The sequence below is a fragment of the Dioscorea cayenensis genome, chromosome 1 (assembly GCF_009730915.1).
Source record: "Dioscorea cayenensis subsp. rotundata cultivar TDr96_F1 chromosome 1, TDr96_F1_v2_PseudoChromosome.rev07_lg8_w22 25.fasta, whole genome shotgun sequence".
Lineage (NCBI taxonomy): Eukaryota > Viridiplantae > Streptophyta > Magnoliopsida > Dioscoreales > Dioscoreaceae > Dioscorea > Dioscorea cayenensis.
The window spans coordinates 6,240,789-6,312,877 of NC_052471.1; the positions used below are offsets into that span (position 1 = coordinate 6,240,789).

General features: G+C 41.7%; 3 non-coding genes across 3 annotated transcripts; 1 reads left to right on the plus strand and 2 right to left on the minus strand.

The window, feature by feature from the left end:
• The first annotated feature begins 4,077 nt into the window (after nt 1-4,077).
• LOC120266922 lies at nt 4,078-4,187 on the plus strand. The gene has a single exon (XR_005538323.1). It is a non-coding gene; the product is annotated as a small nucleolar RNA R71 (small nucleolar RNA).
• Nucleotides 4,188-14,310: 10,123 nt separating this feature from the next.
• Nucleotides 14,311-14,417, minus strand: LOC120268019. The gene has a single exon (XR_005538695.1). It is a non-coding gene; the product is annotated as a small nucleolar RNA R71 (small nucleolar RNA).
• A 26,571-nt stretch (nt 14,418-40,988) lies between these two features.
• LOC120266550 lies at nt 40,989-41,095 on the minus strand. The gene has a single exon (XR_005538201.1). It is a non-coding gene; the product is annotated as a small nucleolar RNA R71 (small nucleolar RNA).
• Nucleotides 41,096-72,089: the final 30,994 nt, after the last annotated feature.

Below are 72,089 nucleotides of genomic sequence, written 5' to 3' on the forward strand. Positions count from 1 at the left end.
TGCTGTTGATATAAGGGCGCAAATAGTGAACCTATTCTCGTGAATAACCACAGTGCTTGCAAAACATCATGCTAGAAATGCACCCTAAGTGAAGTGGTACATTGCGGGCCATGGGTATAAGAAAAGCAGATCCCGGCTGGTCAAAAGCGGCTGCGTTATCCTCCTCGACCTGTCACGGACTCTGACTGATGACTTAGCGTGTGCGTGTACATGAGCGAGCAGGGACAAAGCTAGAGGCCTTGACCCAATCAGGTTCGTACTCCGATCGCACAAAATCACATGCGCATGATATGGGGTGTGCGACCTTTGGAAGGAGAGAATCTCTTGTGTCCAGCCATAGCCCGCGGTACCTGTATAAGCGGCATCGTACAGGCCCGTCCCTAGTCGAAAAAGCTTCGGTGAGACTCATGGAGAATGGATGTCCAAATGCCCAGAAACCTGTATAGCCTGCAGCTCAGTGGTGGCTCAACTCTCCTGTACTGACCGATCGAAACTCAAGGATGCTAAAACCTCTAGCGTCGGTGCTTGTGAGTGAGCTGAGCTCACTAATCGTCGTGACCTTATGGGCTCGCGACTAGACATCTCATCAATCTCATTAATTACCTCGTCGCTTCTGGCTGAATATCTCGAAACGCACTTGTACATCTGCCGAAGCGAGTCGAATGACCCAAGTGCGAAGAGTCTCTCGGGCGAGGCACGATGCTCGTTGGGAATTCCACATGTATCGGCTCGGTGAGGGTGAGTCAGGCGCTTCACTTCGTTAACTGCTTGGCGAGGTGCTATATGCGTAGTGCAAAGAAGACAATCAGTATACGAGGAAGCATATATCTGCTTGATTCACGAGACTTGTGGAAATTACCACACTGCCGTGTGGATCGTGGCGATGAAGCTCCACGGGTGGCCAACAAATCTTAACAATTCAATTTAAAACCACTTCTAAATGCTTACTACATCCATCATGCATGAAAATTCACATTTAAAAAGTATTCAATCCGTCGAAAAACCATAATTGGTGAAGAAAAGAGGATAAAAAGGTTACCGAAGAGATGAATATGAAAACTTCTAAAATTACGCAAGATTTACGAAGAAAATTCCTCTCAAAGCGATGAAGGGTCGGAAAAATGATAGGGGAACCATTTTCCGGCTACTAGAGATGAAGAATGAGGCGGATCACAAGGTTTTAAGGAGAAAATCATGTCTCTTGGAACTACATGTATTCCCAGGCGTGTGGAAAGTGTAGTCACGCCCGAGTGTGCCTCGCTCGAGGCGCCACGGGGCCGTACACACATCCTGTGCTTTCTCGGAAGACGCTCCTTTGACTCGGCTGCTCTCACATGGGCGTGCCGGGAAGTACCGCCCATGCGCCCGACTACAAGAGGCGGATGCGCCACAGCGAGCTTCCATGGACATCCAGAAAAATATCCAAGTCTTACCGCGCGTGCGGAAATTCTCCACAGGCGTGGACATTCCCATGCTCAACTCACGCGTAGCGCGGCCACAGCCTGTGTTTTTCTCGAGATGGAGGGAACACCACTGAGAGTTGCATGGGGCTGGCAAGTACCACGCCGATGTGAGGTTCACAAGGTCACCCAGGCGAGTCCACGCCCTTGTGTGCTCGGGAAAATCGCCCAACTCTGCGGGGTTTACCGCCCGTGTGGAAGTACCCGCAGGCATCCGCTCGGATTGCATGGTGGGTTCGATGGGCGGCCGCATGCCCCTGTGCCTTCTCTCGGATGAGCTCGCGGTATACACCCACGGGCGCGTGGAAATTCCACCGCCCGATGTGTTTTCTCGGATGACTTAGAAAAACCTACGAGGCTCTGCGAGACTATTACGAACATGTTTTACACCTCGAGCCTACTATATTATGCAAAATTTACCGAGATAAAAACACGAAATAGAAGTCAACGACCAAACTTTGCCAACTCTCAACAAAACACACAATGAGTTCTTTTAAAAAACCCACAGACAACGGTGAGCAGCTAAGCACTTAAAAATTGAAAGCAGACAACACCTAACGGTTTATTCCTTGAAAAGCAAAACTAAACTAAAAGGTGCGAGAACAATAAACACTTGGGTTGCCTCCTAAGAAGCGCTTGTTTAGCGTCACTAAGCAGCGTATCTTTCTCACCCTCACGGGGTCCATAAATGAAGATTACCCTCTTACCCATGGCTTGAAAGCATGATGAGCAAAAGTCTCTTGAGGGTAGGGTGTACTCTCTCGAGCTTGGATCACCTAGCAATGGTTAGCGTCGAACTTCCTTAGCTCATGTCGTCTCCAACGGTCTTGGAGGCGTTTTTCGATCAGCATCTCGAGACCCTCTTCATTTTCGAACACCGTCTTCAAGATCCCAGGGGTAGATGTTTCTTCTCGATCGAACCAAAGCATCATTACTTCTTTATTGCTTTCATCTTGGTCGAACAAACCTTTATATGGATCCGGGTTGAACATTTTCGTGCACATATTCATCAACAAGCTCATCGGTAGTGTCTAGAAAGTATAAAGTGTCCTCGAAATCAAGAGAATGCCGCATGTAGCTTCGACAAAGCGGTATGTGAGCTTGTCATCTCCAACTCTCAATGTGAGCTCTCCGTGCGTCCATGTTAATCAATGCTGTGGAGTCCGCAAAGCGGTCTCCCAAGTATCAAGGGTACATCCGCATCCTCATTGACATCTAGCACTACAAAGTCAACCGGAAAATGTACTTGTCCACCTTGACAAGCACGTCTTCAATGATGACTTCTCGGGATGTCGTGCCGTTCAGTCCGCCAATTGTCAAGTCATGCGAGTAGGCCCTAGACTCTCCTAAGCCTAGCTTTTGAAAAGAAAGTATATGGCATGACATTGATACTTGCCTCGAGATACGCAATGCCATTTCCTCACCTAAGTTGCCGATGTTACGGAATGATGAAGCTTCCGGGTCTTTCTTCTTGTTCGGCATGTTCTTTTTGCAAAACACTGGAGCATGAAGCATCTAACTTTCCTTGAAGCACTCTCCTCCAATTTCCTTTTGTTGGTCGATAGGTGCTTTCGGGGAACTTCACGTACTTGAGGCATTTGAGCAATGCCTATACAAAGGAATAATGATGTGGAGTTGCTTGAATAGACTCGAGGAACTTCTTGGCCCATTCATCCCTTGGTCGTTTGTTCGATCAAGAGGGTAAGAGGATTCTTGGCTTGAATGGTGGAGGTGCACCTCTTTTCGCATTGTTTACTCGTCCTCAACCTCTACAACCTCGGGTTCATGTTCTTTCGGCTTTTCACTCGGAAGCCTCCTTTCAACCTCCACGACCACTTCTCAAAGTGATCGCCTTCACATATTCTCTAGAATTGGTTTCCGTGTTGCTTAGTAAACTTCCATGTGGCCTTTCGGGAGAGACTTGCAATTTGCCCCACCTGATTTTTCAAGGGTTGTGCAAGGAGGCGGTGTGATTGCGGGGAGTGTAGCCTCGACTAATTCAAACCTTGTATTTGCCGATTGAACAAATCTAGCCAAGTGCTTCTCCAAATCACGTCATTCGGGTTTCCAAGCACTGAAGTCTGGTTTTCCACTTGAGGGAGCTTGTTGTTGTTGTTGGAAACCTGATGGCCCCATAAATCTTCGTGGTCCTTGATTACTCCATGAAAAATTGGGATGATTCTTCCAACTTTGAATTGTAGGTGTTCTTGTATGGATTCCCTTGAGGTCTCATGCCATTACCTACAAAGTTAGCGTTCTCAGCGAAGAAACATCACCAATGACGTTTGAGCAGCCGGAGGAGCATGTCCTCCACCACAACTCTGTGCAATTGGTCATGGCCGCACTCTATTGAAGCTATAAGATCTAGCTTCTTACTCAAACTCTCCACTTGGGCGTCCAATGAGATTCTAGAATCAATTTCATGGAGACCCGGCCACTTTTTCTTCTCCCTAGCGTTCCCATGGTAGCTATTTAACCCCATTTCCTCAATCAATTGTGCAGCACTGATCGGGGATCTTGCTACCTAAGCTACCTCCTACACGCCCGCATCCAAGAGTTGCCTTACGTACTCGGGTTCAAACCATTGCGAGAAGGTTTGAACAATCATCACTCCGAGAATCCATGTTGCGGACACTTTTCGTTTGGGAGTTCCTTGAGCCTTTCCCATGTCTCAAATAGAGACTCCAATTCCAACTGCACAAAGGATGAGATCTCATTCCTAAGCTTTGCTGATTTCCCCGGAAGAAAATAACGGGCTAGAAAAGCTTCTACCATCTCCTCCCATATAGTGATTGATGCTCTAGGTAATGAGTGTAGCCACTGCTTTGCTCTCCCCTTTAAGGAAAATGGGAAGGCTCTCAATTTGATGGCATCATCCGTCACACCATTTATCTTTAGCATGTTGCACACCTCGAGGAAGCTCTCTCTGTTACTGTTTGGATCCTCATCGTCGAAACTGTTGAATTGTGCGGACTACTAAAACATATGGATGAATGCCGGCTTTAGCTCAAAGTTACATTTGTAATTGGGGGCGCACAATACTCAATTGTGTCCCAACCTGAAGATGCAGCATAATCGGAGAGTGTTCGTTGTTGCTCATTTTTGATTACGCCATGTTTTTCGAGATCCTTCTACTTCCAAATCAATTTGGATTATGTTGTTCTTACCGAGGTTCTTTCCACTTTTTCTTCTAAGTGTACGTTCAAGCTCGGGGTCTCCTTCAATCAATATTGATGGATTCCCTCGGGTCATAACAGAGCTGCACCAAAAGAAAGAAAAAAAGACAATCAGATCGATGATAGAATAAGAAGATAGGAATTAGAATGTGTGGTGAAATAGCTAAGAAAACAAAGTGCAAAGTATCTCTAAATGCCGGATCGTAACGCGCCAAAAAACTTGACAAGATCCTTGCGTATATCCATGAAGTGCGGGTTTATCGAGTAATAATCCGGGTGACGGGTATCGAATCCTCGAGGGAGTAGGGGAGTAAAGACACTTAGTCGATTCTTAGCTATGTGGAATATCAACAATGATAAGTGTGACAATGATTCAATTCTCAACAATTAAAAAGCAACAAGTAAAGAGTAAAAAGTAAGGAGGAGGTAAGGCAATCGATAAAGATGGGGTACTCGGATGATGCTTCACCTAGGATAATCGTTTCAAGTGCAAGAACTCTCTATTATGCTTCCTAATTAATGCAATGGTAAGTCGTGGAAATCCTTATATACATAGTCCCAAATCTAAGGTCAACTATACTAACTCTATTCATGTCCCGGAGGAGAGATTAAATAACCTCTCAACCTCGCACTCAAAATAAAGTTGCAATGAGCTCTAGGGATTCCAGGTGATAAATCTCTTCCTAATTATAGACCTAACCCTTTCGTCCAGGCGGAATGTCCCTAACCACAATTAAGCCCTAGATACTAAGATCCCTCAGCAGCTTCACTCCGTTGCACTGCGCAGTAAGCCCAGAGATTTATCCTTAGATCATTCACTCTACTATAGCCACAAAGAACTCGAGCGGAGGTAGAATCTATCACGTCGGGAGGGAAAGTGGGACGCTCTGTACCTCTCGAGCTCACCCTCTCAACCCTCTCCAACCTAGCTTTTGTCTAGCAGCTCGGGTGGTGTGTCACTCACTCCACGAGGTTACCTACAAGAACTCTCAACCCTAGTGTCACTCTAGAGGAAATGTTCATACGATCAAGCATTCAAGGTTGGAACTCACAATAAACATCAATTTATTGAAAGCATAATAAAGAAGTTCAAAGAAGCGAATACATCCTAGAGTTCACAATCACCCAAGTACCCACTAGGGTTTAGCTCTCCATGGAGCTAAGTACAATCAAAAGAAATCGAATGTAAAAAGCAATGAATCCATAAAGAAACCCCCTTGATGATCGTAGTCGATGGTCTTGTGGAGAGTCTCTACTCGTCACAAGGGATGCTTTAATCCGACCTAGGATACACCTCGCCGGGATCGATGCTAGCAGCTCTTCCAATAACCTTCTTCCAAATGACGTGCTATGTCGGAGTCGTAGAACCTCTCCAAAAATCCTAGCCAATACCCCTCAAAACTCTAGCCGAAGCCCTCTCTCAAATTGGGGAAAAGATGGAGAAAAGAATACCAAAATCGGGGCTGAATCGACTTTAAATAGGGTTTGGAATCGGGCTACTCCACGGCGTGGGAGGCTGCAGCGCCTGTGCGGAATTTCCACAGGGCGTGGATAATTTCCACGCCCAGTGTGGATTCTCATTTCTCGATTTCTCGGCGGCGGTGAGCAGTCTTTGATGCGGTGCATGCTACAATGTTCTTTGCATTACTCTACTACGATCTTAGACACGAATAACTTCTCAATTCCATATTTTTCATCGGGAGTAGCATAAGCGGGCTGCGTTTATATCGTGAATCACTTGCTTCTTCATTGATATACATGTTGGTGGAGCTCTTGTTCTTATGTGCATAAGTCGAAAATGCTCGAGTGTGTGTTGCCTTTGTGCCCCTCAAATGGATGTGCTCACTTTCGAATCACGAGGAGGTTCGCACATACTCTAGCATCTCACCTGACCTAAGTCTTCGCGTTTGAACCTTAGCAAGATTTCCTCCAAAAAATAGGTGCATTATGATCCACATTGGCCTATTTCCTTCATGCTCGGCCTCACAACCCTACTGCATAAAAAGTAACATAAAAAAACACACCTATTAGTGTAAAAAAACCCGAGAAAAGTAATGCTCAACATAAGGAATGAACACTTCGCATTCATATCGCACAAGCACTTATAAGTGCTTGTGGGATAGAAATAATAATGTTCTTCTATAATAAAGCATTACGTTTATTAGATTTTATGGATAATACTTGTGCATTTGTGTTAGTTTCATGCATATAAGTTAATGAAAGTCGATCATTAAAGAAACCAATGTAGATCATGAATGCACTATTTGGAGAAAATCTTGAGAAGAATGAAAAGAGAACATATAAGTCGGGGTTCAAGATGTGAGAATGTGTACCAACCTCCATGTATTGAAGACTAGCATAATGGTTTGGAGTGGCACAAAGGCGCAGTACGATTCAGGTATCCCGGCAGTGCATTAATAGTAAGATTTTTCCCCCAATGAGGGCCGATTATTGAAAAAGCAAAGCGATCTATGGCGTAAACATGTGCCGTTGATGTTAACTTCGATGAAAAATGGTCGAGAATGTTTCGGGCGGCATTGCGAGTATTGTGGCAAACAATTTAGCAGTATTGTAGTAGGTAATTTTCATAGCGGCGAAAAGGAATTCGGGGAATCCACAGCGGTGTGAAATTATCCACGTCATCCGAAAATCCCGCGCGTGCGACAAATCAAAGGGGCGTGTGGATGCCCGATTTCAACCTAGGGCCGCGTTGACCAGTTTCGAGCATTCTTTCTTCGATTCTTTCTCCCAAACTGGAAGGGGGCTGCTGACTAGGGGACTGAGGAGGTATTCATGGGGTTTTGGAGGTTTTGCTTCAACATTGCACTCCACTTGGAAGAAGGTTGTGAGACTTTCGATGTATCTGTGATCAACGGTGTGTCCTAGACGGTTCAAGAGACTGCTGGAAGAGGCAGGGGCTTCTCCCGCAAGACCATCATCATGACTCCGAGGGGGTTTTTCTATGGATTAATTTCTTTTTACATTCAGTGCATTATTGATTGTAACTGGCTCCATGGAGCTAAACTAGTGGGTACTTGGATTTGTGAACAACAGGATGTATTTTTCATTAAACCTTCTATTATATTTTCATTAATTGATGGTTTTATTTGAGTTCAATCTTGAATGTTTGATTGAATGAATCCTCACTTAGAGTGACACTAGGGTTGAGAGTTTATATTGGTAAGTCTTGTGAATGAGTGACACACCATGAAGGTTAGACAAAGCTAGATTGGGAGAGGTTAAAAGGTGAGTCGGTAGCGTATCACTTTCCCCTTTGATGTGATTTATACTACCTCCAAGTTCCTTTAATTATTTCTGTCGTGGTAGAGTGAGATGGGCTGAGGGATGACCTTCCGCTGAGAGCTTGGTTGTAGCAGGCAGACGGGTGAAGCGTTGAAGTGATTTTTAGCATCTAGGGCTTAATTCGACTAGGGACCTCTCACCTGGACCAAAGGGTTAGGTCTATATCTAGGTAGAGGGTTGAAATTATCCGATTTCTCCTCCAGGAAATGGTATAGAGTTAGTCACCGTGGACCTTAGATTTGGGACCGTGTATTGAAGGATTTCCATGGCTTATTAATGCATAAGTTAGGGAGACATAATAGTTGGTTTTGCACTTGAAAGCGATTGTACTAAGCGGAACAATATCCTAGTACCCCCATTTATATCGATTGCCTTATCTCTCACTTACTTGCTGCTTTTCTTTCTTGTATTCTTGATTACATTTCATCTTATCAACATAATCATTATTCATCTTGCACTTGGTTAGAAATAATTTAGAGTATTTCTTTCTTGCCTATTACGCGATAAACCCGTACACTTGCGGGACATACACAAGGAGCATTGCCAAGTTTTTGGCCTAGTTCTTGGGGGGAGTAGGTGTTTAGAGATACTTTACCTTTGTGTTTTCTAAGCTATTTGTTCATTCATTCTATTTCACATCTTCTTTTTCTATCATCGTTACGATTTGTTCTTCTTCTTTTTAGTACTAGACTCAGGTTATGACCCGAGGGAATCCTTCGATATTAATTAAAAGAAGATCTCGAACTCAAATGTACACTATGAAGAAAAATGGAAAAGAACACATGCAAGAAACCATCAAATCTAGGCTGAGTGAAAGTTGAAGGATCTGGCAACATGTCTGAGCAAAATGAACAGCAGAGACATTAGCGGATTATGCCAGACCATCATTACTGGGGACATAATCTAACATTGTGTGACCCCTGATTATTGCTTTGAACTTTGAGCTGAAACCAACATTTATCCAGATGATTCGATCATCGGTAGCGATTCAATGGTTTGTGCGAGTGAGGATCCAAACAGCGGCATAGAAAACTTCTTGGAAGTTTGTGATATCTTGAAGATTAACGATGTATCGGATAATGCTAATTAGATTTGAGGGCTTTCCCATTTTCTCTAAATGGAAGAGCCAAGCAATGGCTTCATTCCTTGCCAAAAGCATCCATCACGACTTGGAATGAGATGGTCGAAGCTTTTCTTGCTAGATACTTCCCTCTCAGGAAAGTTGGCCACGCTTCATGCAATGAGATATCCTTGTTCGTGCAGATGGAATTGGAATCATTGTTTGACACATGGGAGCATTTCAAGGACCTTTTTGCGAGGTGCCCACAACAAAGATTTCCCGAATGGATGATCATTCAAACTTCCTATAATGGGTTAAATCCGAGTACAAGGCAATTACTAGATGCTGCCGTAGGAGGTATAATGGGGAGTAAAACCTCAGAAGAAGCCCAACAGTTAGTAGAAGACATGGCCATGAACAGTTATCAGTGGAATGCGTAGGAAAGGAAAAAGGTGGCTAGGCTCCATGAAATAGATGTAGTCACTTCATTGGCGAAAGCATAAAGTGGAATTATTGAGTAAGAAGTTAGACATTCTAACTTTTTGAATAGAGTGGCGGCCGTGACTACTTGCACCGGGTGTGGCGGAGGACATGATTCCTCTAATTTCCTGATCTCTATTGGTGATGTATCTTTAGTGGAGAAAGTTGACTTTGACGGTAATGCAATGAGGAACCAAGGTAATCCATATAGCAACACCTACAATCAGGGTTGGAAGTATCATCCCAACTTTTCGTGGAGCAACCAAGGACAACCAAAGGGCATGGCTCCACCAGGTTTCCAACAACAACAAGCCCCAAACATGGACAATAGAGTGTCCGGCTTTGAAACCTGAATAAACGACTTCGAGAAAGCCTTGACTAGATTTGTGCAATTATCAGATACAGGGTTCCAATCGGTCGAGGAAATACTTTGCAACCACACCGCTTCATTACACAACCTAGAAAATCAAGTAGGTCAAATTGCGAAGCCCTTATCGGAAAGACCACAGGCAAGCTTGCCAAGCAATATTGATAAGTGCTCGAGCGATAAGAATATGAAGTGTTCTTTCCTTTTGTTGAGCATTACTTTTCTTTGGTTTTAATGCTAATATGGGTATATTTATGTTACTTTCATGCAGGTAGGGTTGTGAGGCCGATTATGATAGAAAGAAGCTAATGTGGGTCGTAATGCCCTAATTTGGAGAAAATTTTGCTAAGGTTCAAATGCGAAGACATAGGTCGGGTTCCAGATGCAAGAATGTGTGCCAACCTCCTCATACTCGAGTTAGCACAACTATTTGGAGGGCACAATTGCAGTCACATTCAAGCATTCTGACTTGTGCATATAGAACAAGATGTCCACAAACATGTCTGTTATTAAAGAAGAAAAGAGATCCATGATGTAAATGTGTGCCCGTTTGCATTACCTCGATGAAAATATAAATGACAAGGTCCCCTTGCGTATATCGCGCAAGTGTACGGGTTTGTCGAAGTAATAATCCTGGATGAGCGGGTATCGAATCCACGGGGAATAGGGAATAAAAATACTTAATCCGATTCTTAGCTATGTGAAAGGTCAGTAGTGATAAGTGTGAAAATGATTCAATTCTCAAAAGTAAAAACAACAAGTAAGAGAGCACGAGAAAAGGAGGAGGTAAGGCAATCAATAAAGATGGGGTACTCGGATAATGCTCTGCCTAAGATAATTGTTTCAAGTGCAAGAACCCCTATTATGCTTCCTAATCGATGCAAAGGTGAGTCATGGAAATCCTTAATCACATAGTCCCAAATCTAAGGTCAACTATGCCTAACTCTATACTTGTCCCGGAGGAGAGATTAGATAACCTCTCAACCTCGCACTCGAATAGAGTTGCAAAGAGCTCTAGGGATTCCAAGTGATAAATCTCGTCCTAATTATAGACCTAACCCTTTGGTCCAGGTGGAAGGTCCTTAACCACAATTAAGCCCTAGATACTAAGATCACCTCAACGCTTCACTCCGTTGCACGCGTAACTAAGCCCCAGTGGAGGGTCATCCCTTAGACCATTCACTCTATTATGGCTGCAAAGAACTTGAGGAATAGAGGTAGAATCTATCACGTCGGAGGGGAAAGGGGACGCTCCTATATCTCTCGACTCACCCTCTCAACCCTCTCCAACCTAGCTTTGTCTAACGCTCGGGGTGTGTCACTTAATCACAAGGTTACCAACAAGAACTCTCAACCCTAGTCTCACTCTAGGGGAAATGTTCATACAATCAAGCATTCAAGGTTGGAACTCACAATAAACATCAATTAATTGAAAGCATAATAATGAGATTCAATAAAACAAATACATCTTAGGGTTCACAAATACCCAAGTACCCACTAGGGGTTTAGCTCTCCATGGAGCTAAGTACAATCAAAGACATAGAATGTAAAAGCAATGAATCCATAAAGAAACCCCCTCGATGGTCATGTCGATGGTCTTATGGAAAGCCCTCTACTCGTCGTCCAAGGATTCTCTCGTCCTGTATAGGATACGCCTCGACGGAAGCTTCCATACCAACCTTCTTCCTAAGAAATGACGATGTCAGAGCCATAGAACCTCTCCAAAACCTTAGCCAATACCCGTCAAAACTCTAGCCGAAGCCCTCTCTCAAGTTGGGGAAAATATGGAGAAAAAAATACTGAAATCGGGGCTGAATCGGCTTTAAATAGGGCTAGAATCGGGCGACTACACGGGCATGTAGATTTTTGACACGCCCATGTGGAATTTACACACGGGCGTGGATAATTTCCACATGCCCGTGTGGATCCTCTAAATTCCTGATTTCTCGGCCGGCTGTGAACAGTGCTGCTACAGTGTGATCATGTTATTTAATAATAGACAAGTTGGTGGAGCTCTTATTCTATGTGCATAAGTCGGAATGCTCTAGTGTGACTACCCTTGTTCCCCTCCAAATTGATGTGCCAACTAGAATATGAGGAGGTTGGCACACACTCTAGCATCTCACACTTGACCTATATCTTCGCGTTTGAACCTTAGCAAGATCGGTACATTACGATCCACATTGGCTTCTTTCCTTCATACTCGGCCTGACAACCCTACCTGCATGAAAAAAACAAAAAAACACACATATTAGTGTAAAAACTGGAGAAAAGTAATGCTCATCATAAGGACTGAACGCTTCACATTCATATCGCACAAGCACTTATCAATGGATTCGGGAGTATTTCAGGCCGGTATTGTAGCTGGGAATTGTAGAAAATACTATAGCAAAAATACTGCAACAGCACTGCTTACAGCCGGCCGAGAAAACAGGAAAATAAAGAATCCACACGGGCGTGTGGAAATTCCACATGCCCGTGTGAAAAATCCACAAGGGCTCCCACATGGGCGTGTGGATGCCCGATTCCAGGCCTTTAAAAGCCGATTTCAGCCTTGATTTCAGCATTCTTTTCTCCATCTTTTCCCCAACTTTAGAGAGGATGGCCGCTAGGGTTTTTAGAGGTATTGGCTAGGGCTTTGGAGAGCTTCTACGGCCCAAAAATCGCGCGCCGTTTGGAGGAAGGGTAGTGGGAGAGCTTTCGTTCGCATCTATCCGGCGAGGTGTATCCTAGGCCGGACAAAGGGACCCTTGTGACGAGTAGAGGACTCTGCACAAGACCATCACCATGACTAATGAGGGGGTTTTCTATGGATGATTTGTTTTTACATTCGATTTCTTTGATTATATCTAGCTCCATGGAGTGTTAAATCTCTAGTGGGTACTTGGGTATTTATGAATCCTAGGATGTATTCATTTCATTGAATCTCTTTATTATGCTTTCAATTAATTGATGTTTATTGTGAGTTCCAATCTTGGAGACTTGATTATATGAATACTCCCCTAGAGTGACACTAAGGTTGATAGTTCTTGTTGGTAACTCTTATGAGTGAGTGACACACCATGAGAGTTAGACAAAGATAGATTGGTGAGGGTTGACAGGGTGAATCGAGAGGTAGCGGAGTTCCCCTTTCCCCTCCGGTGTGATCTATCCCACTTCCACATTCCAAGAGTTCTTTGCGGCCATAGTAGAGTGAATGGGCTAAGGGATAACCTTCCGCTGGGGTTTAGTTGCTAGTGCAATTGAATGAATCGCTGAAGTGATTTTAGCACCTACGGCTTTATTGTGGCTAGGGATCTTCCACCTGGACCGAAGGGTTAGGTTGATACATAGGAATAGGGTTTATCAATTGGAATCCCTAGAGCTCATTGTAATTCTATACGAGTGGGAGGTTGAGAGGTTATTCAATCTCTCCTCCGCGACATGTATAGAGTTAGGCATGGTTGACCTTAGATTTGGGATCATGTAATTAAGGATTTCCACGACTCATTGTTGCATCAATTAGGAAGTATAATAGAGGGTTCTTGCACTAGAAATGGTTATCCTAGGCGGATCTATATCCTGGTACCCCATCTTTATCGATTACCTTACCTTCTCCATCTTGTTGCTCTCTATCTTGTTGCTTTTATTTTCATTATCTCATATTTTGTCACACTTATCACTATTCATCTTCCACATTAGTTAAGAAACTACTTAAGTGTCTTTATTCCCTACTCTCTGTCGGTACGATACCCACTCATCTAGGATTATTAGTTCGATACGCGTACACTTGCTGTTTACACGCATTTACGGACGTGTCAAGTTTTGGCGCTGTTGCCGAGGAGTAGGCATTTAGAGATACTTTGCGCTTTGTTTTCTTAGCTATTCATTCATTCTATTTCATATCTTCTTTTCTATCATCGTTCTTATTTTGTTTTTTTTCTTTTGGTGCAGCTCCAAGTTATGACCCGAGGGAACCCTTCGATATTGATTGAAGGAGATCCCGAGCTTGGACGTACACTTAGAAGAACATGGAAAGAACCTGTGCAAGAATTGTCTAATCTAGCTGATTTGGAAGTAGAAGAATCTGAAAACATTGCAAAATAGAATGAGCAGCAGTGGACCTTATCCGATTATGTCAGACCTTTAGTATTAGGGACACAATCGAGCATTGTGTGTCCCCCAATTACAGCTCATAACTTCGAGCTGAAGCAAGCATTCATCCACATATTACAGCAATCCGCACAGTTTAATGGTTTGGCCGATGAGTATCCGAACAGTTATATAGAGAACTTTCTTGAGGTATTTGACATGCTTAAGATAAACGGGGTAACAGATGATACCATCAAGTTGAGGGCCTTCCTATTTTCCTTGAAAGGGATAGTGAAGCAGTGGCCACACTCATTACCTAGAGCATCAATTACAACATGGGAAGAGATGGTAGTAGCTTTTCTTGCCCGTTATTTCCCTCCCAAAAAATTTGCAAAGTTTAGGAATGAGATCTCATCCTTTGTACAATTGGAATTGAAGTCTCTATTTGAGACGTGAGAAAGGTTCAAGGAGCTCCTGAGAAAGTGGCCGCAACATGGATTCCCAGAGTGGACAATTGTTTAGACCTTTTACAAAGGTTTAAATCCAAATACAAGGCAACTCTTGGATGTGGCAGCATAAGGTACCTTAGGTAGCAAGACCCCCGGTGAGGCCCGTCAACTAATTGAAGAAATGGGGTTAAACAGCTACCAATGGAATGCTAGGAAGAAGAAAAAGGTGGCTGGCCTCCATAAGATAGGTGCAGTAACCTCATTGGCGGCTCAAGTGGAATCATGGAGTAAGAAGTTAGATCTCCTAACATCGAATAGAGTGGCGGCGGTGACTACTTGCACCGGGTGTGGTGGAGGACATGCTCCCTGCGATTAACCGATCTCTATTGGTGATGCATCTTCGGTTGAGAATGTCAATTTTGTAGGTAATGCTATGAGGAATCAAGCATACCCATACATTAACACCTACAATCCCGGTTGGAAGAGTCATCCCAATTTCTCGTGGAGTAACCAAGGTCCACAAAAGGCCATGGGGCCACCGAGTTTCCAATAACAATAGCAAGCCCCAAACATGGAAAACAGAGTTTCAGGTGTGGAGACCCAAATGAATGATTTGGAGAAGGCCTTAACTAGGTTTTTGCAATCATCTATTACAAGGTTCCAATCAGTTAACACTACACTTTGCAACCACACCGCCTCTTTGCATAATCTTAAAAATCAAGTAGGGCAGATTGGGAAGTCCTTATCGGAAAGGCCACAAGGAAGCTTACCGACTAACACTGAGATCAACCCTAGAGAGCATGTGAAGGCGATCACTTTGAGAAATGGTCAGGAGGTTGAGGGTAAGCTTCCGAGTGAGAAGCCCAATGAACACGCACACGAGGTTATAGAGGATGAGAAGGGAGCAAGCAAAGAGAAGGAGGTCACACCCCCACCTTTAAAGCCAAGAACCCCTTGTCCCTCTAAATTGAAGAATGACCAAGGGGATGAATAGTACAAGAAGTTTCTGAGTTTGTTCAAACAATCCCAGATCAATATTCCTATTGTTGAGGCATTGACTCAAATGCTCAAGTCTTGGGAGACAACCCAAGTGTTTACTGTTTTCTTAATTTGGTAGTTTAGTGTTTGCTTGAATAAATTGTTGAGTGTTGGTGTGTTGAGTTGTAGATGCTTTTGCTATGATTTTCTCATGGACTTGTAATTTCACCTTGTGTTTTCATGTGAACTTGACGATGTTTTAGTCCTTTGAGCTACCTATCATGTTTCTCACTGGTATAGTTTGCATATTAGGGCAGGCTCTGAGTGTGTAAACATGTTCAGAAATTTTCTGCAAAGGCTACAGAGTTTACTAAGGCATCCAGAGAAAACACACGGGCATGTGGAATTAACACACGCCCGTGGTTTTGTATTGTGAGCTCATCCATAGAAGGCAAAGAAGCGTGGACTCACCCCTGTGAACGACCTTGTGATTCTCGCATGCCCCTCGGTAATTTTCGCACGGGCATGTGATTTCCTTCAGAGACTTGGCAAACTATCTCGAGAGCACAAAGGGGTGTGGACTCGCCCCTGTGGGCGAACTTGTGAAATACGCACAGGCGTGGGTAATTTCCACAGGCCTGTGCGGATCTCTGCAAATAAGCTCTCTCCATCCTGAGAAGACACAGGCGCATGTGGCTGCCCCTGTGAGTTAGGCTTGTGAATTCCCACGCCCGTCCAGAATTTCCACACGGGCGTGTGAAACATTTATCGATTTTTTTCAGGTGGATAGAGAAGCCACAGGGACGTGTGGCAGCCCCTGTGGATTGGGCGCACAGGCATGGGTATTTCCCACACGCCCGTGTATTTGTGATTAGAGGCAATAAGTGTTTTCCCGAGAGTGCACAGGGGCGTGGAACACCTGTGAAGCTTTCCTGTGGAGGCGCACGGGCGTGGGTAATTTCCGCACCCCCGTGCGGTTGTATAGAACGCCAAGAGGCCCGAGTCTTTTTTTTGTATGGATTATTGTTTCTCTTTACCCTCATAACCTTTATTCATCTGAGAGCACTCTTATATTATTTCCTGTCATTGTATCACCGATTTTGAAGAATTTTGTTTGTTTTTCTGGCAGATTCTAAGTTCTCTCATCTCAACTCGTCGGTAAGCCCTATATTTGAGTTCCTTCACAAATTCATGACCTACATCGATGAAATCAGTTAATAATGCTTTGTTTCTATAATTAGAATGATTGTATACATTTAGCGTGAAGTTAGCAATGATGTAATGGCACATTTGTAGATTTTTGAGGTACAGCCATGCGTTATTCATGCCCCGTGGATCCACACGAGCGTGTGGAAATTCCACACGACCGTGTGGATTTCTGCAGCATTCCTTAATTAACTTGTTTGATCGATGTTTTTTTAATTTTGTAGATTATGGCAGCCAGGTTAAAGAAGACAGATGATAAGTGACCGTGAGAGTCGTCTCCTGAGTCCGAGAGCAAGAGATTCACCATCCCCGAGCACCAGGCTCCGTTTGAGCATTTGTCGAGACTTCAGTTCGGACAGACTCGATTCTTGGACACGAGTATACTGAGAGACTTGCAGCATGGAGATGAGTTGGAAGATGAGGTTGAGGATCTTGTTTCGGTGGATGGTTGGAAGCAGTTATTGTCGATTAGAGAGCCAGCCATCCATGAGCTTACATTGGAGGTCTTGTCGTCATTAGAGTTCGACAGATCCTATGTGAGATTTGATAGCATCGACGTCGTTCAGTTCAGAGCACTTGGACATCACTATAGTCTGAGTATCACTAAGTTCTCAGTTCTGCTCAGCTTGTACGAGGAGGCATTTACAGAAAATAAGGAGTATTCTCAGTTACTTACAGATTATCTTGGAGCCTTGACCCCACAGAGATCTTACAGAGCATTATGTGGTCAGGGCCAGTATGAGCCGGGGGTGTCCAAGGCCATATGTCTTTCCCGACCTATGTATCGATATCTACATGCCATCATGAGCAAGGCGATGAATGGCCGTGGTGATAGCACTAGCGTTCTGAGCCGGTAGGACCTTCTGCACTTGTATTCGATGATGCAGCGCATACCGATCCATCTAGGGCACATCGTCGCTATGTACATTCGACATCAAGGCCAGTATGCCATATTGGGAGCTATCTTCTCGGATCCATACATTATGAGATTATCTCTGGGTATGGGTCTCTTGGGCATGATTCATGGGGCTGAGAAGACGAGTATACCCGTGCTCCCTCGAGCCCCGGAGATGATGAGATTGATGGGCATGGTTCGTAGGGTTCAGACGGGGGTTTGTGCTCTGGTGCTACCAGTTCTGGAGATAGCCGAGGAGGAGAATGATGATGCATAAGCTTCCGAGCCTACCCCCGGGCCTCAGCCAGCACTGATGAAGACTGAGGCATCTCCGATGGCAGAGGATCCACCCTAGGTACACATGTTTTGACCATCTCGAGCCCATGATTGCTTTGAGAGGCTCGAGAGTGCTATGGGGGGTGCTTCGGACAGAGACTGCTGAGATTCAGGCTGCGCAGCCCACACAGCATACAAAGTTTATGGCACGTTTTGACATGTTACAGCAGATTTTAGAGCGAGACGTCGCCCCGTCATTTGTCCTATGGCTGAGAACTCCCAAGGCATGTCTAGCACCTCCATCCCTTATTCCAGCACCGGTTGACCCACTATGTACTTCATCACCAGCAGCAGCAGCAGAGGAGCCAGAGCACGAAACTGATACTTGATTTGTTTTTTGTTTCATTTCTTTACTTTTGCACTTATATTTGGGACTTGTATTCTCATAAAGGACTCCCCTTCTAAGTTTAACTTTTATTTTGCTGTCTCATGTTGTATTCATTACTTCATCTTTTATATACTCGAGTTGTTTTATTTTTATTGGGCTTCACTAAACTCCCTCGTGTATGCGTGCAGACGGTTTTGTCATCATGGGAAATAAGAACTCTGTCATTGGCATGGGCAAGGTGTTTCGGCACTTGCCCGTGTGAGCTTCACAACTCGTTGGAACAACACTCCCAAGGACTTTGCTCCATCAAATGCAACACTAGGAGTTAGGGGAGTATTGTTTTGATTGCTTATCCCATATTTGAATTTAATTGATATACATTATGAGTGAGCTTACATGAGTACATTGACGACAATGTACAACTTAAGTGTGTGTGTGTGTGGGGGGGTGGGGGGTGGTGGGGAGTTTCATAGTGCACACATCTTTTATACTATTTTGATTGATATACATGCTCACATAACTAATGGCGGTTCACTTCAATTGCAATGACTACATTTGTGAGTTTACCAGAAGTTTTAAGATTGAATATCCTCATGCTCTAGTTTTTGCTTGAATTTATAGGAATTTTTGGCCGATTAACACTTGTTGTACTTATCACTCTTGAAGCCCTTTTAGAAACTCAAGTATGATGTTAAAGGGACTAAGTATAGTTGTTTCTTTTGTTAATTCAAAAATAAAAGGGGGATCAAAATAATTTTATTTCTTTTTTGTGCTTGTTGGGTGGAAAGAGCTACCACCTATGAAGTATGAAGCTACTCTCATAAGTCGGATACTAGTTATGCCCTAATGAGAGAATGAGCTATCTCATAGGATGGGTGAAAGCTACCACTCCGGTAGAAAGAGCTACCACCTTGAAAGTGTGAAAGCCACCTTAGCGGTTGCTTTGGAAAGGGCTACCTTAGAGGATGTGTGAAGCTACTACCACCTTTGAAATATTTTTGTTACTTTGTGTAGATCAATAAGTCTGTTGTGCTTAGAACTTTGAGGAGTATACTATGGGTTGTTTTGATTGAGCTCACGCACTTAAACGATTTCGGGTTTGTTGCCCTTTTTGATTCAAGTTTTTAACTAGAGCATTGATTTTTCGTATTTAGTGTTGAAATTTTCCTTACTTGTAGAATGCTCTCTTTGTATGTTTTGGTGAACCTAAGGCCAAGCAATTCCAATGTTTCCTTCATCTATGCCTATAATGTTTTAATCTTTGCTTAAGGACAAAGAAAAGATTAAGTGTGGGGAAGTTTGATAAGTGCTCGTGCGATAAGAATATGAAGTGTTCTTTCCTTGTATTGAGCATTACTTTTCTCGGGTTTTAATGCTAATATGGGTGTATTTACGTTACTTTCATGCAGGTTGGATTGTGAGGCCGATTATGAGAGAAAGAAGCCAATGTGGGTCCTAATGCACTAATTAGGAGGAAATCTTGCTAAGGTTCAAACGCGGAGACATAGGTCGGGTTCCGGATGCAAGAATGTGTGCCAACCTTCTCATACTCGAGTTAGCACAACTATTTGGAGGGGCACAAGGGCAGTCACATTCAACCATTTCAACTTGTGCATATAGAACAAGATCTCCACCAATATGTCCGTTATTAAAGAAGCAAGGTGATCCATGATGCAAATGTGTGCCCGTTTGCGTTACCTCGGTGAAAGTATGGATTCGGGAGTATTTCAGGCAGGTAGTGTAGAAAGCACTGTAGCAAAAATACTGCAGTAGTACTGTTTACAGTCGGCAGAGAAAACTGGAAAATAGAGAATCCATACGGGCGTGTGGAAATTCCACATGCCCGTGTGAAAAATCCACAAGGGCGCCCACCTGGGCGTGTGGATGCCCGATTCCAGCCATTTAAAAGCTGATTTCAGCCCTGATTTCAGCATTCTTTTCTCCATCTTTTCCCCAACTTGAGAGAAGACAGCCGCTAGGGTTTTGAGAAGTATTGTCTAGGGCTTTGGAGAGGTTCTATGGCTCAAACATCGTGCGCCGTTTGGAAGAAGGTTAGTGGGAGAGCTTTCATCGGCAACGATCCGGCGAGGTGTATCCTAGGCCGCACAAAGGGACAATTACAATGAGTAGAGGACTCTCTAGAAGACCATCGCCACGACTAATGAGGGGGTTTTCTATGGATGCTTTGTTTTTACATTCGATTTCATTGATTGTATCTAGCTCCATGGAGAGCTAAACCCCTAGTGGGTACTTGGGTATTTGTGAACCCTAGGATGTATTCGTTTCATTGAATCTCTTTATTATGCTTTCAATTAATTGATGTTTATTGTGAGTTCCAATCTTAGAGTCTTGATTGTATGAATACTCCCCTAGAGTGACACTAGGGTTGAGAGTTCTTGTTGGTAACTCTTGTGAGTGAGTGACACACTATGAGAGTTAGACAAAGCTAGATTGGAGAGGGTTGAGAGGGTGAGTGCAGAGGTAGCAGAGCGTCCCATTTCCTCTCTGGTGTGATCTATCCTACCTCAACATTTCTTTGCGAGTGCAACGGAGTGAAGTGCTGAAGTGATTTTTGCACCTAGGGCTTAATTGTGGCTAGGGATCTTTCACCTGGACCAAGGGGTTAGGTCTATACATAGGAATAGGGTTTATCACTTGGAATCCCTGGAGCTCATTGTAATTCTATGCGAGTCCGAGGTTGAGAGGTTATTCAATCTCTCCTCCGGGACATGTATAGAGTTAGGCAGGGTTGACCATAGATTTGGGATCATGTAATTAAGGATTTCCTCGACTCATTGTTACATCAATTAGGAAATGTAATAGAGGGTTCTTGTACTTGAAACGATTGTCCTAGGTGGATCAATATCCGGGTACCCCATCTTTATCGATTGCCTTACCTTCTCCTTTACTTGTGCTCTCTATCTTGTTGCTTTTATTTTCATTATTTCATATTTTGTCACACTTATCACTATTCATCTTCCACATTAGTTAAGAAACAACTTAAGTGTCTTTATTCTCTACTCTCTGTGGATACTATACCCACTCATCTGGGATTATTACTTCAACACCCGTGCACTTGCGGTTTACACGCATATACGGACGTGTCAAATATCGAGACCAATCCACGAGAGCATGTGAAGGTGATCACTATGAGAAGTGTTCGTGAGGTTGAAGGTAGGCTTCAAAGTGAGAAGACCAATGTTGAAGCACCGGAGGTCATAAAGGTTGAGAAGGGAGCAACCAAGGAGAAGCAGGTGGCACCCCCACCTTACAAGCCAAGAATCCCTTATTCCTCAAGATTGAAGAAAGACCAAATGGATGAGCAATACAAGAAGTTTCTGGGTTTGTATAGGGAGCTACATATAAACATTTCCTTTGTTGAGGCATTATCCCAAATGCTGAGGTATGCCAAGTTCTTGAAAGATTTCTTGAACAACAAAAGTAAATTGGAGGAGAGTACCTCCGTGATTCTAGATGCATCTTGCTCGGTGGTCTTGCAAAAGAATATGCCGAACTAGAAGAAACACCCAGTAAGCTTCATCAATCCGTGTAACATTGGCAACTTGGGTGAAGAAATGGCATTGGTCGACTCAGGAGTCAGTATCAACGTCATGCCATATTCATTCTTTCAGAAGTTAGGCTTAGGAGAGCCTAGGCCCACTCGGATGACATTGTAATTGGCGGAATTAACAGTGAAACATCCGAGGGGTATCATTGAATATGTGCTTGTCAAAGTTGACAAGTATATATTTTATATAGATTTCGTGGTGTTGGATGTTGATGAGGATGTAGATGTTCCTTTGATACTTGGGAGGCCATTCTTGCGCACTTCGAAGGCATTGATCGACATGGACAGCGGGGATTTGACACTGAGGGTTGGAGATGATAAGCTCACATACCGCCTCACCGAAGCCATACGACATTCTCTTGACTTTGATGATACTCTTTACTTTCTTGACACTATTGATGAGATAATTGATAAATATATGCAGGAAATGTTCAATCGTGACCCATACGAGGGGTTGCTAGAGAAAGAAGTGGAGAACAAAAAAGTGATAATGCTTGGTCTAAAGGAAGAAGTACCTTCTACTCCGGGAATCATGAAGAAGGTGTTGTGGAAGATGAAGCGGGTGAGGAGACGCCACAGGAAACACACCAAGGCTGTTCGGAATGTGCGTGAACCGAACAAGTTGGATGAACCTTTGCTAGGCCGATAACTTCCCCTTTACCTTCAAGAGGCTTTGCTCATCATACTTTCAAGTTATGGGTAAGAGGGCAACTTTAATCCATGAGCCCCCGTGAGGTAAGACAAGGTACGTCAAGCTTAGTGACGTTAAAGAAGTGCTTCTTGGTAGGCAACCCAAGTTTTTACTGTTTTCCTAGTTCTTAGATTAGAGTTTGCATGAATAAGCATGAGTGTGGGTGTCTTGATTGTTTAGGGTTTTTGCTATGATTTTTCTTGTGGATTTTTGATGTCATCATATGCTTTATTGTGTTTTGCCGGAGAATTTTGGTTATTTGAGCTTATTTTTAGTGTTTTCTCTGGGTAAAGTTGCTTTGTAAGGTAGGCTTTGAGTTTATTTATATGTTCAGGAATTTTCTGCAGAGCCTGCAGTGTTTTCGATGTGTCCAGAGAAAACACACGCCCGTGTGGAATTTCAACACGGGCGTGCATTTCCGTTCAGAGCTCATCTAAAGAGGGCACAGGGGCGTGGACTCGCCTTTGTGAACAACCTTGTGACGGTCCACGCCCGTGTGGAATTTTCGTACAAGAATGCATTTTCCTACAGAGACTTACGAATTTATCCCGAGAAAACACATGGGCATGGACTCGCCCCTGTGGATGACTCTTCCATAAACACACGGGCATGAGTAATTTCCGTACGCCTGTGTGGATCTTTGTAGATAGTTTCTTCTCCATCCAGAGAAGATACAGGGCGTCAAGGCCCCGTCCTCGTGAACGCTGCAGTAACAATCCAAGGCCATGTGTAATTTCCGCAGGGGCGTGAGAAACACTTTGAGAGTTTTCCCTGTTGGGCATAGAACTCACAGGGGCATGTGTTTGCCCCTGTGGGTCAGAAGAATGGGGGTGGGTAATTTCCACACGCCCGTGCAGTTTTACAGAACGTCAAGAGGCACAAGTTCCTTTTAAACTCTGGTCATTTCTTTCCATTCTCACACTCCCAATTCGTCTAAGAGTACATTTGCACTCTTTCCCGACCTCGTACCGCCATTTTAGAGGGATTTTCACTAAGTTTTCCGGCCGATTCAAAGTTTTACAGTTCAACTCATTGGTAAGCCCTATTTCCTACTTTTCTTCAACAATTATTGATTTTAATTGATGAAACTGGTTAATGTTGCTTTGTTTCCCCAATTAGAAGGGTTATGCATGCTTAGAATGAAGTTAGAATCGATAAAACGATGTATTTTTGGCTTTGTGAGGCGTGGCCGTGCGTATGTCACGCCCCGTGGATCCACACCGGCGTGTGGAAATTCCACACGATCGTGCGGATTTCTGTTGTAGTACTTTATGAGCTGTTTGATCAGTTTTCCTTCAAATTTTGCAGTTATGGCATATTAGTCAAACAAGCAAGCTGATAAGCGGCCGCATGAGTCATCCCCTGAGCCCAGAAGCATAAGATTTTCTATTCCCGAGCATCAAGTGCGTTTTGAACAGTTATCGAGGTTGAGATCTGGACAATCTCGTCTCTTACACATTTGTATAATACGGAATAGACAGCAGGGGGATGAGTTAGCAGATGAGGTTGAGGACCTCGTTTCAGTCGGTGGTTGGAGGTTGATAAGTGCTTGTGTGATATGAATGCGAAGCATTCTTTCCTTATGTTGAGCATTACTTTTCTCGGGTTTTTATACTAATTTGTGAGTTTTTATGTTACTTTCGTGCAGGCAAGGTTGTGAGGGCGAGTATAAAGGAAAGAAAACAATGTGGATCACAATGCACTGATTTTGGAGGAAATCTTGCTAAGGTTCAAATGCAAAAATATGAGTGTGTGCCAACCTCCTCGGATTTGAGTTAGCACAACCATTTGGAGGAGCACGAGGGCAGTCACACTCAAGCATTCCGACTTATGCACATAGAACAAGATCTACATAAACTTATCCGTAATTAAAGAAGCAAAGCGATCCACGACGTGAACGTGTGCCCGTTTGCGTCACCTCAATAAAGTATGGACTCGGGAAGTATTTTAGGCCAGGTACTGTAGGAGGGCACTGTAGCAAAAGTACTGTAACAACACTGTTCATAGCCGGCTGAAAATCACAATTCCAGAGATTCCAAATGGGCGTGCGAAAATACCCACGCCCGTGTGGAAATTCCACATGGGCGTGTGAAAAATCTATAGGACCCTGTGGATGCCCGATTCTAACCCTATTAAAGCCGATTTCAGCATTCTTTTCTCCATCTTTTCCCCAACTTGAGAGAGGGTTTCAGCTAGGGTTTTGAGAGGTATTGGCTAGAGTTTCAGAGAGGTTCTATGGCTCCAACATCGTCATTCCTTCGGAAGAAGGTTGGTAGGGGAGCTTCCGTCGAGGCGTATCCTATACCGAACAAGGGAATCCTTAGACGACGAGTAGAGAACTTTCCACAAGACCATCGACACGACTATCGAGTGGTTTTCTCTATGGATTCATTGCTTTTACATTCTATTTCTTTGTTTGTAGTTAGATCCATGGAGAGCTAAACCCCTAGTGGGTACTTCAATATTTGTGAACCCTAGGATGTATTTGTTTAATTGAATCTTTTTATTATGCTTTCAATTAATTGATGTTTGTTGTGAGTTCCAACCTTGAATGCTTGATTGTATGAACATTTCCCCTAGAGTGATACTAGGGTTGAGAGTTCTTGTTGGTACCTTGTGAGTGAGTGACACACCATTAGCGTTAGACAAAGATAGGTTGGAGAGGGTTAAGAGGGTGAATCTAGAGGTACAGAAGCATCCCCTTTCCCCTCCGACGTGATAGATTCTACCTTCATTCCTCGAGTTCTTTTCAGCCATAATAGAGTGAATGGTCTAAGGGATGACACTCCGTTGGGACTTATTCGCGCGTGCAACGGATTGAAGCGTTGAGCTGATCTTAGTATCTAGGGCTTAATCGTGGTTAGGGACCATCCACCTGGACCAAAGGGTTAGGTCTATAATTAGGAAGAGATTTATCAGTTGGAATCCCTAGAGCTCATTGGAACTCTATTCGAGTGCGAGGTTGAGAGGTTATCTAATCTCTCCTCTGCGACATATATAGAGTTAGGTATAGTTGACCTTAGATTTGGGACTATGTATTTAAGGATTTCCACAACTCGCCATTGCATTGATTAGGAATCATAATAGAGGATTCTTGCACTTGAAACGATTGTCCTAGGCGGAGCATTATCCGAGTACCCCATCTTTATCGATTGCCTTACCTCCTCCTTTACTCGTGCTCTCTTACTTGTTGTTTTTACTTTTGAGAATTGAATCATTGTCACACTTATCACTAATGATCATTCACATAGCTAAGAAGCGGATTAAATGTTTTTATTCCCTACTCCCTGTGGATTCGATACACGCTCATCCAGGATTATGACTTTGACAAACCCGTGTACTGCGGGATATACGCAAGGGGAACTTGTCAGAGGCAGCTACTATTGATTAAGGAGCAAGCCATTCGTGTACTTACTCTTGAGGTCTTATCATCATTTGAGTTTGATAGATCTTATGAGAGATTCTACAGCTTAGATGCCATTCAGTTTAGGGCATTTAGACATCACCATAGCATGAGCATTTCTCAGATTTCAGCCTCGGTTGGCTTGTACAAGGAGGTATTTACAGACACTGAGGAGTATGCTCAGTTATTGATAAACACCTATATGTACATATTTTATATGTATTAATCTTGTATTATTTGTGTATATTTTAATGAATTGATGCCCGTTTAAGTCTAAATTGTTTATTTCGATGTTGCAGATCCTAAAAGATTTGAACGAAGCTCAAAAATGCAAATTGGACAAATTCGACACCAAAAATGCCATTTTTGGGGTTTCAACACTGTAGTAAGCACTATAGTGGAGTCACTATTCATGCTGTCAGGCATTCGGTTGTGAGCTTCACGTGGTCCATGCGCCCGCATGAGTGCTCGTGAGGTTTGCTGGAAATTCACAACTCTCAAAGAATGTAGGAAAACATCAGCAGAGAAACAAAGGTAACAAAACACTGTAGATGAGTACTGTAGCACTGACACCTTTTCTGGGCAAAATGGCAGTGAGCTTCACGGCCTCCATGCGCCCGCATGGAGCCCGTATAGACCTGACGGGGTATATATTGGACTGAATTTCTATGGCAAAAAGGGAGACCTTTTTGGAGAGAGCTTTTTGCGGAGTTGGAGCTGACTTCTACCAGTTCAGGGGAGGTAAGATCACACATTTTGGACAAGGGGAATCAAAGGGAGAAGCTTGGTTTGGCTAGATCTTCATCGATCTCTTCTTTGGGAGCTTGTAGATGATAAGGGAAGCCACCCCGATCCCAGCGTCCGTGGAAGCTTTCCACCTAATTTGGCTTGTTATCTCACTTCTATTGTTTGAAGGAGTTTCTTATGTCATTTGTAGTTTTTTTGATGGACCTATTATTTGTATTTATTCGCATGGACAAGTAGACCCCAAGGTCACCAGATGCCGGTGAACCTTGGGGTGAACTTGTGTATTTGGATGATCTAATTTTGTTTATTGCAATTGTTGTGTGTTTGTGATTCATTCTTGGTGCATATGATGGGTTGCTTACATGAGAACTCTGTAAACCAACTCCTAGGTTGTACTTGGTAGTGTGACCATCGCCCTTATACTAGACACACCAAGTTTGGAAAGGATTCATGTACGAATACGCAGTGACCATCAGGTATTTTGTACCCCTCCAACTTTAGGGCTAGACCAAGTTGTATTCCGGCTCTAATTAGAGATTTCTCCCTTGTTAATGCAATCATATTAGGATTTGATTGGAAGAAATTCTGTATCAATACTTATACTGGATTAGGGGTCAATTGCCGTGATCATCGGGTTGATCTAATTTAGGAAATCTCTAGGTCCAAACCTTCAATTGCATGACATTCTTAGCATCCTTTATATTTCAGTAGCCCTTAGGGAATCCGCATCAATGACCATTTCATTCCCTTGATTTTATACCCTTGCCTTGTTTTAGACTCCACTTGTAGTTCTTTCATTTTAATTAATAGATTAGAGAACCCCTTCAAATCTTTCGGCTAGACAATACACGTAGAGGAAGTAAGGGTAGATCCATGGGCCCAGGGAATATGACCCTCTCGTGCTCGCACGAGAGGTATTACTTGATGACTCCGTGTGCTTGCTGATCGTGCATCAGTTACCTACAGATTATCCTTGTGCATTGACCGCGCAGAGAGAGTACAGAGCATTATGTGGTCAAGGCCAATATGAGCCAAAGGTCTCCAATGCCACATGCCTTTCTTAACGTGCTTATCGATATGTGCACGTTATTCTGAGTAGTACGGTGAATGGCTGTGGTGATAGCACTAGCGTTTTGAGCCGGCAGGAGCTATTGTACATATATTCGATGGTCCAAAGCACACCGATTCATCTAGGGCACATTGTCATAGAGTATATACGACATCAGGGGCAGTATGCTAGATTAGGAGCGATTTTTTCGGGCAGCTACATTACGAGACTAGTTATGGGTATGGGTCTTCTAGATGCGATTCGTGGGGTCGAGAAGATGAGTATACCTACCCCCCTGAGTTTGGAGATGATGAGATTGATGGGTATGGTCCGCAAAGTCTAAATAGGAGTATATGCTCATATTACTCCTGCCCCAGAGGTAGAATAGGGGGAGGATGATCTGGCCGAGGGTTCCAAGCTTGCCCCCGAGCCTTAGCCCATGGTGATGGAGATCGAGGCACCTCTTGTAGTAGAGAAGCCATCCCCAGTACAGATGTTTTCCCCATCTCGAGCCTATAATCATTTTGAGAGGCTCGAGAGCGCGGTGGGGGTGCTATAGACTAAGATCGCCGAGGTTAGGGCGACACAGGCCGCACATTATGCTGAGTTTATGGCGGTCTTCGACACTCTCCAGCATATTTTAGTGCAAGAAGTTGCCTCATCATATGTTTTACATCCAAGGATTCCTCCGGCCCCACCAGCCTCACCATCACCCTATCCATCAGCATCTTTCGATTGTTATGTAGCAGCAGCAGCAGAGCCGACACCTGACCAAAAGGATATTTGATGTATTCTTTATTTTCTTGTTACTTTACTTTATTTTGTATTGTGATTAGACTAGCACTACTCAGAAAGGATTTTCCTTCTGAGTATGTCTTTTATTTTCATTTCGTTATCTCGAGTTGTATTCATTTCTCTATCTTTTATATACTCGAGTTGTTTTTGTTTATTGAGCTTCACTGAACCCCCTCATGTATGCATGTAGATGGTCTTGTCAGTATGGTAATTGAGAACTAGTCATGGACACAACCGAAGTGCTTTTGGACTTGGTCGTGTATGCTTCACAACTCGTCGGAACATCACTCCCAAGGATTTAGCTCCATCAAATGCAACACTAGGAGTCAGGGGAGTATTACTTTGATTGCTTCTCTCACATATACTCTCGATTGATATACATTATGAGTTATCTTGCATGTGTACATGGGGGACAATGTACAACTTAAGTGTGGGGGGGAGTCTCATAATGCACATGTCTTTTATATTAGTTTTGATTAACATACATGCTCATATAGCCAATGGCGGTACACCTTAGTTGCAATGATTGGATTCTTGAGTTTAGGAGATTTTTTTTAACATTGAATGTTCTAATGCTCTAGTTCTTGCTTGAAGTTTTTTGAATTTTTGCCTGATTGACACTTGTTGCACTACTCGCTCATCAAACTCTTTCGGAAACTCAAGTTTGATGTTAAAGTGACTAGTTATAGTTGTTTCTTTTGTTAATTGAAAAAAAATGGAAAAAGGAAATAGGAAAAACAAAATAGTTTCATTGTTTAATTGTGCTTGTTCAGTGGAAAGACCTACCACCTATTTACTATGAAGCTACTGTCCTAAGTCAGATACTATTTATGCCCTAATGAGAGAAAGAGCTACCTCATAGGATGAGTGAAAGCTACCGCCCCAGTAGAAAGAGCTACCACCTCGAAAGTGTGAAAGCCACCCTAGCGGCCGCTTTGGAAAGGGCTACCTTAGAGGATATGTGAAGCTACTACCATCTTTTTAATTTGTGTTACTTTTTGTAGATAAATATGTCCTTTATACTTGGAACTATGAGTAGTATATTTTGGGTTGACTTGAGTAAGTTTGCACACACACTTACACAATTTCGGGTTTGTTGTCTAATAAGTCCTTGTGTGATAAGAATGCAAAGTGTTCTTTCCTTATGATGAGCATTACTTTTATCGGGTTTTAACACTAATATGTGTGTATTTACCTTACTTTCATGCATATAGAGTTGTGAAGCCGAATCTTAGAGAAAGAAGCCAATGTAGATTGTGAGTGCACCATTTGGAGGAAATCTTGAGAAGCTTCAAATACAAAGACATAAGTCTGGTTCAAGATGCTAGAATGTGTGCCAACCTCCTTGTATTGAAGATAGCACAATGATTTGGAGGGGCACAAAGGGAGTTACATTCTAAGTATTCCAGCTTGTGAATGTGTAACAAGATCTCCACCAAAGCGGCCGTTCATTAAAGAAACAAAGTGATCTACAACGTTAACGTGTGCCCGTTTACATTACCTCAATGAAAGCATGGTTTCGAGAGTGTTTCAGGCTGGTACTGTAGCAGAGTACAGCAGCAACAATGTAGCAAAATACTGTAGTAGATACTATTCACAGCTGGCCGAAGAAGGAGTTGTCCAGAGAAGCCACACGGGCGTGTGGAAATTCCACATGCCCGTGCATTAATTCCACATGGGTTGTGTGAAATATTTACAGGGGTGTGTGGATTCTGGATTCCAGCCATTTTAAATGCTGATTTCAGCCCCGGCTTGAGAGAGGGCTGCGGCTAGGGTTTTGAGAGTTACTAGACAGGGATTGGGAGAGGTTCTATGGGCTGCGCTCTGTTTGGAAGAAGGTTAGTGGAAGAGCTTTCTTCGGCACCTATCCGGCGAGGTGTATCATAGGCCGGACAAAGGGACCTTTGGATGAGTAAAGGACTCTCCACAAGACCATCGTCACCACTATCGAGGGGGTGTTCTATAGATTCATTGCTTTTACATTCGATTTCATTGATTGTAATTAGCTCCATGGAGAGCTAAAGCCCCTAGTGGGTACTTGGATTTGAACCCTAGGATGTACTCGTTTCATTAAACCTTGTTATCATGCTTTCATTAATTGATGTCTTTATTGAGTTCCAAACTCGAATGCATTGATTGTATGAATACTCTCTTAGAGTGACACTAGGGTTGAGAGTTCTTGTTGGTAACCCTTGTGAGTGAGTGATACACCACGAGAGTTAGACAAAGCTAGATTAGAGAGGGTTGAGAGGGTGAGTGGAGAGGTAGCGGACCGTTTCCTTTCCCCTCCATTGTGAGTTATTCTACCTCCAATTCATCGAGTTTTTTGCGTTCCTAGTAGAGTGAATGGGCTAAGGGATGATGATAAGTGCTTGTGCGATATGAATGCGAAGCGTTCTTTACTTATGTTGAGCATTTCTTTTTTCAGGTTTTTACACTAATATGTGTGATTTTATGTTACTTTTATGCAGGTTGGGTTGTGAAATCAATTATGAAGGAAAAAGCCAATGTGGATTACAATGCACCGATTTCAGAGGAAATCTTGCTAAAGTTCAAACGCAAAGATATGAGTCGGGTGTGAGATGCTAGAGTGTGTGCCAACCTCCCCGTATTTGAGTTAGCACAACCATTTGGAGGGGCACAAGGGCAGTCACACTCAAGTATTCCGACTTATGCATATAGAACAAGATCTACATAAACTTATCCGTCATTAAAGAAGCAAAGCGATCCACGATGTGAACGTGTGCCCGTTTGCGTCACCTCAATGAAAGTATGGACTCGGGAAGTATTTTAGGCCAGGTACTGTAGTGGAACATTGGATTGAAATAACTGTAGCAGTACTGTTCACAGCCGGCTGAGAAAACAGGAATTCAGAGAATCTACACGGACGTGTGGAAATTATACACGGCCGTGTGGAAATTCCACAAGGGTGTGTGAAAATTCCATAGGCCTGTGTGGTCACCCGATTCCAGGCCTATTTAAAGCCGATTCAGCTCCGATTTCAGTATTCTTTTCTCCATCCTTTCCCCAACTTGAGAGAGCATTTCGGCTAGTTTTTTCAGAGGTATTGGCTAAGGTTTTGGAAAGGTTCTACGGCTCCAACATCATCATTCCTTAGGAAGAAGGTTGGTAGGGGAGCTTCTGTCGAGGCGTATCCTATACCGGACAAGGGAATCCTTGGACAACGAGTAGAGGACTTTCCACAAGACCATCGATATGACTATCGAGAGGGTTTCTCTATGGATTCATTGCTTTTACATTCTATTTCTTTGATTGTACTTAGCTCCATGGAGAGCAAAACCTCTAGTGGGTACTTGGGTATTTGTAAACCCTAGGATGTGTTTGTTTCATTGAATCTCTTTATTATGCTTTCAATAAATTGATGTTTGTTGTGAGTTGCAACCTTGAATGCTTGATTGTATGAACATTTCCCCTAGAGTGACACTAGCGTTGAGAGTTCTTCTTGGTAAGCTTGTGAGTGAGTGACACACCATGAGCGTTAGACAAAGCTAGGTTGGAGAGGGGTTGAGAGGGTGAGTCGAGAGGTACATGAGCGTCCCCTTTCCCCTTCGACGTGATAGATTCTACCTCCGTTCCTCGATTTCTTTGCGGCCATAATACAGTGAATGGTCTAAGGGATGACACTCCGCTGGGACTTATTCACGCGTCCAATGGAGTGAAGCGTTAAGATGATCTTAGTATCTAGGGCTTAATTATGGTTAGGGACCTTACACCCGGACCAAATGGTTAGGTCTATAATAAGGAAGAGATTTATCACTTGGAATCCCTAGAGCCATTGCAACTCTATTTGAGTGCGAGGTTGAGAGGTTATCTAATCTCTCCTCCGGGACATGTATAGAGTTAGGCATAGTTGACCTTAGATGTGGGACTATGAATTTATTGATTTCTATGACTCACCATTGCAATGATTAGGAAGCATAATAGAGGGTTCTTGCACTTGAACGATTGTCCTAGGCAGAGCATTATCCGAGTACCCCATCTTTATCGATTGCCTTACCTCCTCCTCTACTCGTACTCTCTTACTTGTTGTTTTTACTTTTGAGAATTGAATTATTGTCACACTTATCACTATTAATCTTTCACATAGCTAAGAAGCGGATTAAGTGTTTTTATTCCCTACTCCTTGTGGATTCGATACCCGCTCATCCGGGATTATTACTTCGACAAACCCGTGCACTTGCGGGATATACGCAAGGGGATCTTGTCAGATGACCTTCCGCTGGGGCTTAGTTGCAAGTGCAATGGAGTGAAGCGTTGAAGTGATTTTAGTTTCTAGAGCTTAATTGTTGCTAGGGACCTTCCGCCTGGACCAAAGGGTTAGGTCTACATATAAGAAGAGGATTTATCACATGGAATCCCAAGAACTCATTGCAATTCCATACGAGTGCGAGGTTGAGAGATTGCTCAATTTCTTCTCCGGGACATGTATAGGGTTAGGCATGGTTGACCTTAGATTTGGGACCATGTATTAAAGGATCTCGACAACTCATTAATGCATTAGTTAGGAAGCATAATAGAGGATTTTTGCACTTGAAACGATTGTGGTAGGTGGATTAATATCCGAGTACCCGATTTATATCGATTGCCTTACCACTCCTTTACTTGTGCTCTCTCTCTTGTCTCTTTTACTTTTGTTTGCATTACATCTTATCACACAAATCAGTATTCATATTTCGCTTAGTTAAGAAACAATTTAAATATTTTTACTCCCTACGCCCTGTTGATATGATACCCACTCACCTGGGATTTTATTACTTCGACAAACACATGCACTTACGGGACATACGCAAGGGGCGTTGTCATTGTCCTTTTTTATTCAAGTTTTTAGCTAGAGGATTGATTTTTCGTTTTTAATGTTGAAATTTCCGTTACTTGTAGAATGCTCTCTTTGCATGCTTTGGTGAACCTAAGGCCAAGAATTTTCAATATTTCCTTCGTTTATTCTTCAATGTTTTAATTTTTGCTTGAGGACAAGCAAAAGCTTAAGTGTGGGGGAGTTTGATAAGTGCTTGTGTGATAAAAATGTGAAGTGTTCTTTCCTTATAATGAGCATTACTTTTATCAGGTTTTAGCGGTAATACTTGTGCATTTGTGTTACTCTCATGCATATATGGTTGTGAAGTCGAATGCTAAAGAAAGAAGCCAATGTAGATCGTGAACGCACTATTTGGAGGAAATCTTGAGAAGGGTCAAACGCGAAGACATAAATCGAGTTCAAGATGTGAGAATGTTTTCTAACCTCCTTGTATTCAAGCTATCACAATGGTTTGGAGGGGCACAAAGGCAGTCACATTCGAGTATCCTTTCTTGTGCATTGATAGCAAGATTTTCACCAATAATGCTGGTTATTGAAAAAAAGCAAACCGGTCTACGACGTAAACTTGTGCCCATTGACATTACCTCGATGAAAACATGGATTCAAGAGTATTTCAGGCCGATATTGTAGCAGGATTCTGTAGCAAACACTGTAGTAAATTATTGTAGCAGGTACTATTCACAGCCGGCTAAAAAAGAGAATTCCAGAGAATTCACACAAGCGTGTGGAAATTATCCACACCCATGCAGAAATTCCACGGGCGTGCGACAAATCCACAGGAGCATGTGGTTGCCCAATTCCAGCCATATTTAAACAACGATTCAGCCCCGATTTCAGCATTTGTTTCTCCATTCTTTGCCAAACTTGAGAAGGAGCTACGACTAGGGTTTTAAGAGGTATTGGCAGGGTTATCGAAGAGGGTTTTTGGCTTTGACATCACACTCCACTTGGAAGAAGGTTATTAGGAGAGCTTGCACTTATCCGACGAGGTGTGTCCTAGGCCGGACAAAGGAAACTTTAGAGGAGACGAGGCTTCTCCACAAGACCATCTTCCTAACTATCGAGGTGGTTTTCTATAGATTACTTGTTTTTACATTCGATTTCATTGTTGATTGTCACTAGCTCCTTGGAAAGCTAAACCCCCTAGTGGGTACTTGGATTTGTGAACCCTAGGATATATTTGTTTCATTAAACCTTCTATTATGCTTTCATTAATTGATGTTTTATTTGAGTTCCAATCTTGAATGCTTGATTGATTGAATCCTCCCATAGAGTGAAACTAGGGTTGAGAGTTCATATTGGTAACCCTTGTGAGTGAGTGACAGACCACGAGGGTTAGACAAAGCTAGATTGGAGAAGGTCGAGAGGGTGAGTCGAGAGGTAGCAGAGTGTCCCCTTTCCCCTTCGATGTGATTTATCCTACCTCTAATTCATCGAGTTCTTTGCGGTCATAGTAGAGTGAATGGGCTAAGGGAGGACCTTCGGCTAGGGCTTAGTTGCAGAGGTAACGGAGTGAAATGTTGAAGTGATTTTAGCACCTAGGGCTTAATTGTGACTAGGGACCTCTCACCTAGACCAAAGGGTTAGGCCTGTATCTAGGAAGAGGGTTTATCACTTGGAATCTCTAGAACTCCATGTGATTCTATCCGAGTGCGAGGTGTTGAGATTGTACGATTTCTCCTCCGGGACATGGTATAGAGTTAGTCATGGTTGACCTTAGATTTGGGACTGTGTATTGAAGGATTTCCATGACTCATTAATGCACTAGTTAGGAGGTATAATAGTCAGTTTTGCACTTGAAACGATTGTCCTAGGCCGAACAATATCTGAGTACCCCATTTATATCGATTGCCTTATCTCTCACTTACTTGTAGATTTCTTTCTTGCTTCTTTTATTCTTGTTTATATTACATCTTATCAACACAATCATTATTCATCTTCACTTAGTTAAGAAAAAATTTAAGTATTTTTAATCCTACTCCATATGGATATGATACCCACTCACTTGGGATTTGGCGCTATTGCCGGAGAGTAGGCGTTTAGAGATACTTTGGAACTTGTTTTCTTAGCTATTAATTCATTCTATCTATTTCACATCTTGTTTCTCTATCATCGTTATGATTTGTTCTTTTTCTTTTGGTACAGCTACAGGTTATGACCCCAGGGAACCCTTCGATATTAATTGAAGGAGATCCCGAACTTGAATGTACACTCCGAAGAAAATGGAAAGAACCTATGTAAGAACCGTCAAATCTAGGTGAACTGGAAGTTGAAGGATCTAACAACATGGCTGAGTAGAATGAACAAAAGAGAACATTATCTTATGTCCCGCAAGTGCACGGGTTTGTTGAGTAATAAAATCCCAGGTGAGAGGGTATCGTATCCACAGGGACTACGGAGTAAAAATACTTAAATTGTTTCTTAACCAAGTGAAAATGATTAATGATTTTGTTGACAAGATGTAATGTAAACAAGAATAAAAGAAGCAAGAAAGAGAAGCACAAGTAAGAGATACGGCAATCGATATAAATGGGGTACTCGGATATCTTTACGCCTAGGATGATTATTTCAAGTGAAAACCGAATATTATGCCTCCTAACTAATGCATCAATGAGTCTTGGAAATCCTTTAATACATGGTCCCAAATATAAGGTCAACCACGACTAACTCTATACCATGTCTCGGCGCAGAAATCGAACAATCTCAACAACTCGCACTCGGATAGAAACACATGGAGTTCTAGGGATTCCAAGAGACAAAAGCTCTTCCTAGATATAGACCTAACCCTTTGGTCCAAGTGAGAGGTCCCTAGTTACAATTAAGTCCTAGGTGCTAAAATCATTTCAACGCTTCACTCTGTTGCCTCTGCAACTAAGCCCCAGTAGAATTCCATCCCTTTGCCCATTCACTTTATTATAGCCGCAAAGAACTCAAAGAATTGGAGGTAGGATAAATCACATCAGAGGGGAAAGTGGACGGTCCGCTACCTCTCGACATAGTCCAATCTATCTTTGTCTAACCCTCGTGGTGTGTCACTCACTCAGAACGGTTACCAATATGATCTCTCAACCCTAGTGTCACTCTAAGGGTGGATTGAATCAATCAAACATTCAAGATTGGAACTCAAATAAAACATCAATTAATGAAACCATAATAGAAGGTTTAATGAAACAAATACATTCTAGGGTTCACAAATCCCAGTACCCATTAGGGGGTTTAGCTCTCCATGAGCTAATTACAATCAACAATGAAATCGAATGTAAAAACAAGTAATCCATAGAAAACACCCTCGATAGTCATGACAATGGTCTTGTGGAGAAGCTTCATCTCCTCCAAAGGTCCCCTTATCAGGCCTAGGACACAACTCGCCGAATTGGTGCCGATGAAAGCTCTCCCAATAACCTTCTTCCAAGTGGAGCGCAATGTCAAAGTCAAAAAACCTCTCAAAAAACCCTAGCTGCAGCCCACTACCATGTTTGGCAAAGAATGGAGAAAAGAATGCTGAAATCGCGGCTGAATCGCGGCTTAAATAGGGCTGGAATAGGGCATCCACATGCCCCTGTGGATTTACCACACGGGCCTTTGGAATTCCTGCACGGGTGTGGATAATTTCCACACACCCTTGTGGATTCTCTGGAATTCTCTTTTTTGGTTGGCTGTGAACAGTACCTGCTCTAATAATTTGCTGCAGTGTTTGCTACAGCACCTACTACATTACCGGCCCGAAACACTATCGAATCCATGTTTTCATCAAAACAACGTCAACGGGCACACATTTACGTCGTATATTGCTTTGTTTTTTTTTCAATAACCGGCCTCATTGGTGAAGATCTTGCTATCAATACACAAGCTGTGATACTCGAATGTGACTGCCTTTGTGCCCCTCCAAACCATTGTTCTAGCTTGAATACACAGAGGTTGGCACACATTCTCACATCTTTAACCCGACTTATGTCTTTGCATTTGACATTTCACATGATTTCCTCCAAATAGTGCATTTATGATCTACATTGGCTTTTTTCTTTCACATTCGGCTTAACAACCCTATATGCATGAAAGTAATACAAATGCACAAGTATTAGCACTAAAACCTGATAAAAATAATGCTCATCATAAGGGCAGAACACTTCGCATTCTTATCACACAAGCACTTATCACTAAGCGAAGATGGAATAATGATTTTTGTTGATAAAATATAATGAAAGCAAGAATAAAAGAAACAAGAAAGAGAGAAGCACAAATAGATGAGAGGTAAGGCAATCGATAGAAGTGGGGTCAACCGATAAGCACCTAAGATAATTGCTTGAAGTGCAAAATCAACTATTATATCTCCTAATTTATGCTTAATGAGTCGTGAAAATCACTAAACACACGGTTCCAAACCTAAGGTCAACCATGACTAAATCTACACTATGTCCTGGTGGAGAAATCGATCAATCTCAACACATCACTCTGTGTAGAGTTGCAAGACACTCTAGGGATTCCAAGTGATAAACCCTATTCCAATGTATAAATCTAACCCTTTGGTCTAGGCGAAAGACCCCTAGTCGTAATTAAGCCCTAGGTGCTAAAGTTACTTCAACACTTCACTCCATTACCCGTACAACTAAGACCTAGCGGAGGTCATCCCTTAGCCCATTCACTCTACTATGACCGCAAAGAACTCTTGGAACATGGAGGTAGGATAAATCAAATAGGAGGAAAAATCGGATGCTCCGCTACCTCTCAACTCACCCTCTCAACCCTCTCCAATCTTGCAATGTCTAACTCTCATGGTGTGTCACTCACTCACAAAGGTTACCAATGTAGACTCTCAACCCTAATATCACTCTAACGGAGAAATCATACAACAAGCATTCAAGATTGAAACTCAATTAAAGACATCAATTAAGGAAAACAGAATAGAAGATTAATGAACAAATACATCCTAGGGTTCACAAATCTAAGTACCCACTAGGGGTTTAGCTCTCCATGGAGCTAGTTACAATCAACAATGAAATCGAATGTAAAAACATGTAATCCATAGAAAAACCATCTCGGTATTTGTGTCGATGGTCTTGTGGAGTAGCCTCGTCTTCTCCAAAGATCCCCTTGTCCGGCCTAGGGCACACCTCGCCGGATCAATGCCGATGAAAGCTTCCCCAATAACCTTTTTCCAAGCGGAGTGCGGTGTTGAAGCCGTAGAACCTCTCCAAAAACCTTGTCAAAACCACTCTAAACCCTAGTGATAAGTGCTTGTGTGTTAAGAATGTGAAGTGTTCTTTCCTTACAATGAGCATTACTTTTATCAGGTTTAAGCGCTAATACATGTGTATTTGTGTTCTTTTGCGCATGTAGGGTTGTGAAGCTATGTTTTGAGAAAAGAAGCCAAAAGTAGATCGTGAATGCACTATTTGGTGGAGTCTTGGAAGTAACAAACGAGAAGACACAAGTGGGGCTCTAAGAATGTGAATGTGTGCCAACCTCCATGTATTCAAGCCATTACAATGACTTGGAGGGGCACGAAGATAGTCATATTTGCGTATCCCGACTGGTGCATTGATAGCAAGATCTTCATTATTGAGGCTTTTGATTAAAGAAGAGTTATGATGTATGGCATAAACGTGTGCCTGTTTATGTTACCTCGATGAAAAGTGTGGAATTGGGAGTGTTTCGTGTGAGTACTGTAGTAGGTTACTGTAGTAAATGACTTTTAGCAAGACAATGTAGCAGTACTGTTCATAGCCGGCAGAAAATCTGATTTCCAGAGAATCCTCACTGGCGTGTGGAAATTATCTACACCCGTGTGGAAATTCCACAGGTCCGTGTGGAAAATCCACAGGGGATTGTGGATGCCCGATTTCAACCCTCTTTAATCGCGATTCAGCTCGATTTTGGCGATCTTCTTTCCCCCTTCTCTGTAACTTTTCTCCATCGTTTGAGAGGTCGTCAGCTAGGGTTTTGAGAGGCTTTTGGCATGACTTTGGAGTGGTTCTCCGGATTTGACACCGCGCTTCACTTGGAAAAAGGTTATTGGGGGAGCTTTCGTCGGCATCCATCCGGAGAAGTGTGTCCTAGGCCAGACAAGCGGAACTTTGGAGAAGACGAGGCTACTGTATAAGACCATCAACATGAATATAGAGGGGGGTTTCCTATGGATTACTTATCTTTACTTTCGATTTCATTGTTGATTGTATTGTGCTCCATGGAGTGCTAAACCCCCTAGTGGGTACTTCGATTTTGTAAACCCTAGGATGTTATTGTTTCATTGACCTTCCATTATGTTCTCCTTAATTGATGCTTTTAATTGAGTTCCAATCTTGAATTCTTGTTGAATGATTTCTTCCTTAGAGTGGCACTAGGGTTGAGTGTCAATATTGGTAATCTTTGTGGATGGGTGACACTCCATGAGGGTTAGACAAAGCTAGATTAGAGAGGGTTGAGAGGATGAGTCAAGAGGTAGCGGGGCGTCCCCTTTCCCCTCTGGTGTGATTTGTCCTACCTCCATTTCCTCGAGTTCTTAGCGGTTATAATAGAGTGAAATGCTAAGGGATGAACTCCGCTGGGGCTTAGTTGCGTGAGCAATAGAGTGAAGCGTTAAATTGACTTTAGTATCTTGAGCTTAATTGTAATTAGGGGTCTTTCACCTGGACCAAAGGGTTAGATCTACACATAGGAATAGGGTTTATCACTTGGAATCCCTAGAACTCCATGCAACTTTGTGCAGTGTGAGGTGTTGAGACTGAGCAATTTCTCCATGGGACATAGTGTAGGGTTAGTCATGGTTGACCTTAGGTTTGGGACCGTGTGGTTTAGGATTTCCACGACTCATTAAGCATTAATTTGGAAGTATAATGGTAGGTCTTGCACTTGAAGCATAAGTCCTATTCGGAGCATTGTCTGAGTACCCCACTTCTATCGATTGTCTTACCTCTCACTTACTTGTGGCTCTCATTCTTTTTTCTTTTATTTCTGTTTACATCACATCTTATCAACACAATCATTATTCATCTTTACTTGGTTAAGTAGCAATTTAGGTATTTTTTATTCCCACTCTCTATGGATACGATACCACACTCACTTGGGATTTATTACTTCGACAAACCCGTGCACTTGCGGGTCACACGCAAGGGGTGTTGTCAAGTTTTTCACATCGTTGCAGGAAGGTAGGTGTTTAGAGATACTTTGCACTTTGCTATCTTAGCTATTCATTCATTCATTCTATTTCATATCTTCTTATTTTATCATTTTTCTAATTTTGTTTTTTTATTTTGATGCAGCTCCAGGTTATGACCCGAGCAAACCCTTCGATATTAATTGAAGGTGATCCCAAACTTAAACGTATACTCAAAAGAAAGGGTAAAGAATCTGTGCAAGAACTGTCAAATCTAGCTAAAGTGGAAGTTGAAGGGTCTGACAACATGGCAGAATAGAATGAACAACAGAGAACACTCTCTGATTATGCTAGATTGTATGTATTGGGAACACAATCTAGCATTGTGTGGCCCCCAATCATAGCTCAGAATTTTTAGCTAAAGCCTGCATTCATCCACATGTTACAGCAGTCCGCATAGTTCAATAGTTTGGCCGATGTGGATCCAAACAATCACAGAGAGAATTTCTTGGAAGTGTGTGATATGCTCAAGATCAATGGTGTTATGGATGATGCCATCAAGTATAGAGCCTTCCCATTTTCCTTGAAGGGGAGAGGGAAGCAGTGGCTACACTAATTACCTAGAGTATCGATCACTATATGGGAGGAGATGGTAGAAGCTTATCTTGCCTATTATTTCCCTCTCGAAAAATCTATAAATCTTAGGAATGAGATCTAATCCTTTGTGCAAATGGAATTGGAGTCTCTATTTGAGACATGGGAAAGGTTCAAGGAACTCCTGCGAAATTGTCCTCAACATGGGTTTCTAGAGTGGATGATCATTCGGACCTTTTACAATGGTTTGAACCCAAGTACAAGACAGCTACTTGATGTAGCAGAAGGAGGTACTTTAGGTAGCAAGACCCCAGGAGAAGCCCGATAATTAATTGAAGAAATGGGGTTGAACAGCTACAAATGGAATGTTAGGGAGAAGAAGAAAGTGGTTGGCATCCATGAGGTAGAAGTTGTTACATCGTTCGCTGCCCAAGTGAAGGCATTGAGTAAGAAGTTAGATGAATAATGGTTTTGTCAAAAAGATGTAATTTAAAAAAGAATAAAAGAGACAAGAAAGAGAAACACAAGTAAAGGGAAATATAAGGCAATTGATAAAAATGGGATACTCGGTTATTATTCCGCCTAGGACGATCGGTTAAAGTGCAAAACTCTCTATTATGCTTCCTAACTAATGCATTAATTAGTCATGGAGATCCTTCAATACATGGTCTCAAATCTAAGGTTAACCATGCCTGACTCTATAGATGTCTCGGTGGAGAAATCTAATAATCTCAACACCTCGCACTCGTATAGAATTGCAATGAGTTCTAGGGATTTCAAGTCATAAAACCCCTTCCTATATGTAGACCTAACCCTTTGGACCAGGTGGAAGGTCCCTAATCAAAATTAAGCCCTAGGTGCTAAAATAACTTCAACGCTTCTGACACGTCTGTATATGCGTGTAAACCGCAAGTGCATGGGTATCGAAGTAATAATCCCAGATGTGTGGGTATCGTATCCACAGAGAGTGGGGAATAAAGACACTTAAGTTGTTTCTTAACTAATGTGGAAGATGAATAGTGATAAGTGTGAAAAATATGAAATAACAAAAATAAAAACAACAACATAGAGGGCACAAGTAAAGGAGAAGGTATGGAAATCGATAAAGATGAGGTACCCGGATATTGATCATCCTAGGACAATCGTTTCATGTGCAAGAACTGTCTATTATACTTCCTAATTGATGCAACAATGCGTCATGGAAATCCTTAATTACATGATCCCCAATCTAAGGTCAACCATGACTAACTCTATACATGTCTCGGAGAAGAGATTGAATAACCTCTCAACCTCATACTCATATAGAATTGCAATAAGCTCTAGGGATTCCAAGTGATAAACTCAATTCCTATGTATAGACCTAACCCTTTGGTCCAGGTGGAAGATCCTCAGCCATAATTAAGCCCTAGGTGCTAAAATCACTTCAACGCTTCACTCCATTGCACTCGCAAGTAAGCCCTAGCGGAAGGTCATCCCTTAGCCCATTCACTCTACTATGGCCGCAAAAAGCTCTTGGAACGTGGAGGTAGGATAGATCACACCGGAGGGTTAAGGGGACGCTCCGCTACCTCTCGACTCACCCTCTCAACCCTCTCCAATCTTGCTTTGTCTAACTCTCATGGTGTGTCAGTCACTCACAAGAGTTACCAAGAAGAACTCTCAAGTCTAGTGTCACTCTAGGGCAGTATTCATACAATCAAGTCTCCAAGATTGGAACTCACAATAAACATCAATTAATTGAAAGCATAATAAAGAGATTCAATGAAACGAATAAATCCTAGGGTTCATGAATACACAAGTACCCACTAGGGGTTTAGCACTCCATGGAGCTAGATACAATCAATGAAATCGAATATAAAAATAAAGCATCCATAGAAAACCCCCTCGTTAGTCATGGTGATGGTCTTATGGAGAGTCCTCTACTCATCGCAAGGGTCCCTTTGTCCAGCCTAGGATACACCTCACCGGATCGGCGTCGACGAAAGCTTTCCAACTAACCTTCTTCCAAACGGCGCGCGATGTCAAAGCCATAGAACCTCTCCAAAGCCCTAGCCAATACCTCTCAAAACCCTAGCCATCGTCCTTTCTCAATTTCGGGAAAAGATGGAGAAAAGAATAGGGGAAAAGATTGAGAAATCGGGGCTGAATCACGGCTTTTAAAGGGCTAGAATCAGGCATCCACACGGGCGTGTCGATGTTCCACACGCCCCTATGGAATTTTCACACGGGCATGTGGAATTTCCACACGCCTGTGTGAATTCTCTGGAATTCTAATTTTTGGCTACAGTACCCCGCTACAAACACTCCTGAATCCACTTTTCATTGAGGCAACATAAACGGGCACACGTTTATGCTATAGATCGCGTCGCTTCTTCAATAAACGGTTCCATTGGTGAAGATATTGCTATCATTGCACAAGTTGGGATACGCATATGTGACTACCTTCGTGCCCCTCCAACTCATTGTAATGGCTTGAATACATGGAGGTTGGCACACATTCACGTATCTTAGAGCACCATTTGTGTGTTCACATTGTTGCTTCTAAGATTCCACCAAATAGTGCGTACACGATCTACTTTTGGCTTCTTTTCTAAAAACATAGCTTCACAGCCCCACATGCGCAAAAGAACAAAAAAACACATGTATTAGCGCTTAAACTTGATAAAGGTAATGCTCATTGTAAGGAAAGAACACTTCACATTCTTATTAAACAAGCACTTATCAGCTTCACTCCGTTGCCTCTGCAACTAAGCCCCCAGCGGAAGGTCATCCCTTGGCCCATTCACTCTAATATGACCACAAAGAACTCGAGGAAATGAAGGTCGGATAAATCACACTGGAGGGGAAAGGAGACGCTCCGCTATCTCTATACTCACCCTCTCAACCCTCTCCAATTTACCTTTGTCTAACTCTCGTGGTGTGTCACTCACTCACAAGGGTTACCAATAAGAACTCTAAACCCAATATCACTCTAAGGAAGTATTCATTCAATCAAACATTCAAGATTGGAACTCAATTAAAGCATCAATTAATGAAAGCATAATAAAAGGTTTAATGAAACAAATACATCCCAGGGTTCACAAATCCAAGTACCCACTAGGGGGTTTAGCTCTCCATGGAGCTAGTTACAATCAATAATGAAATCGAATGTAAAAGCAAGTAATCCATAGAAAACTCTCTCGATAGTCATGATGATGGTCTTGTGGAGAAACCTCGACTCTTCCAAAGGTCCCTTTGTCCCGTGATAAGTGCTTGTGCGATATGAATGCGAATCGCTCATTCCTTATGTTGAAGATTACTTTTCTCAGGTTTTTAAATTAATATGTGTGTTTTTATGTTACTTTTTATGCGGTAGGGTTGTCGGGCCGAGTATGAAGGAAATAGGCCAATGTGGATCATAATGCACCTATTTTTGGAGGAGATCTTGCTAAGGTTCAAACGCGAAGACATAGGGACAGGTGTGAGATGCTAGAGTGTGTGCCAACCTCCTCGCATTCGAGTGAGCACATCCATTTGAGGGGCACAAAAGGCGATCACACTCGAGCACTCCGCCTTATGCATATAAGAACAAGAGCTCCACCAACATGTATATCATTGAAGAAGCAAGTGATTCACGACGTGACCGTGTGCCCGTTTGCGTTACCCTGATGAAAGTATGGAATTCGGAAGTTATTCAGGTCGAAGACTGTAGCAGAGTACTATAACAATACTGTAGCAAGTACTATAGCAGCACTGTTCACAGCCGGCCGAGAAATCAGAGAAACAGAGAATCCACACGAGCGTGTGGAAATTATCCACGCCCGTGTGGAAATTCCGCACGGGTGCGTGTAGAGTCCACGCTCGTGGAGTTGCCCAATTCCAGCCATATTTAAAGCCGATTCAACCCCGATTTTGGTATTCTTTTCTCCATCTTTTCCCCAACTTGAGAGAGGGGTATTGGCTAGGGTTTTGGAGAGGTTCTATGGCTCCGACATCGCGCGTTATTTGGAAGAAGGTTATTGGGAGAGCTTTCATCGGCATCGATCTGGCGACGTGTATCCTAGGCCGGACAAAGGATCCCTTACGACGAGTAGAGGAGTCTCCAGAAGACCATCGACACGACCATCGAGGGGGTTTCTTTATGGATTCATTGCTTTTACATTTGATTTCTTTGATTGTACTTAGCTCCATGGAGAGCTAAACCCCTAGTGGGTACTTGGGTGATTGTGAACCCTAGGATGTATTCGTTTCATTGAATTTCTTTATTATGCTTTCAATAAATTAATGTTTATTGTGAGTTCCAACTTTGAATCCTTGATTGTATGAACATTTGCCCTAGAGTGACACTAGGGTTGAGAGTTCTTATTGGTAACCTTGTGAGTGAGTGACACACCACGAGCGTTAGACAAAGCTAGGTTGGAGAGGGTTGAGAGTGTGAGTCGAGAGGTACAGGAGCGTCCCCTTTCCCCTCCGACGTGATAGATTCTACCTCCGTTCCTCGAGTTCTTTGCTGCCATAATAGAGTGAATGGTCTAAGGGATAAATATCCGCTGGGGCTTAGTTACACGTGCAACATAGTGAAATGTTGAGACGATCTTAGTATCTAGGGCTTAATTATGGTTAGGGACCTTCCGCCTGGACCAAAGGGTTAGGTCTATAATTAGGAAGAGATTTATCACCTGGAATACCTAAAGCTCATTGCAACTTTATTCGAGTGTGAAGTTGAGAGGTTATTCAATCTCTCCTCCGGGACATGAATAGAGTTAGGCATAGTTGACCTTAGACTTGGGACTATGTACGTAAGGATTTCCATGACTCACCATTGCAATGATTAGGAAGCATAATAGAGAGTTCTTACACTTGAAGCGATTATCCTAGGTGAAGCATCATCCGAGTACCCCATCTTTATCGATTGCCTTACCTCTTCCTTACTTTTGCTCTCTTACTTGTTGCTTTTAATTGTTGAGAATTGAATCATTGTCACACTTATCATTGTTGATATTCCATATAGCTAAGAATCGAATTAAGTGTCTTTACTCCCTACTCCCTATGGATTCGATACCCGCTCACCCGGGATTATTACTTCGACAAACCCCTGCACTTGCGGGATATACGCAAGGGGACCTTGTCATCCCGCCTAGGATACACCTCGCTGGATTGATGCCAATGAAAGCTCTCCCACTAACCTTCATCCAAATTGAGTGCAATGTCGAAGCCGTAAAACATCTCCAAATCCTTTGACAATATCTCTCCAAACCCTAGCCGCCACCCTCTTGAAAGTTGGGGAAAAGATGGAAAAAAGCCTCTTGAAATCAGAGCTGAAATCGACCTTAAATAAGGCTGGAATTAGGAGTCCACACGCCCATCTGGATTCTCCATACGGGCCTGTGGAAATTCCACATGGGCGTGGATAATAACCACACGCCCGTGTAGATTCTCTGAACTTCATTTTTTGGCCGGCTGTGAATAGAACCTGCTATAGTAGAAACCCAAAACACTTAAGCTTTTGCTTGTCCTCAAGCAAAAATTAAAACATTGAAGTATATATGAAAGAAATATTGGAAGTGGTTAGCCTTAGGTTCACCAAAACATGTAAAGAGAGCATTCTATAAGTAAGGGAAATTCAGCACTAAATACGAAAAATCAATGCTCTAGTTAAAACTTGAATCAAAAAGGACAACAAAACTGAAGTCGTGTAAGTGTGTGTAAACTCACTCAAGTCAACGCAAGGTAAACTCCTCAAAGTTCTAAGTATACGGGACTTATTTATCTACAAAAATGTAACAAAACTAAAAAAGAAGGTAGTAGGTTCACATATCCTCTAAAGTAGCCCTTTGCAAAGCAACTACTAAGGTGGCTTTCACACTTTCGAGGTGGTAGCTCTTTCTACCGGAGTGCTAGCTTTCACTCATCCTATGAGATAGCTCTTTCTCTCATTAGTGCATAACTAGTATCCGACTTATGAGAGTAGCTTCATACTTCATAGGTGGTAGCTCTTTCCACCCAATAAGCACAACTAAAAAAATAAAACTATTTTGTTCTTTCTTTTCCTTTTTTTGTTTGAAATAGTTTACAAAAGAAACAACTATAACTAGGGCTTTTAACATCAAACTTGAGTTTCAAAAAGAGTTTAAAGAGTGAGTACTGCAACAAGTGTCAACCGGGCAAAAATTCCTAGAAATTCAAGCAAGAACTAGAGCATGAGAACATTCAATGTTAAAAATTCTCCTAAGTTCAACAATACAGTCATTACAACTAAGGTGAACCACCATTGGCTATGTGAGCATGTATATCAATCAAAACCAGTATAAAGGAGATGTGCATTATGAAACTCCCCCCACACTTAAGTTGTACATTGTCCCCAATATACACATGCAAGCTCACTCATAATATATCAGACAAGAATATATGTGGGAGAAACAATCAAAACAATACTCCCCAGACTTCTAGTGTTGCATTTGATGAAGATAATCCTTGGGAGTGTTGTTCTAACGGGTCATGATGCACACACGACCAAGTGCCAAAACACCTTGGCCGCGTTCATGACTAATTCTTAGTTTCCATAATGACAAGACCATCTACACGCATAAACGAGGGGATTTAGTGAAGATCAATAAAAACAAAAATAACGTGAGTAAATAAAAGATGATGCAATTAATACAACTCAGGACATCAAAACGAAAAATAAACTCAGAAGAAAAGTCCTTTCTGAGTATATAAGTCCAAAATAAAATACAAAGGTAATAAAAATGAAAATGATATCAAGTGTTAGTGTCGTCAGGTCTCTGCTCTACTGGTGAAGGAGACGATGCTGGTGGATCAACTGGTGCTGGGGCTCACATCTCAAATGGTAATCTTGTGTCTCGCTCCAGCAACTGTTGTATGATATCGAACCGTGAAATGAACTCAGTGTGGTTTACAGCATGTGTAGCACGAACCTCATCCACATCCTGTTGTAGGGTGTCTACAACATTCTCGAGCCTCTCAAATCGATCATGAGCTTGAGTTGGAGAGAATATCCGCAATGGTGGGGGCTCGTACGCTGGAGGGACCGCCTCTGTCTGATCTCTCTCAGGCTGTGACTCTAATGCTAGCTGAGACCCCTCTACTGTAGCTTCCTCAAATACAAATGGCTCTAGTAGGGGCATGTTCAGCACATAAACACCATTCGGATATTTCCTAATCATACCCATGAGACTCATTGTCTCTAACCCGAGGGGTGCTGGTACTATCATTTTATTAGCCCCTCTAATCGTGTCTCGTAGGCCCATCCCCAACATGAGTCTAGTAATGTATGGGCCTGAGAAAATGACACCAAGCCTGGGATACTATCACTGATGCTTCAGATACTCCACTAAAATGTGTCCCAAATGAATCAGCTCATTCCGCCCATGGAGTATAAATATAGAAGTTCCTGCCTGCTAAGGACTCCTGTGCTGTCGTCGAGATCGTTCACTGATCTACTAAGGATGGCGTGAAGATACCTATAACTAGGTTGACAAAGGCATGTAGCCTTGGATACTCCTGGTTTATACCGACCCTGACCACATAATATTCTATAGGCTTTATGGGGTTTAAGCTTCCCGAATAGTCAGTCGGCAGCTCATCATACTCCTTCATCTCAGTGAACTCCTCATCATATAATCCAAGTCTAATGGAGAACTGCGTGACGCTCATACTATGATGCTACCCAAAAGCTCTTAACTGAATGCTGCTGATGCTATGAAAATGAGTGTAAGAGCGGTCAAACTCAAATGAGGCGAGCACCTCCAATGTGAGTAGGTGGATAACCGGGTTACGAATAATCAACAGCTAGCGCCAACTACCCACCGATAGTAACTCCTCGACCTCATTAGCCATGTCATGTGCTAACTGTACTTCCATAAGTGAACTCACATCCGGGATTCATGTCTGACCAAACTTAAGCTTTGCTAGTCGCTTAAATCAAGCTTGATGTTCGGGAAGTGCAAATTACATGCCTTCTGGAATAGGACTAGGCTCTCTAGGACGCTTACTAGCTGTTTTGTTCGATCTGGGGCCATACCTGCATGTATTGGAAAAGAAATTAATTAGATTCATTCATAACTTAATACTGCAGGAATCCACACGGTCGTGTGAAAATTTCCCATGCCCATGTGGATTCACGAGGCGTGAAGACCGCACAGCCCTTGTGGCAAAATCCACGAATACACCTCTTCCTCACTTTTAGAGCTCATTAAAAACATATCATAGCCATTTTAGCATGAAACCGAGGCACATCCTATGCCTTCTCTGGACAAGCTCACAGTGCAATGCTATGGTCGTGTGGAAATTTTCGCATCCAGAGAAATTTCAGACTCCCGTGCGTTTTCTCTGGATGCCTTAAAAACTCTGCAGGCTCTGCAGAAAATTTCTAACATGTAAACACACTCATAGCCTACTCTATTATGCAAAATATACCAGTGAAAACATGAGAAACTAGCTCGCATGACCAAAAATTCACCAAATCCATATGAAAGAGCGATGACATCAAAAATCCACAAGAAAACACGCAACAATGCATCAAAACATATTGGCACCAACACTCAACACTTTATTCATGCAAACATTAACTAGCAGCTAAGAAAACAATAAACACTTGTGTTACCTCCCAAGAAGCACTTGTTTAACGTCACTAAGCTTGACATACCTTATCTTACCTTATGGGGGTTTATAGATGTAGGTTGTCTTCTTACCGATAACTTGAAAGAATGATGAGCAAAGTCTCTTGAAGGTAGAGGAGGAGTTATCAGGCTTGATACCACTTAACAACGGTTCATCCAACTTGTTCGGTTCATGCACATCCCTAATAGCCTTGGGGTATTTCCAGTGGCGTCTCCTTGCCCTCTTCATCTTCTGGAGCACCTTCTTCATAATCCCCTTGTTAAATGGTACTTGTTCCTCCAGACCAAGCATCATTACTTCTTCATTGTCCACATCTTGGTCGAACAAACCCTCGTACGGGTCCGGATTAAACATTTCCTGCATGTATTCATCCACAAGAGAATATCGCATTGCTTCGGCGAAGCGGTACGTGAGCTTATCATCTCCAACACTCAGTGGCAACTTCCCGCCATCCATGTCGATCAATGCCTTGGAAGTGCGCAAAAATGTCCTCCCAAGTATTAAAGGAACATCCTCATCCTTATCCTCATCGATGTCCAACACCACAAAATCTACAAGAAATTTATACTTGTCAACTTTGACAAACACATCTTTGATTATGCCCCTCGGATGTCTCACTGCTCGGTCCGCCAACTGCAATATCATCCGAGTGGGCCTAGGCTCTCCTAAGCCTAGCTTCTGAATGAAGAAATATAGCATGACGTTGATACTGGCCCCTGAGTCCGCCAATGGCATTTCTTGACTCAAGTTGCTAATGTTGCACTGAATGATGAAGCTTCCTGGGTCTTTTTTCTTATTTGGCATATTCTTTTGCAAGACCGTCGAGCAAGACGCATCTAGAATCATGGAGGCACTCTCCTCCAATTTTCTTTTGTTGGTCAACAAGTCCTTCAAGAATTTTGCATATTTAGGCATTTGGGACAATGCCTCAACAAAGGGAATATTGATATGGAGTTGCTTGAACAAACTCAAGAACTTCTTGTACAGTTTATTCGCTTGGTCATTCTTCAATCTAGAGGGATAAGGGATTCTTGGCTTAAAAGATGGGACCACCACCTTCTTTTCTTTGCTTGTTCCCTCCTCAACCTCTATGACCTCAGTTGCATCTACATTGGGCTTCTCATTCGGAAGCCTACCCTGAATCTCACGACCACTTATCAAAGTGATCACCTTCACATGCTCTATAGGATTGGCCTTAGTATTACTTGGCAAGCTTCCTTGTGGTCTCTCCGATAGAAACTTCGCAATTTTCCCACTTGATTCTCAAGATTGTGTAAGGAAGTGGTGTGGTTGCAAAGTGTAGCATCGACTGATTGAAACCTTGTATCTGACGATTGCACAAATCTAGTCAAGGCCTTCTCTAAATCGGTCATTCTGGTCTCCAAGCCTGAAACTTGGTTCTTAATGTTCAGGGCTTGTTGTTGTTGGAAACCGGGCTGTGCCATAGCCTTTTGTGGTCCTTGGTTGCTCCACAAAAAATTGGGATAATTCTTCCAACCTAGATTGTTGGTGTTGCTATATGGATTCCCTTGGTTCCTCATTGCATTACCCACAAAATCGACTTTCTCCACCGAAGATACATCACCAATAAGGATCGGGCAATCGGATGTAGCATGTCCTCCACCGAACCCGGTGTAAGTAGTCATGGCTGCAACCCTATTAGAAGTTAGAAACTCTAACTTCTTACTCAATGATTCCACTTGGCCCGCCAAAGAGGTTAGCGCATCTATTTTATGGATCCCGGCCACCTTTTTTCTTTCCCGCGCATTCCATTGATAAATATTCATGGCCATGTCTAACACAAATTGTCGGGCTTCTTCTGGGGTTTTACTCCCCATTGTACCTCCTGCGGAGGCATCTAACAATTGTCTTGTACTCAGATTCAACCTATTGTATAAGGTTTGGATAATCATCTATTCTGGAAATCCGTGTTGTGGGCACCTCCGCAAAAGATCCTTTAAGTACTCCCATGTCTCAAACAATGATTCCAACTCCATCTATACAAACTATAATATCTCATTGAGAAGCTTAGCTGACTTCCAAGAAGGAAAATACCTAGCAAGAAAAGCTTTGACCATCTCATTCCAAGTCGTGATGGAAGCTTTGGGCAAGGAATAAAGGCACTTCTTGGCTCTTCCCATGAGAGAGAATGGGAAAGCCCTCAATCTAATGGCATCATTGGATACACCATTAATCTCTAGCATATCACAAACTTTCAAGAAGTTCCCTATGTGGTTGTTTGGGTCCTTATCGGCCAAACCATTAAACAGTGCTTACTGTTGAATCATTTGGATGAATGCTGGTTTTACCTCAAAGTTCAGAGCTGTGATCAGGGGTCGAACAATACTCGATTGTGTAGCCAAAACTGAGGTTCTAGCATAATCAAAAAGTGTCCACTATTGCTTATTCTGTTCTGCCATATTATCTGACCCTTCAAATTCTATTTCATCTTATTTAGACGGTTTTTGCACAAGTTGTTTTCCTCTTCTTCTGAGTGTACATTCATGTTCCGGATCTCCTTCAATTAATGTCAAAGGATTTCCTCGGATCATAACTTGGAGCTGTACCAAAAGAAAAGAAAAATCAGAACGATGATAGAAAAAGAAGATGTGAAATAGACTGAATGAGTGAATAGCTAAGAAAATGAAGTGCAAAGTATCTCTAAATGCCTAGTCCGCGGCAACGGCGCCAAAAATTTGATATTACCAAATATGCGTGTAAACCGCAAGTGCACGGGTGTCGAAGTAATAAATCCCATGTGAGTAGGTATCGTATCCACAGGGAGTAGGGAATAAAAAATACTTAAATTGTTTCTTAACCAAGTGGAAGATAAATAATGGTTTTGTGAACAAGATGTAATTTAAATAAGAATAAAAAAGACAAGAAAGAGAAGCACAAGTAAAGGGGGAGGTATGGCAATCGATAAAAATGGGGTACTCGGATATTATTCCACCTAGGCGATCGGTTCAAGTGCAAAACCCTCTATTATGCTTCCTAACTAATGCATTAATGAGTCATGGAGATCCTTCGATACATGGTCCCAAATCTAAGGTCAACCATGCCTAACTCTATACATGTCTCGGAGAAGAAATCAAACAATCTCAACACCTCGCACTCGTACAGAATCGCAATGAGTTCTAGGGATTCCAAGTGATAAATCCTCTTCCTAGATGTAGACCTAACTTTTTGGTCCAAGTGGAAGGTCCCTAGTCAAAATTAAGCCCTAGGTGCTAAAATCACTTCAACGCTTCACTCCGTTACCTCTGCAACTATGCCCCAGCAGAGGGTTATCCCTTAGCCCATTCACTTTACTATGACCGCAAAGAACTCGAGGAAATAGAGGTAGGATAAATCACACAGAGGGAAAAAGGGACGCTCCGCTACCTCTCGACCCACCCTCCCAACCTTCTCCAATCTAGATTTGTCTAACTCTCGTGGTGTGTCACGCACTCACAAGGGTTACCAACAAGAACTCTCAACCCTAGTGTCACTCTAAGGGAGTATTCATTCAATCAAACATTCAAGATTGGAACTCAATTAAAGCATCGATTAATGAAAGCATAATAAAAGGTTTAACAAAATAAATACATCCTAGGGTTCACAAATCCAAGCACCCACTAGGGGGTTTAGTTCCTCATGGAGCTAGTTACAATCAACAATGAAATCGAATGTAAAAGCAAGTAATCCATAGAAAACCCCCTCGATAGCCGTGATAATGGCCTTGTGGAGAAGTCTCGACTCTTTCAAAGGTCCCTTTGTCCGGCCTAGGATACACCTCACCAGATCGATGCCAACGAAAGCCCTCCCACTAACCTTATTTCAAACAGAGCATGATGTCGAAATCGTAGAACATCTCCAAATCCCTTGCCAATACCTCTCCAAACCCTAGCCACCGCCCTCTTGAAAGTTGGGGAAAAGATGGATAAAAGCATCTTGAAATCGGGGCTGAAATCGGCTTTAAATAGGGCTGGAATCGGGCATCCACACGCCCATGTGGATTCTCCACATGGGCCTATGGAAATTCCACACAGGCGTGGATAAAGTCCACACACCCGTGTGGATTCTCTGAACTTCAATTTTCGCCTGGCTGTGAATAGAGCCTGCTATAGTAGCGACCCAAAACACTCCTGAATCCATGTTTTCATCGAGATAACGTAAACGGTCACACATTTACATCATAGATCGCTTTGGTTCTTCAATAAATGGCTTCATTGGTGAAGATCTTGCTATCAATGCACAAGCCTGGATACTCGAATGTGACTGCCTTTGTGCCCCTCCAAATCATTGTGCTAACTTGAATACAAGGAGGTTGGCACACATTCTTGTATCTTGAACCCAACTTTTAACTTTGTGTTTGAACCTTCTCAAGATTTCCTCCAAATAGTACGTTCACGACCTACATTGGCTTCTTTCTTTAACATTCGGCTTCACAACCCTATACGCATGAAAGTAACATAAATGGACATATATTAGCGATAAAAACTGATAAAAGTAATGCTCATCATAAGGAAAGAATACTTCGCATTCTTATCACACAAGCACTTATCAAGCAAGTTGACTATGTAGGAAATACAATGGGAAACAAATGCAATCCTTATAGCAATACCTACAATTCGGGATTGAGGAATCACCCTAATTTCTCATGGAACAACCAAGTGCAACAAAAGGCCACTGCACCACTGGGTTTTCATAAGCCCTATTCATGGAGAATAGAGTTTCAGGCTTGGAGGCTCGGATGTCCGATCTAGAGAAAGCCTTACCCGATTTGTGCAATCATTGGGTAAACGGTTCCAATCGGTCGAGGCTACACTTCGCAACCACACCACTTCATTATATAATTTAGAAAATCAAGTGGGGAAAATCACGAAGTCTCTATCGGAGTGACCACAAGGAAGCTTGCCAAGAAATACCTAGACTAATCCAAGAGAACATGTGAAGGCAATCACTTTGAGAAGTGGTCGTGAGGTTGAAGGTAGTCTTTCAAGTAAGAAGACCAATTTTTAAACATCTGAGGTCATGGAGGTTAAGGAGAGAGCTAACAAAGAAAAGGAAGTGGCACACCCACCTTACAAGACAAGAATCCCTTATCCATCAACATTCCTTTTGTGGAGGCGTTGTCTCATATGTTTCGGTATGCCAACTTCTTGAAAGGTCTTTTGACCAACAAGAGGAAGTTGGAGGAAAGTGCATCAGTGATCTTAGATGCCTCTTGTTCGGTGTTGTTGCAAAAGAATATGCTAAACAAGAAAAAGACCACGAAAGCTTTGTGATTCCGTGCAACATTGGCAATTTTGGTGAAGAGATGGCATTGGCAGATTTAAGGGCTAGTATCAACGTCATGCCATACCCTGCTCTTTCATAATCTAGGCTTGAGAGTTTAGGCCCACTCGGATGACATTACAATTGGCAGACCGAACAGTGAGGCATCCGAGGGGCATCATTTAAGATGTGCTTGTCAAGGTGGACAAGTACATAATTCCTGTAGACTTCATAGTGTTAGATGTCGATGAGGATGTAGATGTTCCTTTGATACTTGGGAGGCCTTTCTTGTGCACTTCGAAGGCATTTATCGACATAGACGGCAGGGAGTTGATAATGAGGGTTGGAGAAGACAAGCTCACATATCGCCTCACCGAACCCATGCTACATTCTCTTGACTTTGATGATACTCTCTATTATCTTGACACTACCGATGAACTAATTGATGAATATGTGCAGAAAATGTTGAATCCGGACCCTTACGAGGGGTTGCTAGACCAAAAAGTGGAGAATGAGGAGTTTATGATGCTTGGTCTAGAGGAGAAAGTACCATCTACTCCGGGGATCATAAAGAAGATGCTCCGGAAGATGAAGAGAGCAAGGAGATGCCACAAGAAATTCCCCATGGCTGTTGGGGATGCACGAGAATGTAACAAGGGTGACGAACCCTCAAGTGGTAACAAGCTCGACAACACTCCCTCCACCTTCGAAAGACTATGTTCATCGTGCTTCCAAGTCATGGATAAGAGGGAAACCTTCATCTACGAACCCCCGTGAGGGAAGACAAGGTACTTCAAGCTAAGTGACGTTAAACAAGAACTTTTTGGGAGGCAACCCAAGTCTTTACCATTTTCTAGCTTTTAGTTTAGTGTTTGCATGAATAAGGCTTTGAGTGTTGGTGTCCTAATTTTTAGATGCTATTGCCATGATTTTCTCCTGGATCATTGGTGCATGTTGTGTTTTAAATGTGTGTGGCAAAGTTTCTGGTCATTTGAGCATGTTGTGCGTGTTTCTTTGATGAATTTTCCATGATAAAAGCAGGCTCTGAGTGTATTTATAGGTGCAGGAATTTTCTACATAGCCTGCAGTTTTTCTAAGGTATCCAGAGAAAAGGTACGGGTGTGTGGAATTTCCACACGCCCATTGGTTTATACTGAGAAGCTCATCTAGAGAACGCACAGGGGTGTTAACTCGCCCCTGTGAGTGATCTAGCAATGGTTGCACGCCCGTGGGTAATTTCTGCACGGGCGTGTGTCTTCCTGCATAGACTAAGAGAATTTTCCTAAGAAGACAAAGGGGTGTGGACTTGCCCCCGTGGATGACCCAGTGACAAACGCACGGGCGTGGGTAATTCCCATAGGCCCGTGTGGATCTCTGTAGAAGAGTCCTCTTCTATCCCGAGAATACACAGGTTATACTTTTGCCCCTGTGAACGGGCCTTATGAAGTTCCACGCCCGTGTGGAAATTCCTCACGGGCGTGGGAAATACTTAAAGAATTTTCTCGGTTGGACAGAGGAGCCACAAGGGTGTGAAGATGCCCCTGTGGGTCGGGCACACGGGCATGGGAAATTTTTGCACGCCCGTGTGGTTGCGTAAAGAGGCAAAGAGTGTTTTCCTGAGAGCACACATGGGTATGCATTTGTCCCTGTGGCTCTCTCCTATGGAGTCACACGGGCATGGATAATTTCCACACGGCCGTGTGAATGTACAAAAGAGCAAAAGCCGAGGGATTTCTTTAAAAGCTCTTTGGGTTTATTCATTCTTAAACTTCCAATCACTCAAAGAAGACTCTCCACTACTTTCCTGATCTTGCACAGTTGATCTAGAGGTGTTTAACTTGAATTTTCAGCCGAATTCGAAGGTTTTCATCTTCAGTTGTTGGTAAAGCCTAAATTCCTCTTTTCTTCACCATAAATTGATTTTAATCCATTAAAATGATGAATGTTGCTTCGTTTCTATGTTTATAAGGTTTATGCATGCTTAGAACAAAGTTGAAAATGATACAAAGGTGTATGTTTGGTGTAGTGAGGCGCGGCCGTGCTTTTTTCACACCCCGTGGATCCACACTGGCGTGTGCAAATTTCACATGACCATGTGGAACTTTTGCATAATTAATTTTTGAATGCTTTTGCTTGATTTTATGTTTTAATTTTGTAGATATGGCCCCCAGATCAAAGAAGCATGAAGGTAAGCACCACCGAGAGTCATCGCCTGAGGCTGAACGCATGAATTTTGTAATTCCTGAGCATCACGCTCTCTTTGAGTGGTTGTCGAAGTTATGATTTGGACAGTGGTGTTTTCCCGACATAGACACTTTGAGAAAGATCTAGACGGCAGGTGATATAGTGGAGGAGATAGAGGATATGCTTGCAGTTAGCAGTTGGGGCCGTTTATTATCGATTAGAGAGCTTGTCATCCGCACATTGTCACTCAAGGTTTTAGCATCATTCGAGTTCGATCACTCGTATTTGAGTTTTGACAGTATAGGAGCTACAGAGTTTCGAGCCCTCGGACGGTACCATAGCTTGAGTGTGACTCAGTTTTCGATCTAGATGGGACTATATGATGCGGCATACATAGAGATTGAGGAGTATGAACACTTGTTCACATATTATCCTAGGAGTTTAATGCCGCATCGCTCATACAGTGCGTTGCGTGGATAAGGGCAGTATGAGCCCGGGATTTCCAAGGCCACCTGCCTCTCCCGGCAGAGTTACAGATATATTCACGCCATTCTGAGCAGGTCAGTAAACAGGCGTGGTGATGGTAATGGTGTGCTTAACCGACAGGAGCTGCTATACCTATGTTGTATGGTACAAAGCACACCGCCACACATGGGAACATCCTACCAAAGTATATATGATATCAGAGGCAGTATGCCTGGATCGGTACCTTTTTCTTTGGTCCTTATATCATGAGGTTAGTTGTCGGTATTGGCTTACTTGACGCGATCCGAGGTGCTGAGAAGGCGACTGTACCTACTCCCCTAGGTATAGAGACTATGAGATTGATGGGGGTGGCTCGTAGGTGTCAGTCGGGAGTGTATGCATTGATTACACTTACACCAGAGACAGTGGAGAGTAGAGACAACAAAGTGGAGATTCCTCAGGCCGCTTCCGGGCCAGAGCAAGAGCATACAGAGACTGAGGAGACACCTGCAGCACAGGATTCGCCCCGGTGCGCATGTTTTCTCCATCTCGATCCTATGATCCATTTGAGAGGCTCAAGAGTTTTGTAGGTGTACTCTGGATTGAGATTGCTGAGGTCAGCGGGACATATGACAAGTAGCACACTGAGTTCATGGCGCGTTTCTACATTTTACAGAAGTTTATAGAGTGAGACGCGAGATGACCATTTGTGCTATGACCCCAGACCTCTCTGGATCCTCTAGCACCATCATCCCCGATTCATGCACCGATCGATCTACCTAGTCCATCACTGCCAGCAGCGGCGGCAGAGCCGACGCAAGATAACAATGGCGCTTGATGCATCCTTGCTTTACTTTGACTTTATATTTTTCTTTATTTCTGCATTTTATTTTGTACTTGTACACTTAGAAGGCATCCTCTTTCTTAGTTGTTTTTGTTTTTATTGAGCTTCACTGAACCTCCTTGTGTATGCGTGCAGTTGGTCTTGTTAGTATGGGAATTGAGAACTAGTCATGGACACGATTAACGAGGGCCGTGTGTGCTTCACAATCCATTGGAACTTTATTCACAAGGTTTTAGATCCATCAAACGCAACACTAGGATTTAGGGGAATATTGTTTCGATTGCCCACTCCCACATATTTTTCTTGATTTCTATACTTTCTATGTTGCTTGCATGTGTACATTGAGGGTAATGTACATCTTAAGTGTAAGTGTGTGTGTGTGTGTGTGTGTGTGGGGGGGGAGTTCACGTTGCACATGTCTTTTAAATGAGTCTTGATTGATATACATGCTCACGTAGTCAATGGCGATTCACCTTAGTTTCAATGCTTGTATTCTTTAGTCTAGGAGAATTTTTAACATTGAATGTTCTCATGCTCTAGTTTTTACTTAAATTTCTAGGAATTTTTGCCCAATTGACACTTGTTGCACCACTCACCATGAAACTCTTTTGAAACTCAAGTTTGATGATTAAGCTTTACTAATTAGTTTTGTTTCTTGTTCTATTTTTGCTGAAAAACAAAAATTTGGAAAAGTGAAATGAAAGAAAATATATGGTTTAGTTGTGCATTTGGGGTGGAAAGAGCTACCACTTATGAAGAATGAAGCTACTGTCATAAGTCGGATACTAGTTATGCCCTAATGAGAGAAAGAACTATCTCATGAGATGAGTGAAAGCTACCACCCATGCAGAAAGAGCTACAACCTTGAAAGTGTGAAAGCCAACTTAGCGGCCACTTCCGAAAGGGCTACCTTAGAGGATCTGTGAAGCTAATACCACCTTTTTGGTTTGTTATGCTTTGTAGTTGAATAAGTTGCTTATAATTAGAACTTTGAGGAGTATACTTTGGGTTGAATTGAGCGAGTTTACACACACTTACATGATTTTGGGTTGTTGTCCTTTTTGAATCAAGTTTTTACCTAGAGCATTGATTTTTTGTATTTACTGTTTAAATTTCCCATACTTGTAGAATGCTCTCCTTGCATACTTTGGTGAACCTAAGACCGAGCACTTTCCATCTTTCCTTCTTCTACGCTTCAATGTTTTATTTCTTTGCTTGAGGACAAGCAAAAGCTTAACTATGAGGGAGTTTGATAAGTGCTTTTATGTTAAGAATGTGAAGTGTTCTTTCCTTACAATGAGCATTACCACTACAAGAAAGTTTCTATTTAAAAATAGAATATTAGAAACGGAACTTATTATGTTTGTACTTGCAACAGATTAGCAACGGAATAAAAATCATTTTAAATATGATTTTAATAACAATGGCTTCGAAACGGGGATTTAAAAATATGATTTATTAAAATTTTAAAAACTATCCGTTTCTAATCCATTCCTACTAGAAAGGGACTAGAAACGGATTAAACAAATAACATATTATTTAAATATTATCAAGTATTAGACAAAATCTGTTTCCAAACGGATTTAAGAATTAATATTTTATTTAAATATTATTAAATATTAGAAAATATCCCTTTCTAATCCCTTTCTAATAGAAAGGGATTAGAAATGGATCTAAAAATTAATATTTTATTTACATATTATTAAATAGTAGAAAGGATCCGTTCTTAATCCGTTTCAAATAGAAAGGGACTAGAAACGGATCTAAAAATTAATATTTTATTTAAATATTGTTAAATATTAGAAAATATCCGTTCCTAATAGAAAGGGACTAAATAGTAGAAAAAAATCCGTTTCTAATCCATTTCTAAAAGAAAAAGACTAGATATAAAAATTAATATTTTATTTAAATATTATTAAATAGTAGAAAAAGATCCGCTCCTAATCCGCTTTTAATAGAAAGGGACTAGAAATGAATCTAAAAATTAATATTTTATTTAAATATTATTAAATATTAGAAAATATCCATTCCTAATCCGCTTTAACAAAAAAGGAACGAAATAGTAGAAAAGGATCCGTTTCTAATAGAAAGAAACTAGATATAAAAATTAATATTTTATTTAAATATTATTAAATAGTAGAAAAGATCTGTTTCTAATCTGTGTCTAATAGAAAGGGACTAGAAACGGATCTAAAAATTAATATTTTATTTAAAATATTATTAAATAATAGAAAAAGATCGCTTCTAATCCGTTTCTAATAGAAAGGGGATTGTAAACGGATCTCAAAAATTAATATTTTATTTATTAAATTAATAAATTTGAACATATTTTTGTAAAAATATAAAAAGCAATCAATTTAACTAAATTAATCACATTATTTTGATTAATTTATCAACTAATTTGTTATGTGCAAACGTGTTTATAAAGAATTCAATTAAGGGGAAAAAATAGTAGTGAAGGAGAGGAACTGAAAAGTAATTTCATTATAATAATTAAAAAAATAATTAAAATAAAATAAAAATAAAAATAAAAACATATCCGTTCGCAACTTGGGATTCGCTTGAGTCCTGACCGTAGATCAAATCCTGCCTTGTGCTCCAACCCCAGCAATCCTCTTCTCCGGCGTCACCATTACTGGTGGGCTGGCCGGGTCGGCACACTACGATGTCCCTCAAGACGGGCTTCTTCTTGATCGTGCTTCCCATCGCCGATCCCTTGAGCTCCCATCGCGATTCCTAATTTCCTCTTGTTTGTGGTTTCGGCTCATGCGTGCATTCCGTGAGATTTTGTGATGGTTCTCTCGACTTCAGTGTCGGAGAAGTATGTTATTGTGGTTTAGTCAACTCGATTTCTTGTCTTGTTTGGTTTAGGTCTCAATTTATGCGAAATCTTATGATTTTTGTCTGCTCTCCTTGTCTGCTTTTGTCGGTAAATTCATTTTTGTTGTAGGAGATACCTTTTTGCTAGATATCCTATTATTGCATGGAGGTCCGGTTTTAAAAGATTGTAGCGGAGTTCTTGCCTTGTTTGACTTCGATTAAAAATTTGGAAAAGCTTTGTCATTCACTTATGATTATCTATTTGTTTGTAATACAGCTTGCATAAAGATTCCTAATTTTTAAATGTGACACCCTTTGGTTTAGAGATGATCATTTCCATATTCTTTTCTTCCATTGATGTGAAGTCGATACCGCAACCCTAAGAAAAAGCCTCATGTTTTGAGTGATATTTTCCATAAAAATTGTGTGGATAGATATCCATTGTGCCATAGTGGTCTCTCTCCTTGGTCTCTGCGTATATTGGTCTCTATATTCTGCTTTGTTTTTCAAAATCATAGCATTAGATGCTTCCAAGATGCAGCCTAATTATATCTTTTCGGCTTAGACTTATCAATGGACTTTTGGTCTTATGCGACTTTTCTAGAAATGCTTGGTATTGTTTTTGCATGTTATTGTGGGTTGGTTTGCGAGGATCATACTATACTCTAAAATGCACCATTCTACACATAATTATTTATGCATTCATTAGCATGCCTCTTTAGGTTGTCTCCTTTTGATATATTTATATACTCATCGATTATGTTGTAAACTTTTTATAATTTTTGGTTGTTCATTAATGTTCCTATATTGGTAACTCTAAGTAAAATTTTCCTTAATATTAAAAATTTCCCTTTAATGCATTTCAGCGCGTTGATGACATAAGGAATTGTTGTAAAGCAAAAAGTGCCTTTGCTTTTGACTTTTGAGAACCATAGTCATAATGGATTCAAGGAACTTCAAGTTTCGAGGACTCATGTGAGTGGTAAAGATTGTATTGTGTTTTTATTTTCCTACTAATAGTATTTGATGTGTCTCTTTTGATTATCGTTAGACTTATGCTACAGTAGAACTTTAATTAGGCACAAGGCTTTCTTCTTGTCACAAATCTAAGATGCATCTATATGGAATGTAGACCGACTCATATTTACTAGAGCATGTCTCTTGTGTCATTAATTGTCTTTGTCACCATGCATGTGCCTTGAGTATGCTCTTATTTCCGCACTTTCCTTTACCCTGCCCATTACGCTCGTGGAATACACAAATGGAATTATGTGTTCGGGTCCTTTGACCGCCCATTTGGTGGAAACTTTTTCTATTTTTTTCTTGTTTGTTTTTAAAGGATGTCCCTAAAGTGGATTAATCTGAAAAATAGTTGCATTTGGTTAGTTATCGCTATACATGGCTGAAAACCAACCTGTTTATACAACAATGATAGGTGGAAACCGCTTGCGCCGGTCTTTATTAATTTTTAATAGTGATCCTCTTATATTATTTTAGACTCGTGGGTTACATATAGCCATGTATTTTTGTGATGCGGCCCATATTCTTACCAAAGCAAACTTAATATGATTCATCTGCGCAGGTTTATTAGATACTCCAATCTTGCGAGTTGTTCTATTAAATATAACACAAGTGGGCAGAATTTGTTTTTAAAACGGATAAACCACTTAATTATATTAGGATCTTCTCTGCTTGTCTTTTTGGTGTTAGCTAAACTATTCTTTTTGATACAAGTAGTTATTTGCTTTCATAAAAATGAATAAATAATGAAATTTATTAATAAAAAATAATATAAAAATAAATTGAGAAATATAATAAGATATTCAGATAAGAAAATAAATAAATAAAGTGGGATAGATTATTAGTAGTGATCGGTGTCCCTACTAGCCAATATTTTGCATATCATGAATACTTTTATTTTTATTTTATTGTGTGTGTGGAGCTTCTCTTATTCAGGAAGAAAAAAACACATTTAGTTTGTTTCATTGCATGCTTCTTTTCATGCACTCTTGATCCCGGTTGATGATACTCGGTAGTTTTTCTCGTAATCAACCATTCACCATGGAATGGGGTTACACTCAGGATTTCGTTATGCCTTTCTTCTTATTTATAGTTGGTGTTGCTCTTTGACTAGCATACAAGGTAACATATACCCGATTCATCTCGCAACTCTGGACATTTTTATAGATATATGCACCGTATAAATGGTCATGAAATTGAACGAGGAAGATGGAGATTTAATTACAACTTAACACGCATTACGGTAGAGTGCCAAATAGAGTTGTTGCAACAAGAAAGGCTATACTGGCTCAAGTTGTGCCTTTTAGGCCTTGTTCTCCATTGTGCATATTCTATGTTTTACCCTACTTCTTTTGTTGAATATAATTACATCATCCGAAAAACTCTGTTGAATACCGTAAATTATGAAGCAATAATTTACTTTGTTTAGTGTTGTTGTAACTCTCTAATTGTGTCCTTAAATGAAGATATATTTTTGAATTTGTCAGTAAATTTTTCCAATCATAAATTTCCAACTCCATGGAATGTATGGTCGACTCATATCTTTGTCTTGCCCGCAGCCATCTATCAACTATTAAATAAGACAAATACTTGTCAACAATAAATATGTCATCAGATTTTTTAGTTTTTGAACATTCATGTATACTTTGCATTTTGAAACATATATCTCCATTCTACTAATAACATTCCTATCATCATTAACCAAATAACCAAAAATCCGGAGGTCGAGAAACCATGCAATGTTGTTTAGTCATTATGCAAAAGAGGTAGGAGGAGCTTGAAAGACATTTCTTTTAGAAATAGTTATAGTTGATGCACAACTAACCTGTCTATAGGTAATGATTGTTCCATTTATCGCCTTGACAGCGGTCTCGCATTTGAGATAGTATACGCTTTTGACAAACAATACTCAAAATGAAATTGAAAAGTGCATTCATCCTAACATAACACTAATCATAATGAAATCAATTATGAAATGCATATAAAAGCACCACAATCAAAGGCTTGATAGAATACCTTGAACTATAGGTAGAGCAAGAAACTCATAGATATCTACCTGAGCAAAATCTTTATAGAACACCCTGTCAAAGCAAAATGGAAGATATTCTTCCTTTTCATACTACCAAAATGCAAACCAAACATAACTTCAATTGACTTGAATTATGATATTAGACACACAGAAACAAGGCTTTAAAGATAAATGAAAACCTTAAATATAAAGGGCTCTCTGTCTATGCAAGTGATACAAACACTATATGCAAACCTTAAAACTAATTAACAGAAACAAGAGAGATTTTATCTTTTCATAAGATTAGCTTCATTTCTTACATATTTTCATTTTCTTAATATAGGTGGAAAATGCAGAGTTTTTCTATATGCTATTTTCATGAATACAAATAGCGTGTGAAACTTTATGGTGCTCTCTAGTATAGAAAATCAAATGAAAGGCTTATCTCATGTTTCCATTGTACTTTGTTGATTGGTACCATGATGGCTAATCCAATTACTTCTGTGGTAGGTAGAGTGCTTGACATCTTCAATTTCTGAGAACTGTGAGTTGACAACTCCTAATAAACACCATTGCAAAGAGTTTCCTATAAATCAGACAACGGAACCTGCTATTGATTCTTCCTTTGATCAGTCACTCTTGTGGTCAACTAACACCGTGAAGGTCAGGCTAGACTTCTTCGCTCGTGTTCAAATTATTTTTTTCTAAGTAGTTGCTGCTTATCTTAGCCAAGCATTTTGTAGCCTCTATATTCCATTGTAAACATGCGAACTCGTTCTTTCTTTTTTTTTATGACCATCCCGCTAATACCTTTTATTATAATTCCTAGTCATCGTAAAGCCTTTTTCCCCTATCAACATGGCATATCCTGATATAAGGAAAAATTCATAATTTATATGCTCTTAGTGGTTGTCGTTAGGAAGAGGAGCATTTTCCCCAGTGAAAAGGCCGGGCGAAGAGGTCGATATAAAAGCCGTGGAAGAGGTCAACTTCCTCAAAATTCAAATAAGGATGGTATTGTACTAGTTCTACTCATGCTTTTTTACTATGGGTTTCTATTTCCACTTTTCTTTTTACACATGTTCATTCTTAGAATTTGTTATACATAATGATACATTATAGTGAAATATGGCATATATTCCCAGTTACTTAACTCTAGAATACTCTTGTGTGTGTGTGTGTGTAAATCAAACACGTAATGCTTAGCTTGTATTCCGTAGATGGCTTTGTCATTGTCATTGGTGGATATCAACCATGTCACGCTAATAGGCTTTGACAATCTAATTTAAACCAAATTAAGCTTTTAAAATGAATTATTGATTGTTGATCTTCACTCACCATTTTTACTTCCACTTTTGTCGCATAATGGTTTTTGATATGCTTATGGTTATCCAGATCTTATTGTTGCATTCAGTAATTATTAAACTGCCTCTACACTTGGTGTACTTTTAATAAACATGGTTTATATCTGGTTAAAAAATGTACTCGCTCTAACTCGTATACAATCTTTCGAAAAGAAAGAACTAGTCGCCATTGGATGTTTCTTACTTTTGTCAGTATATGTTTTTCACATAGGACAATCGATCATTATTTACTAGTGCTTGTGAAATTTGTGAAACATATGAAAATATTATAATAAGTAAAAACCTTATAAAAAGAAGGTGGATACTGAATGATGAAAGCACTAGAAACAACAGTTGTATTGAGAATATTAAAACTAAGTAGATCAAAAGAATTTTTGCAAGATGAAATTTTTAGCGGATAAGATGAATGCAGATATCTGACATAATATAGTCATAAATGTGTATTCAACTATTCATAATCAAGTATCAGTTCCTGGGACAGGTTGGCGAAGCAAATTAAAAATAGAAGATAATATTCCCACCTATTGAAGATTTCATGAATGTTAGTCAACAGAACGTGAACAATGAAGCTTTTTAAAAAATTCTCTGTGAGGCACAAAGGCATGCCACACACACACTCACACTACAATTTGGCAGCAATAAGCAATGTGTTTAAATAATCCAACAATAGCATTTGGCCCAAGAACAACATAAAGATAGATAGCGGCATGATAAAAAATATATGGTTGACCACCTAGTAGATCTTCAACCAAGATATCCTACACCATGTCTTGGACTAGTGTTTTATATTTCTAAAAAAAAATATATATAAACCTATTCTAACAATAATTTATTAGAGAAATAAGAGTTATTAATAATATGCTAGCTCAATGGATAAGATATGCACTCTCAAATCCCACCTAACCCATAGTGAGCAAGAGTTCATTGTATATGATAAGTACTTGTGTGATATGAATGCGAAGCATTCTTTCCTTATGTTGAGCATTACTTTTCTCGGGTTTTACACTAATATGTGTGTTTTTATGTTAATTTCGTACAGGTAGGGTTGTGAGGCCGAGTATGAAGGAAAGAAACCAATGTGGATCATAATGCACCGATTTTGGAGGAAATCTTGATAAGGTTCAAACGCGAAGACATAGGTCGGGTGTGAGATGCTAGAGTGTGTGCCAACCTCCTCGTATTTGAGTTAGCACAACCATTTGGAGGGGAACAAGGGCAGTCACACTCAAGCATTCTGACTTAAGCACATAGAACAAGATCTCCACCAACTTCTCCGTCATTAAAGAAGCAAAGCCATCCACGACGTGAACGCAGTGCCCGCTATGCTACCTCTGATGAAAGTATGGACCGCTTTGAGACCTAGTGAAAACCGCGACGGACGTGGGTAATTTGCCACACGCCTGCATGCGATCTCTCGCAGAGGAGCTCGCCATCATCAGAAGACACAGTGGGCAGCGCTGCCCTCGTGAGTTGAGATTGTGAATGTCCACTCCCATGCGGAAAATTGCCACACGCGCATACGAAAACACTTAGGGAGATTCTCTCGATGTCCCGTAGTAGTCAGCAGGGGCAGTGCATCCGCCTCGCTGGTCGGGCACACGGGCATGCGTACATTTCCCGAACGACCATGGAGGGCGCTCAGAGACTCGCATGAAGTTTCTCCCGAGAGCGCATGTAGGGCTGCATCTCGCCTCATGGAGCTCTCTTAATGAGGCACACGGGCATGGGTAATTTCCGCACACCTGTGTGGATGCGCTAACGCCAAGGGGCGCGACTTTTTTTAAAGAGAAGTCGTTTCTTTTCCTTGTTCACATTCTCTATTCCTCTGAGAACGGCCTCACATCATTCCCTGACTTCCTTGTGTCAATTTGGTGGAGTTATTGTGAGGTTTTTCCCTACCGAATCTTAAGTTTCTCATCTCAACTCGCTCGGTGAGCCCTCATTTTTCTGCTTTTCTTGATTTCTTTCGTCAATTCATGATTTAATTTCGATGAATCCTCGCCTGACACTCTTCACTTTTTCAATTAGGGGGATTAGTCATGTTTAGAACAAAGTTAGAAGTAGTTTTAAGATTTATTTTTAAATTTTTAAGGCGCGTCATAGTGGTTTTTTCATGCCTCGTGGATCCACACAGAGCGCATGGAAATTCTCGATCAACCGTATGGAATTCTCGCAAGTAATGCTTTTATCATCTTGTTTGACCGATTTCTTCTCAAATTTTACATATTATGGCACCCCTAGTCAAGAAGCAAGTCGATAAGCGGCGAGTGAGTCATCTTCCCGAGTCTCGAGGATATGAGTTTCACCATTCCGTGAGCACTGTGGTTCATTTTTGAGCGATTGTCGAGAGTTCATTTTTGGGCGCATCTTGATTCCTTGATACGAGTATATTGAGAGATCTGCAGCAGGGAGATGAGTTGGCAGACAAGGTCTAGGATCTCGTATTGGTAGATGGTTGGAGGCAGTTATTGACTATTAGAGAGCTAGCCATACGAGAGCTCGCACTTGAGGTCTTGTCATCATTTGATTTTGATAGATCCTATTCGAGCTTTGACAGTATTGATGCCATTCAGTTCAGAGTATTTGGACACCACCATAGCTTGAGCATTACTCAGTTTTCAGTTCTACTTGGCTTGTATGAGGAGGCATTCACTGACACTGAGGAGTACTCTCAGTTACCGACTGATTATCCTGGAACCTTGACCCCGCAGAGAGCTTACATAGTACTATGTGGTCAGTGTCAGTACGAGCTGGGGGTGTCCAAGGCCACATGCCATACGTGCCTTCCCGACTCTGCATACGTATATTTAAATGTCATCATGAGTAGGTAGGTGAATGGTCGTGGTGATAGCACTAGTGTTCTGAGCCGATATGAACTTCTTTACTTGTACTCGATGGTGCAAAGATGCATCGATTCACTTAGGACACATCATGGCGAGTACATCGTACATCGTGGGCATTATGCTAGACTGGGAGTGATCTTCTCGGGCCCCTACATTACAAGATTAGAGCTGGGCATGGGTCTCTTGGATGCGATTCGTGGGGCTGAGAAGACAAGTATACCTACCCCCTGAGTTTAGAGACACTGAGATTGATGGACATGGTCCGTAGAGTTCGGACATGGGTTTATGCGTTGGTGCTACCAGCTCCAGAGATAGATGAGGGTGAGGGTGATCATACCGAGGCTTCCCAGCCTGCTCCCCAGCCTCAGTCAGCACCGATGGAGACCGAGGCACCTTCGGCGGTAGAGGACACTCCCCCCGTACATATGTTTTCACCATCTCGAGCCCATGATCGCTTTGAGAGGCTCGAGAGTGCAGTGGGAGTGATACGGACAGAGGTGGCTGAGGCTCGAGCAGAGATTGCCGAGATTAGGGCAATGTAGGCCACTCAGTACACAAAGTTTATGGCATGTTTTGACATATTACAGTAGATCTTAGAGCGAGACGTCGCCTACTCATTTGTCTTGCGACTGAGAACTCCTCAGCCCCCCTTGGCATCTCCTGCACCCCCATCTCCCTATACACAAAGACCGTGATCCACCTTATGTTTCCCCACCACCGCCAGTAGAAAGGGTAGGAGCCGACAAAAGCTTGACACCGACATTTGACTTTATTTTTTTCTCGCATTTTCTTTTATTTTTGCATTTTTATTTTTAGACTTGTTCACTCGTAAAAGGATTCTCCTTCCCGAGTTTATTTTCATTTTCCATCTCGAGTTGTATTCCTTGTCTATCTTTTATATATACTCGAGTTATTTTGTTTTTATTGAGCTTCACTGAATCCTCTCGTATATGCGTGCAGATGGTCTAGTCACTTGCGGAATTGAGACTTTGTCATAGGCACGGCCAAAGTGCTTTGACACTTGACGGTGTGAGCTTCACAACCCGTTGGAACACTACTCCCAAGGATTTAGCTTCATGAAACGCAACACTAGGAGTCAGGGGAGTATTGTTTTGATTGCTTCTCCCACATATATTCTTCATTGATATACATTATGAGTGAGCTTATATGTGTACATTGGGGACAATGTACAACTTAAGTGTGGGAGGGATTTTCATAGTGCACACATCCTTTTTATTGTTCTTGATTGATATCCATGCTCACATAGCCAATGGCGGTTCACCTTAGTTGCAATGATTGTATTCTTGAGTTTAGGAGAATTTTTAACATTGAATATCTTCATGCTCTAGTTTTATTTAAATTTTTAGGAATTTTTGCCCGAATTACACTCAGTGCACTACTCACTCTTTAAACTCTATTGGAAACTCATGTTCGATGTTAAAGGGACTAGTTATAGTTGTTTCTTGTGTTAAATTTTGAAAAAAAAAATGAATGATAAAAAGAAGGAACAAAATAGTTTTCTTGTTTGTTTTGCATTTTGGGTGGAAAGAGCTACCACCTATATAGTATGAAGCTACTCTCATAAGTCGGATACTAGTTATGCCCTAATGAGAGAAAGAGCTATTTCATAGGATGAGTGAAAGCTACCACTCTGGTAGAAAGAGCAACCACCTCGAAAGTGTGAAAGCCACCTTAGCGGCCGCTTTGGAAAGGGCTACTTTAGATGATGTGTAAAGCTACTACCATCTTTGAAATTGTTGTTACTTTTATAGATAAATAAGTCTCTTGTACTTAGAATTTTGAGGAGTATACTTTGGCTTGACTTGAGTGAGTTCACACACATACACGATTTCGGGTTTTGTTTCCTTTTTTATTCAAGTTTTTAGCTAGAGCATTGATTTTTGCTTGAGGACAAGCAATAGCTTAAGTGTGGGGGAGTTTGATAAGTGCTTGTGTGATATGAATGCGAAGCATTCTTTCCTTATGTTGAGCATTAATTTTCTCGGGTTTTTACACTAATATGTGTGTTTTTATGTTATTTTCGTGCAGGTAGGGTTGTGAGGCCGAGTATGAAGGAAAGAAACTAATGTGGATCATAATGCACCGATTTTGGAGGAAATCTTGCTAAGGTACAAACGCGAAGACATAGGTCGGGTGTGACATGCTAGAGTGTGTGCCAACCTCCTCGGATTTGAGTTAGCACAACCATTTGAGGGGCACAAGGGCAGCTCACACTCAAGCATTCCGACTTATGCACATAGAACAAGATCTTTCACCAACTTGTCCATCATTAAAGAAGCAAAGCGATCCACGACATGAACGATGTGCCCGCTTATGCGTCACCGATGAAAGTATGGACTCGGGAAGCACTCATGAGAGAGCACTATAGTAGCACTCGCTCACAACCGGGCCAAAAATCACACTTAGAGAATCCACATCGGGCGTGGAAAATTACCCACGCCCATGTGGAAATTCCTCATGGGCGGTGAAAAATCCACAGTGACTGCGTGGATGCCCGACTCAACCCTATTTAAAGCCAATTTCAGCCCTGATTTTAGCATTCTTTTCTCCATTTTTTCCCCAACTTGAGAGAGGGTTTCGGCTAGGGTTTGGAGAGGTATTGGCTAGGGTTTTGGAGAGGTTCTACGGCTCCAACATTGTCTTTCCTTTGGAAAAATGTTGGTAGGAGAGCTTCTGTCGAGGTGTATCCTATACCGGACAACGGAATCCTTGGGCGACGAGTAGATGACTTTCCACAAGACCATCAACACGACTATCGAGGGGGTTTCTCTATGGATTCATTATTTTTACATTCTATTTCTTAGATTGTACTTTAGCTCCATAGAGAGCTAAAACCCCTAGTGGGTACTTGGGTATTTTTGAACCCTAGGATGTATTTTGTTTTCATTGAATCTCTTTATTATGCTTTCAATTAATTGATGTTTGTTGTGAGTTCCAACCCTTGAATGCTTGATTGTATGAACATTTTCCTAGAGTGGCACTAGGGTTTGAGAGTTCTTGTTGGTAACCTTGTGAGCGAGTGACATACCACGAGCCGCTAGACAAAAGCTAGGTTGGAGAGGGTTGAGAGGGTGAGTCGAGAGGCATGTGAGCTGCCTCCTTCCTCCGGGCGTGATAGATTCTATCTCCGCCTCGAGTTCTTTGCGCCATAATAGAGTGAATGGTCCCTAAGGGATGACCATCCTTTGGGGCTTAGTTACGCGTGCAACGGAGTGAAGCGTTGAGGTGATCTTAGTATCTAGGGCTTAATCGTGGTTAGGGACCTTCCACATGGACCAAAGGGTTAGGTCTATAATTAGGAAGAGATTTATCACTTGGAATCCCTAGAGCTCATTGCAACTCTATTCGAAAAGTGCGAGGTTGAGAGGTTATCTAATCTCTCCTCCGGGACATGTATAGAGTTAGGCATAGTTGACCTTAGATTTGGGACTATGTATTTAAGGATTTCCATGACTCACTATTGAATTAATTAGGAAGCATAATAGAGTGTTCTTGCACTTGAAACAATTGTCCTAGGCGGAGCATTATCCGAGTACACCATCTTTATCAATTGCCTTACTTTCTCCTTTACTCGTGCTCTCTTACTTGTTATTTTTTAGTTTTGAGAATTGAATCATTGTCACACTTATCACTACTGATCTTTCACATAACTAAGAAGAGGATTAAGTGTTTTTATTCCCTACTCCATGTGGATTCGATACCCGCTCATCCGGGATTATTACTTCGACAAACCCGTGCACTTGCAGGATATACG